The sequence below is a fragment of the Amblyomma maculatum genome, chromosome 1, assembly GCF_055883805.1.
Source record: "Amblyomma maculatum isolate TAMU_Amacu chromosome 1, ASM5588380v1, whole genome shotgun sequence".
Taxonomy (NCBI): domain Eukaryota; kingdom Metazoa; phylum Arthropoda; class Arachnida; order Ixodida; family Ixodidae; genus Amblyomma; species Amblyomma maculatum.
The window spans coordinates 178,984,174-179,056,262 of NC_139344.1; the positions used below are offsets into that span (position 1 = coordinate 178,984,174).

The 72,089-nt window shown below is 45.4% G+C and overlaps 1 protein-coding gene across 1 annotated transcript; it reads left to right on the top strand.

The window, feature by feature from the left end:
* Positions 1-16,689: 16,689 nt before the first annotated feature.
* On the top strand, positions 16,690-50,826 carry LOC146205007 (zinc finger CCCH-type with G patch domain-containing protein). The gene is made up of 12 exons (XM_084589672.1): positions 16,690-16,892; positions 16,951-17,059; positions 17,125-17,222; positions 23,145-23,366; positions 28,743-29,231; positions 29,338-29,381; positions 33,944-34,008; positions 39,146-39,331; positions 43,963-44,060; positions 44,179-44,261; positions 50,077-50,223; positions 50,627-50,826. Exons 1-11 carry the CDS (start codon positions 16,836-16,838, stop codon positions 50,213-50,215), a joined length of 1,590 nt encoding a protein of 529 aa, XP_084445798.1. The 5' UTR covers positions 16,690-16,835; the 3' UTR covers positions 50,216-50,223; positions 50,627-50,826.
* The last annotated feature ends 21,263 nt before the right edge of the window (positions 50,827-72,089 follow it).

Sequence of the window (72,089 nt, forward strand, 5' to 3'; positions counted from 1 at the left end):
AATAGCTTCATGGAGGACGTTGTCGTAAGCTCCCTTTATATCTAAAAATGCAGCAGCTACTAGTCGACGGTGACGCTTTTCGTGTTCTACTGTCGCCACAAGGTCGATGACGCTGTCAATGAAAGAGCGTCCGCGGCGAAATCCAGTCATCATATTAGGATAAAGATCATTACTCTCTAGATACCACTCAAGTCTTGCCAGCACCATGCGCTCCATAACTTTTCCAACACAGCTTGCTAGGGCAACTGGCCGGTATGAGGTAAGTTCGAGAGGAGGCTTTCCAGGCTTCAAAAGAGCAACCAGGCGGCTAATTTTCCAGTGTTCAGGAACAGTACTAGAAACCCATATATCATTGAAATAATTAAGTAGTGCAGTTCTACCATCCTTGCCTAGGTTCGATAAGGTTGAATAAGTAATCCCGTCAGGACCAGGTGCAGATGAATGCCGACAAGAAGCAAGAGCGGCGTCTAATTCAGCTATTGTAAAGGGCACGTCGTATTGATCATTCGGCGAAGGTGGTGCAAAAACCTCTGAAATTGGTAACTGTGCCTGGTTTGTGCCCACAACCATTTTACAAAAATCTTCAGCTACGTCAACTTCATTGCGGCGTTGGTAAAGGGCCAGGGCACGAAAAGGGTGCCTTTCTCGCGGAGGTGTGCGCAAGCTTCTCGCAACATGCCAGATACGCGACAGGGGCTTACGGGGATCCAGTGATGAGCAGAACTGTCTCCAACGTTGTCGTCCTAACCTCTCCAGGTGACGCAAAACTTGACGTTTAGCTCGGCGAGAAAGTGCGAGATCTTGCGCGGATTTCGTTCTTCTGTACTTCCTTTCAGCCCGCCGACGGATCGCGCGAAGCCGCTCGAATTCCACGTCGATGCTGGACACTGACACCGGCACACTAACATAGCGAGTGTTCTCACTGAGAGAGGAAGTAATGAGTCCCTCTATTTGAGATGGTGACTGGAGGTCCACGCTGGAAGTCTCCACCGCTGCCCTAAAGGCGGGCCAGTCTGTGTATTGCACACGAGGTGAAGTGGCAGGTGCAAACCACTTTATGCATATGTACGTTGGTATATGATCACTCCCATGTGTTTCCACATCACTACACCAAGAAACGGAGGGATGGAGGTTTCTGGAAACAAACGCCACATCCAAGCAGCTGCTGTAGGTTGTTCCGCGTAGAAACGTCGGTGAGCCGTCGTTTATATTGACGAGATCTTGCGTATGCATAAAGTCTGCCAGGTCTCTTCCTCTATTGCTCATTATTGCACTACCCCACTGAGGGTGGTGAGCATTAAAGTCCCCCACAATAATACGAGGAGCTGCACAACACTGGATTGTTGAAAATAGATATGATTTGTCCAAGCCATCCCTCGGTGGAATATAAGCGCCAATTACAGAACATACTCGTCCTTTCAGGGTTAACGTCAAACAAATGTAGTGGTTCGTGTTGTGGGGCTGCAGAGCATGGCGGACGTGCGCAATGTCTTGGCGTACACATACCAGCACTTTGCTTGTTTCGTTTGCTTCTCTAGACCATAGCAGAACATATCCAGAAAGGCGGAAAGCAGCCGGCATGTTGGGCTCACAGATCACAATCACAGGAAAGCGGTACTTCTGTACCCGCTGTCGGAAGTCACTCAGCCGACCACGCAGGCCTCGGGCATTCCATTGCATCACAACACTGCGGCGCAAGTGCATCATCACAGAGGTGGGGTTAGTTTGTTGCGCCATTGTGAATTATTGCAATAGGGGCAAAAAGTATTGATGTAAGTGCACCCGAAACTTCATTCGACCGTGCGCGACAGCACTGACGAAGGCGCACGCGCATTATTGACTATTTTATTGCTCATACACGATAAATCAGACGCTGATTACGGCTTCTTCCTATAAGCCATAAGGGGTGAAATATCAGGACCTGCCGGTTGCAACCGATGCGGGCGGAGCGAAGAGCGAGCGCGCGTTTCCCTTGCGCGTGAACGGCTAGCGGAGGAGCAGCAGATAAAGCCCCTCAATAAACTAAAAGTAGCGCCAACATGTGAAGTTTGCCGCCCGCCTCCTCTCCTGCGCTCTCCTTCGTCGTTCGACCCTCTCATTGGCCGAGCGCCGTCACGTGCGCGCGAGCGCTTTTTTTTTCTGCTGGGCGTGCAGCTTCCTCCTTTCCAGCGGGGCGGGCGGCGCGCGCGCGGCACATATCGCCGTGTGTTTTGCTGCCACGCGGACTGCTACTAAATCGTTCCCGCTGGCTATTTAATTTTTTTTTCAAGCATGTTGCGCTCTTTGGCCGGCGGCTGATAGAAGCACGGTGGTGAAGGCGAGTTCAACCAACGCAGACATCGCGTACAAATGGTGTCACGCACTGACAGTTGAAAACGGAACCGTTCCAGCGCAAAATATAAAAAAAAATCTGCTACCACGCTTCTCAAGTTTCACGGTAGCTTACAATTCAGTCCAACCTGCAAAGAAACCACACAGACTGCAGCTTCCGCAGCCTAGTTAATTTTTTTTTCAAGCATGTTGCGCACTTTTGTCAACGGCTGACGGACTCAAGGAGGTGAAGGCGAGTTAAATCGACGCCAAAATCGTGTACGTATGGTGACACACCATGGCAGCTGAACACGGCACCGTCTCAACGCCAAATATATATAAAAAAAAATAACTGCTACCTCCCTCACCAAGTTTACCGGTAGCTCACAAGTCAATCAAAGCTGCAAAGACTCCGCACAGACTGCAGCTTCCGCCGCCTATAGTTAATTTGATCTGCAGCTGAAGTTGAAAATACATGGAAAACAGCTGCTGCCACACTTCTCAAGTTTACCGGCAGCTCGCAATCCAGTCAACGCTGCGAAGGAACCATACACCGACTGTTCCGAAATTGTTCCTGTCCGCCGCCTAGTTACAAATTTTATAAAGCATGCCGCTGAGTGGCCAAATGTGACGAACTACGGACACACGGAGATGACGGCGAGTTGAACCAACGCCGAAATCGCGTATATGTGGTGTATGACACTCAGAGCTGAAACTATTCTGGCGGGAAATCCCTGTCAACATTCGGTAATTATGTTTCAGCAGTGAGTAATATTTTAACCTGAACACATTGCGACAAAATGCAAGGCTCTGGTGAGACCTGGCGCACGGCCGCCTCGATCGGCGCGCGCGCGGCGCTGATCCTTGGCGCTGATCGAGACGGCTGTGAAGGGCGCCTGCTCCGGAGAGCGCGCGCTAGTCGCGCACCCCGTAGGTGGAGCCACGGTCGAAATGTGAGAGGAGGAGCGGCGCCGCCGGAGGAGGAGAGAGGAGATGGCGCTACTTTTAGTTTATTGAGGGGTTTTAGCAGCAGAGGGGCGGTGGCGACCCCACCGAGGCGCGGCGGGCGGTGGAAACAGACCCCATTGGAGAGGCCGTAAGAGAAGAGAGAAACGCGCTCTCCCTCGAGACCGGCCGTGCTCTTGAGACCGGCCGTGCTCTTGCCACGGCCGGTCTCGAGGGAGGGCGCCCCGCCGGGGTGGTGCAGTGGTAAGACGCCCGACTACTGTGCCGGAGTACCCGGGTTCGAACCCGACCTCGGCGGCTGCGCTTCGATGGAGGCGAAACGAAGAGGCGTCCGTGTGCTGTGCGATGTCAGCGCACGTTAAAGATCCCCAGGTGGTCGAAATTACTCCGTAGCCCTCCACTACGGCTCCTCTTTCTCTCTTTCCACTTTCATTCCCACCTTCCTCCCTTCCTTTACGGCGTGGTTGCGGTGTCCACAGAAAAACAAGTGAGACAGTTACCGCGCCTTTCCCTTCCTATAAATAAATCAATCAGTCTCGAGGGAGAGCGCGCGCTCTTTTTTACGGCCTTCTCAATCGCCGCGGGAACAATGGGAACGTTTCTCCTTCAGTTGCGCTCTCCGCCGCCGCAAGGGGCGCGACCTGCTCACTGTTCGCTCCGCGTCTGCTTCAGCGGCGGCGGGTGGCTTTTGCCTGGTTTCGCGCTGTCGCTCGCGGGTTTCGTGATGAGTGCAGCCCTAAAATGAAATAACACAGAAGGTAGATACTGCAGCGGCATGTCGTCAACGTACTACACACGTGAACGGAGTCTTTATATAAAAAACACTGTCGCTCAGCAAACGTTCGACAAGCATATGACATACATTGCGGCATGGTAGCTACTTTTGTCGCTTTTAACCCGAATTTTTTCCAAGCCTGTACAAGAATAGGAATTTAAAAAAAAAACTGAATGAGCAGTGATCACATCGAAGCTTCTTCAAGGCTAACATGACAACAACTCGTCTGCAAAAGCAAAACCGTCTTTCAGCGCTAGATGCGAAACCATTCATGTAGCACCGACGATGAAAATAATTTCTTAAAAATGTAATGTAAGTTGCAAAATGCTTGCATGATATAAAGTATTAGAATAACAGTCAAAGCAAGCATTGTAGGATTGAGTTTTAAATGTTATTACAATTCATATAAGCCAATGTGTGGTATTATAAACATTATTTTAATTTTGCAAATAAACATTATTATTATGAAATTTTTACATATTAAGCTTATTATGAAAACAGTAAAAAATGATTTGATATTCATGACACCACTTGTGCTCGAAGTGGTAAAAAGAGGCCAATAAATGACGAAGGTGATACTCGATGCAGTGACTTAGAAATGGGTTCACCTGCTATATCTAAAGTATGCAAGAAACTTCTAAAGTGTTAAAGAAGGACAGTCTCACTGAAGACTCATTTCAAGCCTTATATAGCGACCCATTGAGGCTCTCTTCGGGAAAGTAAGGTTAATGTGCGGAAGGGAATGACATATGCTAGATGCGAGGGTTGTAACAGCTAGCGGCACATGACTACATTGTCAAGACGGACGTTTCATCTGAGAGCAAAATCAAGGCACTGAAGGAAGTGATGCATGCATCTCCTACCATCCAATTTCCCACTATCACATATTCGGTTCACCTTACGTCGCTGGTTATATCGTTTAGTTAATCAACTTCGGGTGTGACGCTTACGCTATTCTTGAAACTAGCGAAAGAAGCAGCCCCATGTAGTACGCTCTTCTACGAGGAGAACATTCTAGTCGGCTGCATTATCCAAAACCAGAGCTTGTTGCCCTATTGGACAAGCTTTTTTTTTTTTTTTTTGAAAAAGCTGCCGTGCACCTACTACACACAAAGGTTCTCGAAGTACTTAAGATCCTGATTCAGTCGGCATTTCAGAATTCAACACTGAGTTGTCCGAAAGGAATTGACAACAGCTATGTTATTAGGTCCGCTTCTTTGATGTTTGAAAAATTTCTCAGAATTGTTCTTCTCAATTAATTATATCAGGAAAGTGACAGAGAAGACCGAGAGGCCAACTCCTTATGTGCACAAGCCGTGCAGGGAAATTTTGAAACTGAACTTTCTAGACGCAGGTCGCATTTTGATGAATTGATGAATATATAGTGCAATGGGTAACTTTGAAGGACAATTTTTTTATTGTTTGCCGCTCTTTTCGATTCTGCTTAACTGTATATGCCCATTTCCTTGATTAAAAATAGTCGCGAGACTACATATAAATCTTCGGTCTTTCAACCGACTGATATGTTTTGAACGAAGCTAGAACAGCCCACTCCACTGGACAAGTAAAATTTTTCTATATGAGTAAATTTTTGTTCTTTACTCTGAATCTGAGACGCGCCATTAATTTTTGCCGGTGCCCCTTCTGATCTAAACGAAAACGGTAGCGGTTGACAGAATCTCCACCCAACAGTTCGCCATGCACTCACGTCAGGTCGCGCTACACCTGCTTAAAACATTTAAAGGCACGTTGCATAGCTTGGTAAATTTATTTTTGCACAAAACTTAGGGGTAAAAAATGTTGAAGTATACCCGAAGCTTCATTCGACCGTGCACGGCCGCACTGACGAAGGAGCGCGCGCGTGAGCAGATTGTTGACTATTTTATTTCTCGAACACGATAAATGTTCGATGTTGATTACGGACTTTGTATAAACCATAAGGGGCGAAATGTCAGGACCTGCCGGTTGCAACTGACGCTGGCGAAGCTAAAAGCGAGCGCGCGTTTCCCTTGCGCGTGAACGGCTGTAGCGGAGGAGCAGCAGTGGGGCGGTGGCGGCCCCACCGAGGCGCGGCGGGCGGTGGAAACAGACCCCATTGGAGAGGCCGTAAGAGAAGAGAAGCGCTCTCTCCCTCGAGACCGGCCGTGCTCTTGCACGCCGGCCGCCACTGACCGCCGCTGGTGGCGCTGCAGTTACGTCTACTAGCAGCTACTAGGACCGCGTGCCCCTCCGCAAAGGGAAGTCAAGGCTTGGCGCGCCGTGCATTCTGCACATTCTTGCGATTTTGCCCTTGAACTTTCAGTTCTGACTTTCATCACAGCAACTAAGACATCTCTGCTCTTCAAAAGCACCACGCGCAGTTCGAAATGGCCAGGAAAAAGACCAACTCGCACTGTTTTGTTCCGAGCCGAAGCGCGGCTATCCGGGTGCTCCAGTCACCTTTGTTTGCTTCTCCGAGGGACAACAAACATCGCACAAAGTGGAAACGAAGCTTGTGAAGGCAGGAAAAGCCTCTCACAGAAACATTGGCAGTGTGTGAGCATCATTTCGAGCCGCATCTCATCCTGCTGCGTGACTACGCACATATATATGATCAATGGCAGAAGTGAGGATATACCGCGTGAAATCCATCACTGGCACCTGATGCGGTGCCTATACACTCTTGCCAGGTTATCCGGCATATATTACCGTCAAACCCGTGAAGCCAAGGCTGGATGTGGGCAATATTGATGTTGCAGAGAGTTGTGCTTAGTGCAGATTCTTGCTATAAGCCTGTAGCACCAAACGATAGCCGACATATTTTATACCGCGTGTCCAAGCTAACTCCAGCAAAGTGTTAAAAATAAACCATTTGAGATAAGCCAGAGAAACCACTTGCTAACAGCCACCTGGCGCACCAGGTCTGAAAAAAAGGAAGACTTCGGGAAAGAAAGCTTTGACTGTTTGCGTGATCTCGAATACTACCACTGGCTCAATAAAGCAGACAGCTGAGATTAAATTAAACTCAATTCCGCGTAGTCATGGTATGTCCTTGGATCTCTAGCTGGCCCATTTATTTAATCATTTATTCATTCTTCATATCATACCCTACTGATATCCCAGGACAATAAATATCGATAAAAAAAAAACGGTGCAGGCAATTTTTCATTTTGCAATTCTAATTTACTAAGTATTGCTTTCAAATAAATGTGATTAGCAAAGTTGTGGAGGACCTTTTGAAACCCCCATTTCATTTATTCCCGATAAAGAAAACCTCACGTGCATAGTTTTTCCCACCTCTGTAGAAAGCCCGCGAAATAAAAAAAAAATCACGTGACTGACGCATTCATGCGTTACGATATTGCGGTGCTCCCAACCGTGCATGGTTTGAGTGACAGAAATTAGCTGCGGCCGTGACTCAACAGCCCAGTCTCAGCGCTATACTGGCTATACAGGCTGATAATTTTTGTATTTCGCGGGCTTTCTTTAGAGCTTGGAAAAACGATGAGGCTTTCTTTATCGGAAATAAATGAAATGGAGGTTTTAGAAGGCGCTCTCAAATTTTGCAAACCCAGTTATTGTCTAAAGGCAATAGTTAGTCAATTAGAAAAAATAATTACTAATTACTTAACTTCAAAATTAAAAATTGCCTGGGGTGAGCCAGTTGGCTGGCAGCTCTATACAATTGTGGTCTCTCTATCCTACCTCAAACTAACTGTGATAAAGGCTTTAATCTTTTTTTTTAAAGAAAAAGATAAGTCACATGTATTAAACTTGGCTAACTTTAAGGACAACCGAGGCCTTTTGTACCCTTCAAGTGATACCAGTTTGTGGCTGACCTTGAGAATGTGTTTACAACCTGCTTCAGCCTAAATTCAAGCAGACACCTTGTACTCAGTATGTTACTGGCCAAGCAAACCTGCGAACTTTGGTGCTCTGACCACTGTCAAATTGGTGCAGCTGAAATCACTGCTTAACTGCCCGCATGCACTCTTTCACAAAATGCAATAACGAGCGCAATGTCAAGATTCAAAGCACCTGAAGATGAGCAGATGGATGCTCTTAGGACTGTTTGTGTAGTCAATAATTTCACAAAACAACTCATTGTTGATGGCTTTTGTCCCATGCACTCAAATAAAATAAAATAGCAGTGGAGAAGCCTTGTGAAGTACCTAAACAAAACTTCTCTGCCCTCCTCATGTATGTATTTTTGGCATATATGTTATGCATATGAGATGATGAAAAGATTTTAGCACCTGGCTTACAGCGACGATTTATAACAGATATTGTTGCTGTGAACAGAGAATAATGGTGACGCCACAGAATATCACTGGATGATTCGTTTCAAAGCGTAGGATTTGTTTTTTTCATGACCACTTTGTCAATATATATATATATATATATATATATATATATATATATTGACAAAGTGGTCATGAAAAAAACAAATCCTATTTCCTAACGCTAAGCAGATATCAAGCTAAAATGAGCATTCCTGGTTACCAGTGGATACCGAATAGCGCAGTGTAATATAATCCTTATTATTGGCTAAAGGACAGTTACTGCGACGTGGTTGGAGAGATGCGAGAACCCGTACGTGCGCACGATGCCTGGCCACTCTGCTACCAGTCTGCTGCTGACAGTTCAGTTGGCTCTGTAATAAAGCGGGATCTGCAGGGCTCAGAAAAATACCCGTCCCGTACAAATAAATGTGCCGTAACGATTTACAGTGCGCGATAACTCGTCCCGCATGAGCTGTAGCAGACGCCAGCGAAATAAGAGCGCTTTCACCCTAGTGCAGCCCCGCCGGGGTGGTGCAGTGGTAAGACGCCCGACTACTGTGCCGGAGTTCCCGGGTTCGAACCCGACCGCGGCGGCTGCGTTTCGATGGAGGCGAAACGAAGTGGCGTCCGTGTGCTGTGCGATGTCAGCGCACGTTAAAGATCCCCAGGTGGTCGAAATTACTCCGTAGCCCTCCACTACGGCTCCCCTTTCTCTCTATCCACTTTCACTCCCACCTTCATCCCTTCCCTTACGGCGCGGTTCAGGTGTCCACAGAGCAAGTGTGACAGATACTGCGTCTTTCCCTTCCTATGAACCAACCAACCAACCAACCCTAGTGCAACGGCGAAAACCCGAATAATGTCGAATGAAACGCCCTCTATCATGGGTGGAGGTCCACATACGTCGGCATAGGGAAAAAATAACCACTTTTACTGAATAGGCGCACAAAAGCATCGGTACTATGTCGCACTATTGCAAGAAAACATTGAAAAGTCGACTAGTAGATGTTGCAGTGGCGCCGTCTGGCGGCGTCAATGAAAATCTGCGTGCCCGAGCGTCGTCGTTCGCGCCACTAGATAGGCCGGAGCAAGAGTATTCGAAACGCGGAGTCTGGGAGCGTGCTCTACGCCGGATTGAGGCGTTCTGTCATGGAGCGTGCGCGCTGCTCCAGTTCAGCGATTGGAATTCGCCATTAAATTAGTTCTCAACATTCTCGATCACCCAAAATCCGCGGAACAGCACGCGCTGCGGAGCTTGGTCAGCCATGCCTGTTTTTTCGCGCACTGCTGTCACAAGTCACCACTCATTTCGACGCACCGAGTAGAAAATAAAATCTACAGCAGTACTACCAAGCGCTGAAAAAGCACGTGCACGCATGGCCTGATGCCTTAGGGCACATCTCCAGATACAGCCTGCTCGTCCCGTCCTGCGGAAGAGGGCTTTTTTTTTTTTTTTTAAACCTTTGCATTGACAGACGGAGCCCACGGCTCTCGCTTCTGTGGCATTTATCATGCCGTCTATTACACTGCCACCGAAAGGAAAAGATTGTGCTGCGCATTGCACACTGACGTAGTTTTTGTTTTCTTTACCTCCTTACTTTCAAAGTACCAAACTGCTCGGGTCCGAATTCCTACTTCAAAGAAAAAAAAAAAAAAAAACGAAGAGCCGCCAGCAGAATTGCGCTCGCACGCCAACGATGCGCTGCGCCCTAAGCACCGGCGGCCTTCTACCAGACGGCATGAACGGGTAGCTGCTTTCTTCGCTTTGCTTTTGGTTTATTTTTCAACACACACACATATGGTACATGTGCATCTTACGTACGTGTGAGGCACGAGGCAGGAAATGACCGAAAAATGTTTTGCTTTAACACGTTTTTTGCCGAGAAGCATAGACTTCGCGTTCACTCCGCCGCCTCTCTCCGACGAGCAGACATGCCCGTTATGAGCGCGCCGGCGAGAGGTGGCGCCACTGGTTCCGGAGCAGTGGCGCCTCCATACTAGTGCATTAGGCCCAATTTAAAGAAGGCTCTACGTTCTCGACATCTCGAAAAACATTCTCGACATCTATTTATAAGTTTCTGCCTCTACATTCAATAGGGAACCTGCGCTGCTCAGGGGGCGCGCTTAAAATTATACAGCCAGCGCCGCCTGGTTTCAAAATGAGCAAGCGTATAGTAGGACGCAGCACGCCGCTCATCGTGCCATGGCTGCGCCCATAGGCGGATTGTGAGCTTTCTATTTCGCGCATAATGCTTTTATCGCAAATTTAATGTTCTGAAGAACTTGGAATTTCTTTTTTGATTGACTTATGGGTGCAACCTGGCCACTTCAACTGCCTGGCAAATTGGCTACGAGCCGCGCCACCACTGCATTATCGAAATTATAACGTTGCTACGCGCAGGTTTGAAGCGGTTCTCGTGAGTTCAGTCATTCTTTTTTTGAAGCGAAAAGCTTCACTAGGCTAGTCAATTCTGAGTCTTGCGTGTGCTCCATCGTTAGAAAAAGTCACAGCTGGCAGGAACTGCCAACTTGGGTCTCTCATCTCACATGGGACGGTTATGTCAGAAGCAGCCTGCTAGGACCCTGGATTTCACGTTACCCCTATAGGCCACTAAGGCACGTTCATATGACTTGGTTAAATCGGGGCTTTATATGTGGGCTGAGGAAGAAGAAAAAGAGAAGAAGAACGCTCGGTCACCCGCAGCTAATAATTTCTCTCAATATTTGGTTCAACACCGTTGAACCCTTATAATGTTTTTTTCTTGCTATGGGCCGCTTGCAAAGTTGAGTGTCCCATCACTGTGAATTACGTGCGCACTCTCTAGCAAATAAGGTTAACCTGTGCTCAAGCATCGCTAGTGGAGGGTAAATATATTAGAGTAAAATGAAACGACCTCTCTGCTATATTAACATTAAGTAGGATTTGTCAACAGTGCGGGCATTAAGCGCATTGAAAGCGTGCAATACTTACCTACTGCCCTTTTTGAGGAACAGTAATGATTACAGCTTCTTGACAAGAAAATTTATCCACCAAAAAAGTGCTTTGTGTGTCGCGAAATATAATGTACCGTTATTTAAGGCGATGCTGTTTAATGCATCTAGAGAGAAACGAAGGCCTGCAGTCGTGTTTCGACACTTGCCTTTTTACGACAGCGAGCGACTATAGCAATTGATGGGTTTAAGTGTATTTTGTTCATTCTTTGAAGTCAGTAACACCGAGATCCGCTGCGAAGCATGGATCTAAAAGGATCACAGTGCTAGGACTGTAAATAGTTTAGTGGCCACAATTGTTTCGTTCATATTGTTGGACAGAAATTATCGGTGCCTTTCAATGTCAGAGCATGGGGGAGAGTTGCCATACCTTTAATATTCTTAGTGTAAACCCGCGCTTTTCATCTAAGAGCCAAGAATGAACTGCATCGAAGGATGCGGTTAGCATCGGTGATGGTTATTAAAAAAAAAAAAACAGCCGAACTTGAAAATACAAAGTTGCTATGCTTTGTTTTGCACCTTGCACAAAGTGAAAATTGCAGCTGGCACCATTTAACAGTGTATGTGTGTGATATTATACGCCCGCTCCTAAGGCGCCCTTGACAACACGCTCTCATCAGATTGCGCAAAGGATAAAAGCGAATAAACAGAACTCTATAAGTACACTACAGCAGGCGAAGCTCCGTTATGAAGCTTGATAAGTAGCGCTCAAACGAGAAGCTCAACAATCCTCCGTACTCATCCCACTGTGTTTCGTACGATTGCGGTGAAATATATGATAGAGATCACTTTTTTTATCGTAGCCGTGTGCTTATAAACGCAGCAGTATGCCTTTGGTTTCGCCATAAATTAGCCGCTCTTCAGCGCCTCCAGCCGCGGCAGTCTCGGCCGCCCTACCGAGATAGTGGTGCGACGGCCACTAGGCGGCGCTGGCAGTACGCTGAAAGGAGCCTTAGCTGAAACTACCGAAAGACCATTCATGACTCCGTAGTGCGAGATATTATCTTAGCATCTTTGCTTTTGGACCGAATAATGTCGCGCTATAGGTCCTATGTCGAGAAATGGGAGCGGAACTACCATTTCAAAGAGATAATAATAATAATAATAATAATAATAATAATAATAATAATAATAATAATAATAATAATAATAATAATAATAATAATAATAACAATAACAATAATAATAATAATAATAATAATAATAATAATAATAATAATAATAATAATAATAATAATAATTAGTTCACAGGAAGGGAAAGATGCAGTATCTGTCACACTTGTTCTGTGGACACTTAACTGCGCCATGAGGGAAGGAGGAAGGGGGGGATGAAAGTGGGAAGAGAGAAAGAGGAGCCGGTATTGGAGGTCTACGAAATAATTTCGACCACCTTGGGGTTTTTAACGTGCGCCGACATCGCACAGCACACGGACGTCTCTTTGTTTCGCCTACATCGAAATGATCGAAAGGCAGCCGCCGGCGGTCGGGATCGAAGCCGGGTACTCCGACACAGTGGTAGGGCGTCTTAATTACCACTACACCACCGCGGCGGGGCCTGAAGAAGTCGTCAATGCTGAAATCGCGTGACTGCAGTACGCAAGGATGATATGATAACACTCTAGTACTGGATAAAGATATCAGATACAATTAGAAAGTGTATTTCAGATGATAGAACAGCTATATTGGTGAGTAATTAGGAAGGTCGACGTGGTAAACTTAATTCGTAGCTGACATCTACAACTGACAACAAGAACACCAGAGCCGCCCAAGAGCCAGACAAGATGGGGAGAAGGAAGGGTACAAGCCCAGGACGAGCTCCTTCCCTAGACTAGGAGAGGAGCAGCGGACAGCCTCCAGGGGACGAAGCTTTTCCAGGCGGAGGAGCCAATCCAGGGGACTGTCAAGCTCGAGAGCCAGGACCCCTAGTCGAGATCGAGACGAACCAACAACCGAGAATGGTGAGAGCAAAGGCGTGAGCTTCGCAGGCAAGGTTACCCAGGGCCGAAATATTAAGAAGGACAAAAACGAAGAGGAAATAGAAAAATTAACAAGCATTATTAAGAGCATGAATGCAACGATCCTTAGTTTAAAGGAGGAAATACGCGGATCTGAAATAGGGGCGCCCAACAAAATCGAAGGCCAACATCTTACAGCTCAAGTCGACAACAAGGGAGCGGAGAATAATATGATGGTCGAGGATACCTCTCCACCCCCATCTAAACGCAAAGTTAGGGAGGATAACAGCTCGGACCTAACAGTGGATGAAAAGCTAGAGAAATTAAATGCGAAACTGGACAGAAGTCTTAAGAATTTCGCTAAGGAAAGAGACAGTAAACTTGAGGACTTAGCCAAGCAGATTCAACATATGCAGATACAGATGCAAAATCACTTTCACCTCATGACGGAGGCGCTCCAGCAATTAAAGGGGGAAACCGCCAACCTAAATGCGAGAGTGACTATACTTGAGGAGAACAAAACAAAGTTGAATAATGGACAGACTGCCCAATAACATCCAAATTTGGCAGTGGAACTGTCGCGGGTATCGACGCAAGCGACCGGTATTGCAGAGCACGCTGTCGCTCCGCGAATCAGCCCCCTTGCTATAGCGTTGCAGGAGACCGGCGGCCCGGCCAAATTGCAAGGGTATCGCGCCTTCCACAGTGGGAAAGGGGACAAATCGAGAGCAACACTGGTGCAGAGAAACATAGCAACAATCCAACACGAATGAGAAGACAACGTCATAGAAAACATCTTTGTAGAAATTCTAACAGGAAAAAAGGAGGAATCAAACACTTTCCTACTCAATATCTACGTCATGTGTAGGAAAGTTAATGGAACACATAATTCGGACCAGAATTTCAAATTATATGGAGGAAAAAGAGAAATGGCCAGACGAGATGTATGGCTTCAGGCCCCATATGAGCACACAGGACGTCATGCTGCGGCTGCAGCAAGACATAATTAATTCCAGAACCAAAGATGCGAAAGTCATTATGGGACTGGACCTAAAAAGGGCCTTCGACAACGTCAAGCACGAAGCCATCTTGGAAGGGCTCCAGCAGGCAGGAATAGGGCTAAAACTTATTGCTATGTCAGAAATTTCTTAACGGACCGCACGGCGGTTATAACTTTCCAGGAAATACAATCTGGGGTGATCAGGCTAGGTAACAGGGGGACACCTCAGGGATCGGTACTGTCACCCACCCTTTTCAACATGGCCATGAGAGGGCTCCCGAAGGAATTGTGGAAAATTGGGAATTACAACTTAAATTACAGCCTGTACGCGGACGACATCAATCTCTGGATCAACAGAGGGAGCGACGCAGAGATCAATGAAACGCTGCAGGCGGCAGCAGATGTCATCTCTAAGAACGCGGCGGACAGAGGACTTAAATGTTCGCCTGAAAAATCAGAAATCTTCGTGTATAATGAGAAGGCACTCAGGAACAAACCTCCCTCTGACCCACAGGTGTACGTGGAAGGAAGGGAGATACCAAAAGTAGAGACAATACGAATATTGGGACTCCACTTACAAACACACGGAAGGAACACGATCACCATCAAAAAGTTAGAAAACCACGCGACCCAGACATTAAACCTCATCAGGAGGGTCTCACGTAACGGAGGCGGCCTCAAGGAAAAAAACCTCCTGAGATTGGTACAAGCCTTCATCATTAGCAGAGTGGGCTACGCCACGCCATATCTGAACCTAAAGGCAGATGAGAGGAGAAAGATAGACGCGCTCATCAGAAAATGCGTTAAAAAGGCCCTAGGCCTCCCAACATGTACATCGACGGAGAAGCTACTGGCCCTAGGACTGCACAATACGATTTCAGAAATCACGGAAGCGGTTAAAACCTCGCAACTTGAAAGACAGCACGACGCGAGTGGGAAGAGCTACGCTAAGTAACCTTGGAATAGCCACAGACAGGGAGCAAAAGGAAAGGGTTGACATTGACAGGAAAATCAGGGCGCACCTAAGAATCCCTCCCCTACCCAAAAACATGCACCCTGAGTTTAATAGGGAAAGGCGACAGAAAAGGGCGGAAGCGATAGAAACAATATCGGAGCAAACCCCCAAATGAAGTTGCCTACGTAGATGCGGCAGGAAACAGACACAGTCGATACATGACCATAGCGGCGGTAGATGGGGGAGGCACCCTCATCACGTTGGCTACCATAGGGAAAGAAACCGAGATAGCGGAGGAAGCTGCGATAGCGATCGCTTGCGTTGGCACTAAAGCTAGATATATTATTAGCGACAGTAAAACTGCAATCCAAAATTTCAGTCACCACCAAAATTTTAACACAAGGAGTGATTGATAGAACGATCAACATCATCTGGACCCCGGCGCACGAATCTGTCAGCGGTAACGAGGCGGCCCACAGTGCAGCTCGAGATCTCTACCTCCGAGCTGTACAGGATGGCTCGGCTCAGGCAGAAGTTAATAGAGAAGGGCGATTAATCTCGTATCAAGACATTACAGAACACTACAGGCAATGCCGGAGGCGTTTTCCCCCACCAAACACGGCGTTAAATAGAGGTCAGGCAATGGCCTGGAGACGCCTGGAGACGCCTGCAGACTGGAGCATACCCAAACCCAGTACTAAATAAACATATCCAATCGGACTGCGAGGACGATAAATGTAAAAAGTGTGGGGCGAGAGGAACCCTCGACCATATAATTTGGAAGTGCGCTTACTCCCCAGGCAGGGCGCAAAACGTTAGCAGTAGGGAAGCCTGGGAAACCTTATTGCGAAGCTCCGACCCTGAGCTCCAACTCACCGCCGTCCAACTGGCAGCAGAGGCCGCCGGCGAAACCAAACCGGCCAGCATCTAATGCGACCATCCCTTGCGGCTGGGCCGCTAAGTCCCCTCCCCTTTAAAGGGGGGTGAGACAGAGCCTAGGAGGTGTTGACAGAGCGGCCCAGGCCAACACCTAAAGGTGTTGCCCAGGCCACCCAGGCGGTGTGGTCCTTCTCTGTTGGACAATAAAAGTTTTCAACAACAACAACAACAAAATATATCGGCTTTTAATTATTACTAAAAAAGCCTGTGACGCAGGCTACAAAGCAGGGAAATGTGACATTGTCGCAATTTCGGGAGGATTAAGATGCAAGAAAAGCTTTGTGTACATCCGCCCGCAAGCTAACGTACGTGTTAATTTAATTTAGGCCACGCCTTGAGTAAGTGAAAATAAAACAGACATAAATCGGTCATATTTTTAATACTAGAGAGCACAGCATATTATTTCATTTCATGAGAAGCTAGTGTTGTTAGGGATATTACTAATTAATATATTAAATGTTGGGGATTTTTCACAATCTAGGGATTTTTTGGTGGTCATTTAGAGATTTTGAGACGACCTAGGTTGGCGGGTTGGCGACACTGGGCAGATGTCGCTGTACCATGGCTGAATGCGGCATGGAACGCGCTTAGTAGCGCGGTTATAGTTACATTATAGCGCGATTAAAGTGAGCATTAACGCGGTGATTGAGTTCAGCGTGTAGAGTTCGGCCCGATTAGAGACATGGAATCACCGGACGCTAAAGCGCTTCACGAAACCTTAAATCTCTTTGAGGAACAAGTAAGCGTTTGTGATTTCTTTGCCCCCTTTTTGTGCTATGAATGTCCATTGATTACAGCTTGCAGCAGTCAATCATTCTCTCGAGTCACCCGCCGACACTGAAGCCCGGGTAGTCGAGCTGTTGGAGTTAAAACAGAATTTGGAAGAAGCGCTGACTCTTACGAAAGGTACGTATCACAATTTTGCTTAATTCTGTGCAAGTGGTCTTAAATTACATGACTTCGTTCTCTAGTGACTTTGCGTGGAGTAGTGGATGGAACCTTACCCCGTCAAGAGCAAGATCGCAATGCGACTAATGATAAAATCGACGAAGAATTCACAAAATTTCAAGTGAGTACTTTCATTTAATGACGAGATTGCGGTGAGACTGAAATTGTGGTTAGCATGCAGTGAACGCCTGCGTCATCAGTGGGAGATACGCTGTAACAACGCTACAGCGCGTCTCCCATTGATCTCCACGAAAGACGAGCAGTGGGCTTTGTTTTCTGCCTGCGTCTCTGTGTACGCCATGCATGAATTCCTCTTTGCATTTCTTTGATGTAACTTCCTGCAACACAATGAAATGAGCAGACGGGTGCACCACTTTCGCCTGCGTCTTAACCATCCAGTGAATTTTGACTGGAACGCATTTCAGTTGCGTACGCTAGACTGCGAGTGCGTACTGTGTAGTTTCCTTTGAAAGCAGAAAAAAAAAAATCTTTTTTTTTCATTGGCAGTTTGTCTTATTGCAGTCACAAGTGTCTACCAGTTGTTGGGAAGTAAAAAAAAAAAATATTTGCGGGACAAGAACAGCACCATGCGATTGTTTGCAGGCTGTTTGGGTGACATTCAGAACACACCTCAATGACTTTCTGTTTCAGCGAAGTTTTTAAAGCGGACGGACGTGTGTGGGGCATTTCATGTATTTCAAACATAACTTATGGCGTATGGCATGCCTCAAACAAGCACTGACATGGTTCTGCCGGCATCTACATAAAAAAAACTACATAGCAGTGTGTGCTAGGAATCGCATAGCACATGGCAGACCTCAGCATCATTTCAATACTCTTTTTTTCCCAAGCATGTTTGATGTGGCTGCTGCCAACCAACAAATTTGATTTGTATGCCTTGCACTCACAAAGTCTCTACTCTGCACTGAAAACCGAGAGGTTCCACACTTCTTTAAAGGCCCTGTTTTCCAAAAAATCTGGCGTTGGTGCTGCCATTGCCATTGTGAGCAAAAATTCAAGAGCATGTCTCTTGTAGGCATAGGTCAGCGAAATCACTCATGTGTTGACTTAGTCAGCCCACTCACACTCGCATTCAGATCATGATCCAAGTCATGAGTGAGTCCGGACTCCTGACAGATCATGATTTGATTCCCGAGTCTGGGCTCAGATCATGATCTGTGTTTTCATGCGAAAATGTGCCTTTTTTTTTTTGAAAGCGTTATTGCCGTGACAAAGGACACTGGCAGGCACGATAGCATGGAAACATTTCTCAGTCTCCAGAAGAGAGAAATCTGTAGAAAGTCTGCCTGCATGCACTCCCTTTCATGTTTTGTGCATTTTGCGTATGATGAATGTTGCCATTGATATACAACTTAGAATGGGTAAAGACCTAGTCAAGTTCTTTCACACGTCTAGTTTATGCCTGCTGACAACCTATAAAACATTGTTGTGGCTTAGCTTGGCTATGCCAGGTTATACATAGCAAGAACATTTCCCTAGCTGAGCTTTTTATAGTTATGTATGTTTAACAATTAGAGACATTGGTTCTTTTATTCATTTCGCTTGACAAAGACGAAGACTGCCCGATGATCTATGAAGTAGCATGCAGCGGTTTCAATTTTGTCTATGCAGTATTTCGATTTGCTAGTCTCCAAACGCAAAGTCTCATACATTGGATTACTCACCGGTGTCAAGTCCCTTTGGTGCCATAGTCTGTTGCGCACACTAGACGTGTCCAAACAGATTCTTCGGAAAGTCTGCTTCAAATGTCCAGGTCGTAGATGCACTTTCGGAAACTCGAATAGAGTGATAAATCACACGACGTGCCATCAGATCCTTCGGTTGGTTTTCGTTGACTGAACTCTTCCATAGGCCCCATTTCGGCGGCTATGTGTCGTCTATTACGCTCGACAGTCTGCCATCACCGTTTGGCAAGCCATTGCTCTCTGTTCGGGCGTCTCCGCTGCTCTCTTCTCCTTATGCTCGTTCTCTCTTTGCTAGTGCTGTGTGCCGCCTTTTACGCTTTACACCTTGGTGTCTCCACTTGGCAAGACGTTCCTCTTTTTGTTCGGGCGCCTCTGCTGCGTTAGCAGTAGAGTCTGCATGTGGCTCAGCAGCCGCAAGCTCTGACGTCATGTGCAGAGCGCCTGTTGCTCCTGTTTAGTTTTTGTGCATGCGCACTAGTGGCCTCTCTCAGAAACAGCGAAATGCTTGGCTGGCTAGCGTAGTATAGCTCTTGCTACAATATAAAATTTTGAGTGTGCTTAATAGCAAAAGAAAAATAACACGTGGTGCCTCACTCACCAGAAAAACATTCGACTAAGCCAAAGTACAAAAAGGCATAGCCTCCTAGGCTTCTACCTAAATATTATTGCCTTGATCAGGGCCACTTGGGCTAAAGAAACTGCTCTGCTCAATAATTGAGTGAGGCAAAATGACTGTTAAGTTAAAATGAGTGAGTGCAGATGTGTTGTCAGTCGAAAGGAGTGAGTGAACTCAGGGCCCGTATTCCAAGTTTGCGTCATTATCGAAAGTATCGCTATCTCCCCAACCTCAGTCATCTGATTGGTCGAAATGCCGGAAATGGGTGTTGCCACTACGGAACCGGAAGAGGTGGCAACATCACATTCCGGCAGTTTCACCAATCAGATAACTCGAACTTTGAATACGAGCCTAGATGAGTCACGAGTCGAGTGAGTGAATCCAAATGAGTCATGAGTCAAAGTGAGTTGTGAATCGAAATGAGTCCAGATGTGTTGTGAGTCGATAAGAGTGAGTGAGCTCAAATGAGTTTTGAGTCAAAATGAGTGGGCCCAGGTGAATTGTGAGTCGAAGTGCGTCGTGAATCGTAACTTGCGGTCTACTCTGAATAGTCAAAGTCAGTCTGAGTAAGTTATGAGTCTAAATAAGTTTGAGTTCATGAGTTCAGTAAGCCTGAGCATGGGTGAGTCTGAGTTTGGGTGAGCCCGCGCGCTGACCAAAATTTTGTAAGTGAGCCTGTGTAAGCACTCTTGATTTTGCTGAGCTATGCTGGTAGGTGGTATTGGCAAGTGTTATGCCTTGCCACTGATCCTTCGACAGATTGTGTGACGTCATGTGACCACGTGGCATGCCTGTGTTGGCAGGAGCCGCTGGTAGCTCCTTTGAGATGGTTGGTGGTATTGGAATTGAACCCTTTGGGGCCCTTGGATCCTAACTCAGACACGCCACTCCTAGCCCACGCAGACACATTCTAGAATATGGTGCGGATAACGTGGGCTTAATATTTATGTCGGGGGGTCTTTCACATAATGTGGTGGCTTACGACTGCATGCTAATGAGTACGTGTGAGATAAGAAGGGCAGAATTGGAGGGATAAGTCATTGAGTAGCAAAGGGCATTTATGTGAATGAAGATTCGAAGGGAAGCAGGAGGTGGGAACAATTAATGTTGTTGCATCATACCTTTAATGGCAGAGCGTTGCGAAACAATGTTGGCACAGCCACAGGTAACGTGCCACTACTATGTTGCAAAAAAAGGAACAAAAAGAATTTTTTGATGCCAACCTTTTTTTTTTCTTCTGCCACACCTCTATCAAGCGGTCCTTAATTCTCTGGCTTTAAAGCTTTGGCAGTATGAGGGGCACCTTGTGGTGTTTATGGCCGTTATCGCAATGAGATAGGTTGGGGAACGAAGCCTCTCTTTTTACCTGCCATGCAACATTATATTCGGTTTGCTTTTAGGAGTTCAATGACCAAAAGTGACTTAGGCTATGGCAGATGCTATAGGGGATGGCTCCTGAAATTTCGACCTCCTGGGATTCTTTATCATGTATTCACATTGCACATTAGCACCTTGCTTTCGCCTCCGTCAAAAGGTGGCTGCCATGGCCAGGATTGAATCTGTGTCCTTGGGGCCAGCAGTGAGTGCCCTAACCTGAGCCACCTAGGTAAGGTATGCAAAATTAAGGTTTCAAGACTTGTGTGCCCTCAAGTTGTGAAGGTTATTATGCCCTTAAGGCTTCCGGTGCTTAGGATGTAGAAGAGTTGCTTGGTTCTTGGTTTAATTCAGAAGAATAGTAGTTTGCATGGTGATGTTGCCAGTTGGCAATGCTGGGCGAGTGAACTACTTTCATTGGCATCTTGCCACAAACTTAGCACTTGGGGAGGCTGTCTTATCCTGCCTGATTTGAAGGGTGCCGCGAAGAGTCTAACTTCTTTAGCAAAGAATGTGTCCATTATCATAATAACTATTGCTGTTTAGATAGAGTACTACTTCCTCAGGCTGTTGACCATTATTGTTATATTTCATACTGTCTGTACTTGACTAGCTGCACATGTGAAGCACACTACTGTAATGTTGCTCTTTGAAGCTAACATCTCTTTTGTCAGCTTAATTGCAGTTTGATGACTATGAATTTTTCTATGCAATCATGTCGCAGAGGTGGCTCATAAGTAGGCCTTGTTCTTTGTTTTTTTTGTTTTTTTTTTTTTCCTTTCTGAAAATCGGTGGATGTTTTTTGGCCTTTGTATGCTGTTTTGAAATCAGTGTCTTTAGGCTATCTGCATGGTGCAACAGTAAAACGTGGTGATTATCATTGAAAAACATCATTAAAGCACACAAGATTACAGAAACAAAAAGGCATGAGTTCTATTCACCTTTTAGCAAATGCTATTTATAGTTGATTGTAACAGATGCAAGCATAATTAGACTATTGTCAGCCATCTTTGTGTTGACAGCACGCAATTTTGAGAACACTTCCTTATTAACATTAGTGCTCGACACAGGAAAACCTAAAATTCCCAAATATGCTTGGGCTAATACTGGCCAATCAGATGCATGCGGTTTCCAAAACAAAGGACGGTTGTTTGTTACCTCTAATCTGAACAACGAACATTCCCCTCTTAACGGGACGGGGGACAAAAGCAGGTCTTCTATTACTACTTCCACAAAGAATGCGGGAGTGTCGTCCGGGAGCAAGTTTTTTTGGTTGGAAAGGCTGGCAAGCAAGCCTTGGAGGGGCTGACTTAGGTTTCCGCAAATGGTCCATTGCTACAGCAAAGAGATGCTAGCAGGTGCGCGTCTTCTAGTGTCAATCTAAGGTAGATGCTTGGAGTTATGCTTGGCCAAAACAAAACCCTTCTGTGCTGTGGCGGAACACATTTCCACGTTAGTTTTTGCAGCACTGCAGATGACAAAAATGTCAATCATTACATATTTTCGTTGAGTGAACGAGCTCCACGGAAGAACAAACAAATGATAGGCAGAAACCAAAACATACGCGCGTACAGCCGCCAACGCTCCGGGCTGTTGTTCCCAAGTTTCAATATTGGAATTAAAATTCGAGGATGCAGCGTCGTCTTCTGAGCCGCTGTTGGTGATCGTATCCAATAACCACTCTAGAGGCAGCAAATTTGCCTGAAACAGGTTTTTGCGAGCGAGCGCTGTTTCCGAGGTTGATGCCATGTTGGGAGTGTTTCACGCCACAACCTGAATTGCAGAAGCGCTTGAAAAATAGCCGCCACACAGACAACAATACAGATCATGCTGCAAATAAAAATATAGTGTCTGAAGTACACGCTAGACGGCGTAGTCCATTACTGCACTGGTGGCGCGAAATTTGAACTTCGAGTTTTTCGATCACCGGTGATCAAGTCACAGTGGCATGGTAACGAAAGGGTTAAATAGACTGCTTCTGTCAAAATTCACTCTTGCTTGTATTAATCATGTTTGGTACCTGAGTTGAATTGTCAGGAATCAATATTATTTGTACCTTTTAGAATAAGTATGCTTTATCTTGGAATAAGTAGCATGGTGTCCAAATTAATTTTTTTGTCATCTAGAAGATATTTGAACGGGACTTGGCTGAGAAGCCTGTAAATGTGGATTTTTGTGTGACAGTCTGCTTTAGTTTTCAATTGCATCATATTTATGTAAGACCTCAGCAGATGTTGCTTGATTTGATCCATTTTATTCTGTCCATTGTGTTCACATTTTTGTTAGGATGAAAAATGGTTGTTTGACCAAGGAATTCATTGAAATTTTACACTTTTGTTTTGTACAGGCAGAAATGGCTAGCCTTGGGGCTTCATCGGAACCTCAAGCTGCAGACCGCTCTGCTGCTGGGGACCATTCTAAAGAGCTTGCTGAACTTGTGGACCACTTAGAAGGCTCCAAGGTGCGAGCCCCGTTCTCGAAAGATTGGGGACAAATGTCGTACCACAGTGCTATAGTGCACTCTGTAGATGCTTCTGACATCACGCACATCGATGACATCAAAGTCAATGTAAGTGTGTGTGTTTTTAGAATGACATAGTTTGTTTGAAATTCCTTTGTATGAAAAGGGGCTCTCAAAGCCACATTGTGATATGATTGGTAGGTGTGATGTTAATACCAATTATTGCATTTTACATTGCGTAACTTAGGCTCATTTTTTTCGTTTGTTTTGCCAGTGAAAAAATGTGAGACCTTTGGACCAGTCGAGAGCAGTAATTGAGATCTCATGACCATTCTTTATTTTTCAATGAAATTTTTATATGTGATGGGCAAATGTGAGAACACAGAGGAATGGTGAGAACACAGAGGAATGAGCATTAGTTTTGTAAGGTACGCTGTAGTTTCTGGGGGAAAATCTTGTATCACAAAAGGTGAAAAACACAGTTTTTGCCATTTATAAAATTGCAGGTTTAGAGCCTTGCTGCTTGTGGACTGAAATCATTTCACACATCATGCTTTACTCATTAAATTTATGTAACATTTACCCTTAGAAGGGCTGTATGAAACTTTTTTTCCTTGTCCAAGTTTCTTGAGGAAAAAAATCCCAAACATTGCTGTAGGAAGCAACGACACAGTGCAAAAAAGACGAATTTTAGCCCTATGTTCTGCTGCCAGGCAGTGAGGTTAGTTTCCACTTAAATTTTTTTTTTTTTGTATTAAGCAGGTCATGTGCTTCATTTCAGAAAACATAACGCTAGGCCAGTAAAATTTTTCTCCACACCGCTTCAAAATCTGCCAAAATTCAAAACAACGAAGAAAAATGAACAACATTGATTCCAACGAAAAAAACACCATCTTCAATTTTTGTTAAAATCGCCCTCAGCAATATTCAGTACTTTGTAAATGTCAGGTACTGAAAAAGTGCTGCATTATATTATTTAAAGTTATAAAAGTAAATAAACTGAGTGTATATCCTGCAAAAGAAAGTCAATTTTCAGCCCTACATGTTGGCACGATGCAATGAGGCGTTACGCTTTTTGCCTTTGTCTTTATTTTAGGTGAAATTTAGCTCTGAATTAGTAAGTTCTTTCTCCACACTGCTTCAGAATTGACTAAAATTGTACTTTATAAAATTGATAACTTTGATTTAAACATTAAAAAAAAAATGAGACGTCTTTGGTGTCATTGAAATTTTCCCAAGAAATCCTCAGCACTTCATAAATATCAGGAAACTAAAAAGTGGTTGCGTTAATATTTTTTAAAATATAAGAATTAATATAAAACTGTGCGTTTTTATTCTGTAGGTGGTATGCACTGCGCCCACATGGCGCCCAACTATGCCACTGGCTGCCATTTTTGCTGTGCACATAGCAGACAAACTCCTGCTAGTCCTGCTCCAAAAGCGTGCTTTCGTTGTGTTACTGTGGCTCACGTGCCTCATTCATGTTGTCACTTAGAACCGCGTGCAATTGAAATCAGGCCTATAATTGTCACACTTGATAGCGGCATGAAAATGCATCGTTAGCAAACATCACTTGGGGTAGGCACATGCATTGGTTAGCGCTGCTCGAGCTGAGGTACGCAAAAAGGGCGCAGCGATGAACATCGTTCGTGGATTCGGGTTCTCTCTATTCCGGAATAAAAGCTTAGACAATGGTGACAACAGCCCTTCTGTGTATCCGGAAAGCCGCATGTAGTTTTGCAGCAGGTCTATAGTGCTCTTGCATTACTCTAGACAACGTATCTGCGCACAACCCTCGATTTTCATTTCTTCTGCTAATGTGACCTGGACATAGTGCTTCAGAGTTCAACCGCGGGGTCACCTGCAAAAGTTTTGGAGGAGGCGCCTCCAGAATAAGCACAGGAGGGGCACCAATTAAATTTCCCAAAAGATGTACGTATAAAAAGTGACCTCATCCTGTTTCGGACCTTGAAATGAGTCCTTGGCATGCACTTTGTTTCCCGGGGGTGTCATGACCACCCTGGTGATGACTTTTTTTTTTTTTTTTTTTTTTCCTTGTAATTGCACTACTGAAAACCTATGCTTGTGTCAGGGTGACAGTGCAAGCTTACTGCCTAGCTCAGCAGCGTGGCATCCAGTACTGAATTTTGCCTACACGCTTAATTAAAACATTTCTCTAGCGTGGTAACAATAAGTCTTCCAAATTCCGGCTCTCTGATTTCATGGCTGTGAGCTTCGAGTCAGCCCATGGCGTTATTGGACCTGTTCCTTGGCCTTGGCTCGAGCTGTGCTAAGCAATGCAGCTGCCCATCCGAAGTGGTGTTTATTTGCAACATAGTTTCTTGCTGCTGTTGTGAGCGGCGACAGCCAGTCGAATCTCTCATGCTCATGAATTCCAAGCGGCAATCTAAATGCGCCACACGAGGAAAGCAAGCTAGCGGAGGCGTTCGTCTCCTATGTTCACCGCAAGTATGACGGCCAGCAGCATAGTTGGGTGCCGTGTGGGCACCAGGGCATACCACCTATATAGTAGCTTGGGGCTTCCTCTTAGGAGAAAGCATCAGCAATTCAATTTGGTATTTGCTGAATGTTGCTACATCTACTTCATGCTATATACAAAGTCTTCTCAATGCTTATAAGGTCATTTTTTGCTTCTTGTTATTTTGTTTAATTGAAAAAGGCAAGTGAAGGTATAACATTTTCTCTATCCTGTAATTATTTTTCATTGTGAAGTGCATTGGTGTTTAATGGAGTTCTTAAATATATTATTTCATTCCTCTTTTATTACAAAAATAAATATTAATATATTTTTGATATACAGTTCCTAATGTACACTGGCATGCTATCGTAAGCAAAACACTTTGCAGCATGATAGTTTTAGTCAAACCATATATTTCTTTATGGCAGAGGCACAAGTGAGCCATGATGCCAGGCATTCTTGTCATGGGGGCTTCTACTCAGAGGAAACGCGAGGCAACACAATGCGTACCACCCGCTGATCACCTAACCTGGAAAACCGCAAGCAAAATGCAAGACAATAACATCTGCTCTCCCCTATGTGTGCACTGACTAGATCACTCTCATCACAGGGGTTCTCTTTTCTAAACTACTGGAAAACACACGACATGACTAACAACAGATGATTAAAATGGCTGCGAGTGATACAGGTGACATTGCTAGATTTGTACGCGAAGAATGCGAGCTTTAAATCTCATATTGTCGCATATGAATGCCAGAAACTTATTGTGGAGACGTGTGCTGGCGATGTACGTGTTAGCTCAGTGCTTTGCACTCAAATTGAAACGTGATGAAATTGAGGCTCAGCATCAGAGTCTCTTCCCTCCCGGTCCTTCACCGGACATTGGCACATGGCTTATCAGGAGCGCGCCATGACTGGCACCAGTACAGCCAATGCGAAACAGGAGGCGGAATAGGTTGACAAGAGGTGGAACAGGTTGCATGATTCGTCTGCTGCCACGCTGGGTCTGATGCCGAGTGTGCATTTCATCGCACCACGCAGTGTCTGTGATCACCTGATCCAGACCTTTCGCCGTAATCCCTGTATGCAGACTGTCCACTAGACTTTTCCTTTTCGTGTTTAGTTTACAATCTTGCAGATCACTGCTTGTAATGTACTTGAGTTGAAAGTCCTTTATTGCATAGGTCATCACTCATCTCACATTGCTGTGATCAGGCCACTAAGGGAGCCGTACTAGGCAAATATAATTTGTGCGTTAGAGTAGTTGCTAGGAGGGAACAGTAATTCAGGCGGTAGGGTTCAATCTTGGAGCATCCAGTAGAAAAAGCAGGGCAATTCCAGAGAAGATGAAATATACCGCTGTTTGTAGAGTCGTGCAGTGTGGCATTTAATCATTTTCTCTGCCTACTGATGCCAATAGGCTTTAATACGTGGTGTGTTAGCGGCATGGGCAAGGAGCTTATTCAAGGAGACTTCCTGTCATCAGGTGAGATGGGTCTTAGGCGATGTGGACTGAGGCTGCGAAGTCTGGTCCGTGTATAGTGCATATGGGCAAGAGAAGAGGTGTGTTGCCCACCCAAGGTCGAGTAAGGATGAAGCAAGAGGGGTGTGGAAGTTAACGTGGATTTCCTACCTGCCAAGGCAGCTCAGCTACGGCGTGTGCCGCCGCATTACCCCTGATTCGTCCGTGTGACCTGGGGTCCACTGAATGACGACAGTTCTGATTGTGAGTTGGTGGCATTTAAGGAGGCTCTGTATGGTCGTAGCAGTTGCATCTTGTGAACCCGGAGTAGGGATCTCATTGTAGGGTTCATATAAAATATTAAGAATGCGTGTTGAACCAGTTCCGGTGCAAGGCACTCCCGACAAGGCTCTCCAGATCGCGAGGAGTTCAGCGTGAAGAAGGGTACCTTGAGGTGGGTGGCAGGCGTAAGCACCTGAGAGGCAAGGGTTGTCATCGCATACCCAGGCCATAGAGGCAAATTCGTTAGTGGTTGCTGGGTCAATATATATTGTCATTCATATCAAGGATTCGCTCTTGTCGGTGATGGGCAGCGAGGAGCTTCCGAGGAATGACAAAATCACGGTGTATTGGTCGGTGATGGAGGTGTGTGACCACTGGCATCTCCCAAGGGGGGAGAGATGCATATAGGGCTGTCATTGCGCTGTTGATCCCAAGCCAGTAGATGATGCCCTTGGGCAGTGTTGGACACTAATTTTTGCAGGGCTTACTTCGTACAGCAGGCAAATTCATTCAACTTTTGCCACCTCTCTCTGTAAGCAAGAAAATGTTCTTGCAGCTTAGAAGTGGGTACTCATTTTGGGTAATTTTTCATTTGGAAATAAATGCACATTCGAGTATTTCCTCGAAGTGTTTCATCTATTGCTCACCCGTTCGTGTTCTCTTGAATGTTGTTGCATCTTTATTCTGCTTGAGCGCTCAGTGCAGAAGCTTGACATGATTTGTTTCTATGCATGAGATCAAATTTTATGTAGTTATTACTAAACAGTTTGTTATTAACAATCTACAGAGAATATCTTGGGAGCTGAGGCTTTGCATGCGAACTGTGCTGCTAATTCTGGTCAATTCATTATTTTAGCGGTTGAAATGGAGCATTGTTGGTTCCATATCACCTCATTAATTTGAACAGAAGTAACGTTCATATTTTCCGAGAGGGTTCCATGGGGGGGTTCGGGCCAGCACATGAATTATCAGTTCATTTTATGGCTGCTGCATTTATTGTTCAGTACATAAGCCGCGCGTCGAGTTTTACTGAGGAGATAGGAATCCTTTGCTTATCTATTTGTGACGGCTGTCACAATGTAAACGACGAAAACCATTTTAACCTGACACTCCTTTAATTCCCAAAATTTGGCGTAACTAAAGAATCATTCTGTATAGAGCTTAGCAAACCGAAGTGTATGCTTGCTGCTTTGTTTCTTTTCTGTATGCCTCATTAGTTGCCTTCTCTTGTTTTACTGTTGTTATTTTGTAAATTTTGCAGGTCATGTTCACGCACCCAACTGTTCTAGCCATGAAGCCATGTCCATTCTTCCTTGAAGGTCGGTGCAAATTTAGCCAGAAACGATGCCGCTTCTCTCATGGTCATGCTGTGACACTCTCTGACCTTCGTGACTATTCTGAGCCTGACTTCGACAAGTTGAAGCCTGGCTCCCCATGTCTTGTGCGGGTTGGGACTGATGGCTTGTGGCAGCTGGCTGCCGTGGAGTGTATCGGGCAGGAGCCAGACCAGATTGCGGTTCGGCTTTCTCACTCTGGAAAGTCTGTGGCTGTCAATGTGGAGGATATGTTCCCCTTGGATGGTGATGGAGCAGAGGAAAATTCAGATGCGGATGACGACCCTGCACCAGCACCAGAGCCTCCATCCAACATCGGTGGCTGTGAAGGGAAGGAGGATGATGGGCCTGTGGTTGCCTGGTCACCAAGCACTGCTGCTGGGCTTCCCCTTGGGGCATGGGAGAAGCACACAAAGGCCAGTTGTTTGTTCTAGGTTTTTGTTTCAGTTCAGCAGATTCTAAAACTCACAACTTAATTCAGCCTATAATATTTATATGCTTGTTCCACTTTGTGTATTTCAGGGGATCGGTTCCAAGCTAATGGAGAAAATGGGCTACGTATGGGGGTAAGTTGGTCTACGTGTGTGTTGACACTTTTAAGATGGATAATGGCAGTTGTGACACTTCCAATAGGTAAGAAACAGTCGGTTCTGCTCGGAACGTGGGTCTACTCAATCCAAATTTGCAGTTTGTGACCAATGGGTGTATGTGAGTAGGTAGAGTGGATTGAAAGGTATTCCCTGCTGGTATTATTCCTTGGTATGCAAGAGGACAGAGCACTGAAGTTAGTCTGTGCAGTTCAGGAGCACATATGAAGCAGCTTAAACTTACACCCGCATTGCACATGCACAAAGAATGTGCCTAACGTCCTCGGCTTTAATTCTGTCTATGCATTACCCTACAGATGTGTTAATTTCGTTTCTTTTGATGCCAGTAACAAACTAATGGGTTTTTCATAGCTTACTCATGCACGAAATGCACACATTTAGTTCTTTGTGCAGAAGAGCATGTATAGCAGGGAGCGAACTTGGCAGAGTGCCCGTGATGGCTTCATTGCACTAGATTGGTTCGATTTATAACGCCGCACATGGGGCGGACATAGTCTACTGCCACAAAGTCATTGGAAAGCGTGATAGATGTAAATGCTGTTTGAAGCGAACAGTGTTAAAAGCCGGTGTCGTGATCGCAGCAGACCGCATGCTTTCGTTGATTCATGGATGCAAAGATAGACGACTCTCGCAAAAAAAAAAAATGCCGCTCCCTAATGTCCGCAGCCGTGCTATAGCTTACGCTACGCATCACGTTCAACCGCCGCGCACAGATGGTTCACAACACTTGCTGGAGAAAGCGTCTGACGTTGTCTGCCATGGGCTGGGCTGGCTTGGCGCATGCGTAGCACATGCTGTTGTGAACGAAGACCGGGAAAGAGAGAGGAAGGAGAGAGAAAGCTCGGCAGAAAAATGGGCACTGCGCTTCGCTGTATTGCGTTTTTCCCCTTTCCTGAACACCACGACTGCATTGGCTGCGTCCGCTCTGTACCGATCGTTGCCCAAACCGGATCCCTCTCTTTCCTTCATGGAGGTAAAAAAACTCGTTCCTTCACATACATGGCTTGCAAACGTCACATGCTGGCGCGCGGCAAACGATCACTGCAGATGCGCACCCCTTTGAGGAAAGGGCGCGGCGCTGCCCCAGACCAGCCGTCATGAGCTGTTCCCTCTCATTCCTTCCACGCGTGGCTTGAAAACGTCACGCGGCAAACGGCTGAGGGTGATGCGATCGTCTTTGGGGAAGGCGCACCTTCCAGTGCGTACAACTGGTGAAATTGAGTTCAATATACGATGCAGCTTTCCTATACTTTTACATGGCATTTTCAAGGGGATATTCCGGGAGTTCAATATAACAAAAATCCGAATTATCTGGGTTCGGTATAACCAGGTTCGACTGTAATTACATTCTTGCAATGATGCCAGGGTGTTGTGCTGCTGAGCACTGCTATAATAAGGGGATATTTTCTTTACTAGTTTTCAGGCATTCCTGTGTTACAATATTAAATCTGGGTATGTAGCAGTGGCTCCAAAAATAGTGCAGTTGAGCTTCATTAGGCATTAAGAACTTAGTGTAATTGCTTGTGTTGGGACCTTAGTGACTTTCAACAATTGACTGTTGTGATGTGTGAAATGTTAACCAGCGCTATGCAGAGAGCTGAAAACTGACCTAGTTAAATATACGGGATTTGTGTAAAAGTTTGTAGTAGAGATATTGGATAGTATTTGTAGTGTTAAGATACTGTCAGATACAGTAATCTTAAGGACACACAAAAAGCGATCTTTACTGGGGACAGGGGGCTATAGGATGAGGCTATCCTCACAGTGCTACACACCAAGTAGTTCAGGCATAGCTGGCCTTAGTTACGATATCGGCTTTAGTTCACACTTTACATTGAATTAATAGTTTTCAAACCATCAGCTACGCAAAAACGTGCTTCTTAACGTTACTGAAGCCCTGTGTGAACGTAAATTCACTACTAATCATTAGCCCACATAACTGACATTACCAAAACAAATGCATTGCAAACGCATACAGAAACGTATGGGTAGACACAGCAGGTGCGGATCACATATGCTTTGTGAAATTCCCAATAGTCGGAACAGTCTGCATGCACACAGCATACTGTACTGCCATTGAAATGCTCTATACTAACAGTTTAGGAGGCATGAGGTTCTTGAAAAATGGTTTCTTTATTTTTAAGTATGTCTTGCTTTAAAGTCAAAATAACATAGCCATTTCTTGCGGGCCATTATGGTGATTTCTTTTTAAAAGGGACCTCTTTTATGAACTTGCCTACATTTCAAAAGGTCTACTGCACGTGCTAAAGCTAAGGAAACTCACATAATGTCATTTTCTTGGTCATAAATAAATACCAAAAGTCAGAACGAAAAATGTAGTTAGCAGTAATTAGCTGAAATTCAGTCTGATTGCTAATATATCACAGGTAAAGAAAGGAAAGCTTTAGGATGTGAGGTGGACCTTTTTAAATGGCTGTATATAGTACCTAAAAGAGATCTTTTTCAACAAGAAATTGCCATAAAGGCCTGTCTTTTGCCATATCTTCTCCATGAGATGAGGTATTTGAAATCTTAATGCATAATTGAAATCAGCATTCTATTCTGCACTTGCATGCTAAGTTTCAGCAAGATATATTTAAAAATAAAGAATGAGTTTTCAATACCCTCATACCTCATTTACTGGTTAATGTTGTAATATTACCTTGTACATTCTAGAGCACGATCTAAGAAGTTTTAGGAGGGTCAGTATTCTGCTGCACAGTTAAATAGTGCATCTCGACTCCGCAGCTCTTGCTGCTAAGCCACAGGGAGTTATCCCCAAGTATAGGTCAGTTCACATCTAGGGATGTTAAATATCTGAGAGTTTCAAATGGTGAATCGAATCTCCTCTTCCATTATTCGAATGAAACAAATAGTGTATGTTCAGAATTAATTTAAACAAAACAACATGTTGTCAAGTTTTCAAATTCTTTTTGAATAGTTGGTGCAAGATTTAAATAAAACCTTACATATTTTTTTTTTTACGAGTTTCAAAAACTGCCCTCACCAATGCCACATCCCATCCTACTGTGATCAGTATGCTTGAAATGAAGGGTTCAGCAATGCAACCTGGTCCATTTGTCTGGTGGCATTCATAATGTTCATACATGACCTTCGAGACTGGACGGCATGACAGGGCTCGGGCCTTATGCCGGATGTTGGAGGTCATGGATCATACGTAGATCTGTCACCTGTCTCGTGTTCTGAGGTTCTTGCTTATTCTCTTTCATGCACAGTAACGAAAGGTAATTTTTCTTATAGCGTGATGGTTAGTGGAGATTAGTGTTGCGTCGTTTAACAGCTGCAGTTTTAACTCAAGTTGTAGCTTTATACCTAAGTGTTGCCTCTGGACCGTGCATGCTTCACATGTTTGCTTGTTTTAATTGAATACTTGCACATGTAGTGAATATAAATATTTGATTCGTATTGAATTTGGTTTTATCACTCTTTGATTTATACTGGCCATTTGGTTTTTTGATATGCTATGCATACTCAAATTGGTGCATGCATGCCCAATTCATATTCAGTTTGATTTGGAAAAAGTACTGCTTGCATGGCCTTACTCACTTCAACTATCGCACATTGGAACACACTGTCGCAGCTTTCACCTCCACATGTGTAGTCTCAGGTCACCAATTTATGCATTTGCAGCTTGCTCACCTCGAAATTTGTCCCTGGTAGTGCAGTACATAAGGCCAAAGTAAGCTATCAGTGGCACAGATTTCTAGATGAGAGTAGTATTTTATTCCTATTTTATTTCAGCGTTTTTTATCGTTAGTTAAGGTAATCACATTGGTTCAAAAAGGGGTAGGCTTCTTTTTAGCTGAATACTGCATGGAGGTAGGCATGGGTCGCCTGCTGGTGAGCTCGGCTCATTGTTATTTTTTTAAACCCTATTCTTAGCAAGCGTGGGGGTCATTATCCAGTTTCATTTAGTGCAGCTTGCTTTCTCATTATGAAAGGCCCTGTTTTCTCCATAATGCATCTCGAATTGTGCTTCTGAGAGACCTTTCAGGAGTGTGCTCTATTTGAATGAATTAATTTTATTGTATGTATGTCTTTTAGACTAGAAAACCTCCAAGTGAAATGGGTACTGCAGATTATGTATGCAGAGAAAAAAACGCATTTTGCCCCTCAAAAGACCATGCTGCAGCCAGTGGCATCAACCAACTCTCATGTCATCGTGGTGGACAGTCCCCTCAGACCTGCTAGTGTAACAGCATTGGGCATGATGGATGGTAGGGGGTTCATTACAGCTTTGTGGGATTGACTGCCATGCCATGCCATTGGTCGAAGGTCGAAAGGTCTCCTTTGAGGGTCATCTGCAGTTTTTTCTTGAGTTGTTTTTATTATGTTTTCACTTGGAGCAGCTGCAAGCATGAACTGCCATGAGTTCTAGACATAGGTAGCAGCTTAACATACTCTGTTCACTAATAGATCCTGGTAGCAAAATCTTGCTGCCATTTCCTCGCAAGCTTTCATGTGTCTAATAATTCTTAAAATAATTTTACTTTTGTCAGGCAAGGCCTTGGAATTAGAGGCAATGGTCGGACTGAGCCAGTTGAAGCTGTTGTTCTGCCTGCTGGTAAGATGGAAGTTTACCTATTTTATTGCTTTAATGAAAGAAGTGTGGCAAGGGTTGATAGTTCTGCATGATGTTGCTGCTGTTCAGCAAACATAAGACATGCACCACAGCACATGTGATGCACTACTGGGCACCCATCTTTCAGTCCTTTTTTGAAAAGTCTTTCAGCGCTACACACTGAGCCTTGTGTTGAGAGCTTTTGAAGAGTTTTCACTGTTGTGATGAGCATCGTCCTACTTATGGTTGCAGTGCTTCATATCCTAAACAGAATCTACTGAAAACACGTTTTAAAGTCAACAAGAATTCAAGGTGTGTTTCAATGAGCATGTCTCTTCAAGAGCCTCTTGTAATTAATTGCAAGCACTGCCTGTCATGAAATCAGTTTGAGGGCCTTCTTGGATCCCAGGTACTGATGTGCATCTGTTGTGGCACTTGGGAAGGGTGCCTAGAAATAAATCTTAGCTTGATTTTAGCATGCAGGTTTTCAGCTGAAGAAAAAAAAAATTTAAGGGGACACACAAGCATCGCCTTGTGCCGGCGTTAGTGGCTTCTGTCTGCACTCCCCTTGTGAATTCTTTTTTGCAGGTATGCACATAGCTACTTGCTTGATGATACGAATTTTAAGAATGCTTTGAACGGACTACATTGTATAGAATACGTTAAGATTCGGGGTGATACAAAGAATTTCTGAACCCGCCGCAGTTGCTACGAACGTGCAAACCAGTCGCACATGCGAGCGGGCCGGCGCGGCTGGCCTCAAGAAGGTAACATAACTTATGTGCATCTCATCTTTGGTTTTATTTATGTGAAGATGAATATTTAGTTGCTACTGGCAGCTGGAAATGTATAGTAACACACTTTGTGTATGTTTGGTTTATGAAGTTTGTTCCAAAGCTACTAAGCTTGAGGGATGCCATTGCAGAGGTCTCCAGATAATTTCGGCTACCTGGGTTAATATGCAGTGACATTGCACAGCACACGGGTACCTTCAGCGATTCGCCTCCACTGAAACGTGGCCGCAGTGGCCAGGTTAAAACGCGGGTCTCTCGGCTCACTAGTAAAGCTCTCTAACCACTGGGCTTACTTGTGTCTGCTAACATACATGTCATAAATACAGCACACTTTGTTTTTGTGGTTTATATTTCTATCTATTTAACCGCCATGTAGTTTCTCTGTGCTATTGTGTTATTCAAACACCATGAAAACATCCCTTAAATACCAGTCTTCTGAAGGCCACAATGTTTCAGTAAAATGCAGCATAACACTGCCATTTTCTTGCAAGTAAAAATTCGTTAATTCGAACTTCACGGGACCGAGAAAAAGTTCAAATTATTCGATGTTCAAGTTATCGAATGGCCTTGAAAAAAATAACAAGAACCATTTGCATTACGGTAAATTTTCCGTATTTACTCGCGTAACGAACCCACTGGCATAACGAACCGACCCACCCCTGATTTTTGCCTCTGACTTTGAAAAAAAAAGGCGTTAGTCCTTAGCGCATTTCTCCATTTCTTTCGCGCCCTCATGGTCCACAACACACTTCTTGGCAGTGCGCCAAGATGCTGCACAATAATAACTTCACAGTGTGTTTACCTTTTGACTTTAGCTCTAGCAAGGGAGAAGTGAACTTGGCAGAGTGCCAGCACTTGTCCATTTGTGCAAGCCTCGTTTTCAATATGTTCGCTTTATAATGCCATGGGTGATTGGGGCGGGCGCTGTCTTCTGCCACTCAATCATTGGAATGCGTGATTGCAGTAAGCGCCTTTTAAAGCGAACCATGCTAAAAGCCGTCATTATGATCGCGGCTGACCACGTGCTTTTGTTGATCATTGATGGGTGGAAGGATGGACGACTTTCGCAAAAAAGAAAAAAAAAAAAGTTTTTCCCTCGTAGCTCATCGCGCCGTTCGAAGTCATAGCCTTTCAAGGGCGTTGGCCGAAACCGCGGCGACAGCACGTATTCAAATTTCCAAATTAACAGGGCTCGAATTAACGAGTATTTATTTAGTTGCGAATTTCGGAGGCTGTGGAAAAGAGAGAAGGCAGCCAACGCCGCGGCCGCCAACCCCTACACTCTGCCGCCGTCGGCCACCGCGCCACTTATGGCATCATTTAGGCTTTACCCACTCGTCCATGGTTTTACCTTAAGCTTTACCTGGTTTCATCTGCTGTCCCCGTTTTGGACGTGCGCAGCCTCTAACTATGCCGGTCTTTCGCAGAGCTGGGTTTTTCTTTTTTTTGGCCACGCGCTGTGCGCGGTCACCCAGGCGCGGCGGCATGTAGTTCGAATTATCCGTAGTGGAACTGACTCGCGTTTGAATTAACGGGCTTTTTTGTACACAGATCTCTATGGAGCTTGGCCAGACCAAGTAGCATAGTTCGAATTATCCGAAAATTCAAATTAATGAGCTTTCACTGTACTGCATCTCTGTAGAGCAATATTTTATGTTAAGGGGAGATGCTACTCGAAGACACTTTTTCTTTAATATTTGAATTAGAGCTATGAAACTCTGGTTAATAATTCAGTTTTTTATGCTGATTTCAAATCTGCAATTAGGTTTATTGTAAGTTGCATAGTTTTTGTTCTGTTCAGCGACAGTGTGTAAAATATACACTCTTTTGCCCCCCTTCTTTGTCATACTAAACTTCCATAAACACACATCGTTGATGGCTCATTTTGATTCATATAAACTGTAGAGTGCCAAAAACTAATAATAAAGTACATATTAAGTATGCTAATGACGTGAAAATTTTGAACCTGGCAAGTCTACATTGTCAAGACACCGCCATGTGGTAATTATTTTTTTTTTTGTAATTATTTGATCAGTATTTATTCATGAAAGAGATAATGGCACTCCTCATACCTCAGAGAAAATGTGTGGAAAATTTCATTCAGATATGAGCATCAGAAGTACCAAAAACATGAAGGGCAAACGCTGAAAATTGCCCAAAATTGCATTTTGAGAAAAATGCATTTGAAGTTAAAATTGAATGTTTATTTAAAAAAGAGAGCTTCAATTCCGATCAAACTTTGGAACAAAAGAAGAAAATTGTCCATAAAGCAGCCACTGGCACTAGAAACTTCCTGCAGCATATGTCGCTCCCTCATGACCCTTGCGAGTGGACTCCGACATGCGCTTTTTTTCTTCAGTGTGCGGCGATTTGCGTGCGCTTCTGCAGTCAGCTTCAAGGACATTTGTTTCTGCATTGTTATTTCTCTGGATGTGCCAAGCTATGATGCATTGGCTTGTGGAGTCCAATAATTGAGGAAAATCGCACTAGCTGCTCATATCCAATTCCTATAAAACAGGCCGCCACAGCAGCTTTGACGTTGACGGCGAAGCTTTCATCCGAGCTCCCGCTGTCAATCTCTGCTCGCATCCCTGCACGCCATAACTCGCCACAATCAGTATGTTGTGGAAAGCACACATTGCGGGCTGGCAGAGTTCTCACAGAGTAGTTCAAGAAACGAAGCGAGTCTGCGCTTTGCGGCCGGTTTCCGAATACTGGAAGTCCTGAATGCTGGCTTGGGCAAATCGCGCCGCCCACAAGAACGTTCACCGCTGCAAAGTCAGTAACTGCAGATGACGCCTCATCGCAGGCTATTTCCTCACCTTAGAAATGCCCAATCTTTTTTTCCGAGGCACTCACACAATCTAGCGCCGCTTCAAATTCCTCGGAGGTATCTGAAATGCTGGAGGGATCGGCGTCGGTTCCACTAGGCCTAACTGCCACAGGTCGAGTTGTCACTGGACGAGCCTTCTCTTTCGATTTTCGCCAACGTCCTCTATATTTGTGAACAGAACGGTATTTCACTCCTCGGTGACTGCGCTGGTTCAATTGTGCTTCATCCATGACGAAGATAAAGTTGCCGAACGATCGTCACTAAACGCACCTCGACGTAGCATGGAGCCAGCAAGTGGGCTTCGCCACATGCGCGCGCGCGGCGGCCAATGGCAAGGCTCGATTCGTACCACGTGATTTAAAAACCAGTCGCAGCGCTCGAAAAACGCGACGTAGGCATGCTTTTTTTTTATTATTGCTTGCGTTTTAGACGCCGGGCAACTGTGGCGATTGGGAGAATGTGGCTTGGCTGATCTCCTCACGTGATCCGCAACGGCGATCAACTGCGCTATGCCGACCGCGGGACGCTCGAAGATAGCATACTTTCGGTCATTTAACCGCCACCGTGCGCTCTTTAAACGTAATTTCAGCCCATTTCCTGTTTAAACTTAGCTTTGATTTTTATTTTCATGAAAGTAGAGATACTAAACTTGACAAAACAAGTAAAAACAAAAAATCAGTCATTTTCGAAAAAATCCGCGTTTTTCGACCCGCATCTCCCCTTAAACATTAATGCAAAACAAAGCTTGTTGAAACTGTTCTGCTAGAGTGCTTGGGAACACACTGACTGCCAGTTTCCATGTATATAGAAAGCACATTGGTGAGCTCATGCGTTAGGTTTCACCACATCAACCACATCACTGTTTGTGATGTGATGAAAACAAATTAATGCTCGCAAATGTAAAAGCGTCAACCCAAGATTTCGTTTCCTCAAGCAAATCGTAAAAATAGTATTAGCAAGAGTGAATGCAGAATTCGCTAGCTTCAGCAATATTAGGCCAAGTCTTGACACATGCTTATCTCCAGCTCTGTGCACTATATTCTGATACAACTGAAGAACAAAGTGGCAAACACCCATCAGGGGCAGCCTTGCAGGCAATTTTGTCAGTTATCTGTTCTGATGTGGTTATCTCTGCATGTGGCATCACAAGGATCTGTCAGATGCCTCAGTGAATTTAGATCACAGTAATGTCATGACATTCGTTCAATTTAATGCCTTTGTATGGAGGGCCTCTTTTAAAGGGCGTTTGCTGCTTCATTGAGTTGTATCTGACTATAGAAGCTTTCTGACAGATGGAGCATTTACAGCACAGGCTTTCTAAAATAAAGCTGAGCCTTTCCATGACACCGTAGCAATACAAAGCTACAGACTATTCAGCCGTACCAACGCAAGTGGCAAGATGTTATGAGCAAGTGATGCTGCAATATGCATTTTAGTCCTACCGCTTAAAAATCGGAGAAAAAAAGGCTTTTGCACAAAATGGATGATTTATTCTCCTACTTCTGTGTTTCAGGAAAATCACTGGACAAGTGCATGGAACTAAAAGAACTGGGCATGCAACATGATTCAGAGAAAGTACAAAGAAAGATGCTGCTTAAGATGAAGAGAGAAGAAGAGAAGATTGAAAGGCGGTATCATAAGTCTGGAAAGTCTGAATCAGTCTTTGACTTTTTGAATGGCCAGATATTCACGAAGCAAAGTGAGTATATTTTTTTCAGCTTAGCTTTTTGAAGCATTAGTTTTTTACTAACGTTCAACCAAGGCTCACTTAATGCAAAACCAAGGCTCACTTAGTGCTATATATGGGCACCACCATTTTATCAAAAATTTTAAATTTCTAGTACAAATCGAATATGAATCAAATATGAATACAGGAAAAAATGCCTTCAAATATTGAATATCTGTTTAGCGAAAAAAGAAAAAAGAAGCAATGTTTGTCGTTTTTGTTTCAGAATTCGCATGATAACTGCAAATAAAATTAACCTAGAATTTCACAGCGTACCCTTCTAAAAAAATCCTGAAAAATACCCTTGTGAAGAATCTAGTATAAATTTTGTACAGGATTCCGTATGCTTTTTGTACCGGAAGGACCTGCATGGAACTGAGTGGAGCTGTCGTATTGCTGCTGAATACAGTAAATGCTTGTTAAATTCAGCCTTCATGGGACCATAAAAAAGTGCCCGAATTAACAAAAAGCTTGAATTATCGGATGGGCCTGAAAAAACTGCCCAGAACAATTTCCAAATCAGTGATTTTATCTGATGATGGTTGTCTGCACTTGGGGTGAAGCCCAAATGATCAACATTTCTTGCTGGTTTCTTCAAGTGCTTCACTTTGCGCGCACTGTCGGAAAGGCCCTCTTCACAAAACGGCCCTGTTGTATTTTGAGGATGCCTCACTGCAAAGTCAATGCTGTCAAGCATTGCAGTGAAGTGTGTAGTGTGGTGAAACTGCAAGGAATTCGAAAATTTTTGGCGCATATGGTAATTTTTGAATATTCAGATAATGTGAAAGATGAGTTTTTCGAATATGAATTGAATAACAAACATATTCAATTTGTGTTCGAAATTTTGCATATTCGGACACACTATTCCTTTTTTTGTGCCTTCCACAAGGGTGCTCTTCGGTTCAGTGTTGTCAGGTTAGTGGTTTTTCCACATAATTTAGTTGATTTTTACCCTGTTTTAGTGGGGGAAAATGTTGTTTTGAGGGAGGTGAGATTTCTAGCTATACTTAGGTCTTGTTGGCATTTATTTTGGCTGCTTTTGGTGGTTATACAATTTTTGTTTGGAATATAGTTCAAATTCTTTAAAGCTAGACAATTATGTGCGGGAGTCTTGATATGAATGCATGCCGTCATTGAGATATCAAAGTGGTGAATATCGAATATATCCGCTACGCCTTAAATTGATTTCTGCAGCATATTTAATGCTGTCTTCGTGTCTGGTGATTTCTGGCATGCTGTCCAGTGGGCTGGGACCTGTCAAGTATGTGCAGAAGTTCCCTGCCTTTTGTGCCCCGTATTTTCGCATGCAGAAAACTAAATGAGGGTCGCGCAATCCAAAGAAAGAGTGGCTACCTAGATATTGAGACAGGGCACTGGAAGTTCCAAATGCAAATGAGCCTTCTTTTTGTAGTGACAGTCGTTGGTGCCGCATGTGTAATTCATGAGTCATTTATGAGAAAAAATCGCTGCGATTTGACAGCAATGCAAGAAGCCCACTTTGTCAGCTGGAACAACCGTGGGAGCACAGATGCATTCTGGGACAAAGTAAACAAGTACAGAGATGGTTCTGACAAAACTCCCTTCTTCGAGCTAGCCAGGTTTGCCCTCTCCTTGCTGATGTGGCTGATCGAACGCAGGGGTCGGACACGTGTTTTGCCAGCTGAAGATTATTAAATGTAAACAGGGAACATAATGTGAACAGAGATGGTTTGGTTTGGGGGGGTTTAACATCCCAAAGCAACTGAGGCTATGAGAGATGCCATGCTATAGTGGAGGGCTCCGGAAATTTTGACCGTCTGGGCGTCTGGGGCTCTTTAACGTGCACTGAGATTGCAGAGGTGAACAGAGATGATGGAACTTAACTGAAATCAGGGGATAGCTGGACGTGCTCAATTAATCCCTCGGGAACATCTTTTTGTTTCCAGTTCTCTCATTTGCAAGCAGCGCTCATCCTATATTCTCCTTTTATGTCCTTGTTTCTCTCGCTCTAAGCCCCCCTCCAAAACGTGTGTTACCAAGTTGCCCAAACTTCTACTCTGATAGCATAGTAACTGCGGCTCAAACTGTGAACTGTTTGCGAATATGCCAAAAGGTCAGCAGAATATGAAGGCGTACGTTGACGGCAGTTCCGGTATTCAGCCTAGAACCGGTAGCACAAGCAAACAGTCATCCGCTTAGTGCTCAGCAAACGAAGGTGATGCAGACATCTTTTTGCGAGTGAAAATGCCTGCAGTTAGTGGTGTATAGTTAGGAAAGAAAGAAATGCTTTGCAGCAATAATTTACAACTGCAGAACATTTCTAAGAATGAGTCTTCGTGGTCCGAAGTTTCAGACAAAATGGAAAATAGGGTCTTCTATTATATTTGCTATAGTATTAGTTTTGTTGCTTGCTGAATAAGTAACAGAACAACATGAGGAAAAATTTGGTTTTGATGCAAATATTAAATGTAATGGCTTTTAGTAGTTTTTAGCACTCCTTGTTATTTTTTTTTTTTTTAGTCAGCAGCACTGCTTGTGCTTACGGAGGTACTTCCGCTGCACTTCTGACTCACAATGATATTAGTTTATTCATCCCATTTTGATACAAGTTTTTCTAGCCTTTTTTTTTTTTATAAGCAAGAAGCCCACTTTGTCAGCTGGAACAACCGTGGGAGCACAGATGCATTCTGGGACAAAGTAAACAAGTACAGAGATGGTTCTGACAAAACTCCTTTCTTTGAGCTAGCCAGGTTTGCCCTCTCCTTGCTGATGTGGCTGATTGAACGCAGGGGTCGGACACGTGTTTTGCCAGCTGAAAATTATCAAATGTAAACAGGGAACATAATGTGAACAGAGATGGTTTGGTTTGGGGGGTTTAACATCCCAAAGCAACTGAGGCTATGAGAGATGCCATGCTATAGTGGAGGGCTCCGGAAATTTTGACCGTCTGGGCGTCTGGGGCTCTTTAACGTGCACTGAGATTGCACAGGTGAACAGAGATGATGGAACTGGACTGAAATCAGGGGATAGCTGGACGTGCTCAATTAATCCCTCGGGAACATCCTTTTGTTTCCAGTTCTCTCATTTGCAAGCAGCGCTCATCCTATATTCTCCTTTTATGTCCTTGTTTCTCTCGCTCTAAGCCCCCCTCCAAAACGTGTGTTACCAAGTTGCCCAAACTTCTACTCTGATAGCATAGTAACTGCGGCTCAAACTGTGAACTGTTTTCGAATATGCCAAAAGGTCAGCAGAATATGAAGGCTTACGTTGACGGCAGTTCCGGTATTCAGCCTAGAACCGGTAGCACAAGCAAACAGTCATCCGCTTAGTGCTCAGCAAACGAAGGTGATGCAGACATCTTTTTGCGAGTGAAAATGCCTGCAGTTAGTGGTGTATAGTTAGGAAAGAAGGAAATGCTTTGCAGCAATAATTTACAACTGCAGAACATTTCTAAGAATGAGTCTTCTTGGTCCGAAGTTTCAGACAAAATGGAAAATAGGGTCTTCTATTATATTTGCTATAGTATTAGTTTTGTTGCTTGCTGAATAAGTAACAGAACAACATGAGGAAAAATTTGGTTTTGATGCAAATATTAAATGTAATGGCTTTTAGTAGTTTTTAGCACTCCTTGTTATTTTTTTTTTAGTCAGCAGCACTGCTTGTGTTTACGGAGGTACTTCCGCTGCACTTCTGACTCGCAATGATATTAGTTTATTCATCCCATTTTGATACAAGTTTTTCTAGCCTTTTTTTTTTATAAGTCTGTGTATATATTTTATTGAGAGCACTTTAAATTTAGACTGTATTATTTTCAAAACTAAGTTAAAACTTCATTTACTTGAAGAAATGAGATCCAACACAGTTTGAAGTATCTGCTGTGACAAAGGCAAAAAGACTACCACTTAAGGCCATGAACACAAAGCAGTCCACATCAGGTGATTCACTAAAAGGTTTTTAGTATTAGATTGCTTGCCATGGTATATAAGATTTTAATGAGCATCGAAAAAAAAAAATGAATTGAAGTGACTTCATTGAGTGTCCAGTCACAATTAACTTCAATTTTATGAGGAAATTCTTTATGCACAACTTCTTCCAACGAATTTTGTAATTTCTCAGGCTGGAACATGTGTACAATTTGAGTATTTTGAGCATTTGTTGCTATGTCATTTTTCAGCAGCTTCCGCGTTGTTTGCCTTTTCCAATGCTGGTGATTATTGTAAACATCATTTGTAAATTGGTGTTTTGCTGAATCCATGAGTCCATCGCAGGCTAGCTGTACTGCAGTTGTTGGCTTATATTGCTTTCTTGCCGCTTACAAAAAAATACAACAAACTTTTTGTTTTGATATATTAGTATATTTCTAGTTCCAGTGGCTCAAAGGTAAATTTTGTATGCCTTCAGATTGCATCTTTCTGGACAATGAAATTTTAAACATATTTTTGAGTACCAGTCTGCTTGCCGTTGTTTTCTTTTCTTTTACATACTAATTTTCATAGTTCAAGTTCAGCCAATATGTCTTCGGCATATGGCTTCCCTGTAATGCATAAAAAAGAAGTAAGTGCACCTTGAAAAAATGTTTGCACTTCCCTACTTATGCTCGGTATTGCATTCTTTCTGATACGCAGATGCTAAAAGCATTGGCACTCAGCAGTGTAACCTTCAAAAGGAAAAAAATGATAGTGAGGCTTTGAAGTCCGTGTCTTCAAAGAGCCTAGGCATTGAGGTATGTACTTTTGGTTTCATTTTCCATGTTACAGATTTTAAAACTTCATTTTATTGTCTTTACATATTTGTGTCTGTCATGGTTAACCGCAGCATTTTCCGTTTGCTCATTCTCGTAGGCACTTCAAGTCACAGAGGGTATTAAAAAAGCAGAGCGTGAGATTATAAGGCTGAATCAATCTTCTGCTAGGAACAAGAACAGGTAAGAGAATTGGAAAGAACTGACTGGTAAATATTGGGTGCACAACTAGCATTGTAGTGTGCGTGCACTTTGGGAGAGCAACACTCCAGTTGTGTTAATGTTAAAAAAAAAAAGAAAGATAGATGGTTTCACTCCGCCAGCCGACATAGTATTACGCTAAAGCATCCAAATCTCGACTGTCCATCAACATTTAAGAACTCGCCCACCGAATTTCGGGGACTGGCCAAATCTATTTTGGGGGTAGGCCAATCCCACAAGTCAAACTGTCTCTTCCCTTTAATGCACCTTATGAGGGCGACAAGATAGCGGTTAGTTTGGGCCCATTGCGCACAGATTGAAGTTAATGAAGACTGCGTACGATGTACAATTCACAGCACGAGGGAGTGGCAGTAAAATTCTCAGGGTGACTGGCTTTGGCGATAGCTACAAGGTTCCATACTCACTTTCTATGAGAAATTTCTGGGTTCGAATCCTTTCTGCTTTGATGTTTTTTTTTTTTTTTTTTTTTTTTTTTTTTTTTTTTTTTTTTTTTTTTTTTTTTCTCCCTGAGATCAACAGGGGCTTGGCACAAGATTCATGGTTGGGTTTGAGCATGTTAAGTATTGTTTTCCACTAAAATTACTCCAGCGAGACATATCCAGTATTCATTGTTTGTATCTCTCCTTTACTGCAGATGATTGGTTACAAGCACTTTGGTAAAGCACTCATAGCCGGCTTTGGTAGTGCAGGCAAAGATTGAAAGGGAAAAAAAGAAAATCGATGTGCTTTTACTTCTCCCCAAAACAAATAAATAGCTTATGTCCAGAAGATTTCCTTTTGCTGCTGACATTTTTCAAATACTATGCAGGACTGTTCATTCCTTGATGTCAAATTTCAGAAAGACTTAAACTGCTTAGAGCATATAAATAGCATCGTTACAAAAGTTGACAAGCTTACTATCATGTTGAATTGACTCTGATATACCTTACTTTTTTCTTGCTTAATGCAGGGGAACATTTTACTTGTGTATTTCACATCTCAGCTGCTCTTTATAAATCTGGGGAAATGGAACAAACAAACAGGAACAAAACAAAACAGATTTCTTCATTGCACTGCTTGGACTGTGTAATTCTTTTGAAGGACACAGAGCCTCTTGAAACCTTGTGATACATACAGTGTGAAATGCTGATAGCAGCAGATACAGATGAGTCTGAATATATTGAATCCAAATATATCAGATTACAGTAGAACCTCGGTGATACGAATCTCACGGGTTGCGGAAAAATTTGTATCATCCGAAAATTCGTATTATAAAAACGAACGAAAATAAGTAAGCAGAATCATGGGAAAGGCAGTCGTGGAGATCTGTTTATGTCCGCGCGATCACTGCTCGCCACTCGCGGCGCACACAGCGCGATGGGCAAACGCGATGTCGGCAAAGCGCTGGACGCGTGCCTCCGCGGACTTTTGATGCCGACGTGCCAGCCGCACGGCGCCGCAGACTGCTCGCGTAAATGCTCGCGATGAGTATAGCGCGACTAGCGGTCGCGAAGTCTACGTTGTGCGGCCCATGCGTGCCTGCTTCCGCGTGCGCCGCCGACTACTATTCACGGTCGCGCGCCGCTACAAATCTTTCGCAGCATGGAAAACGATCGCGATGCCGGCAATGTGCAATCCGCCCGCCTCCACGTACTTCTCGCGGCGCGTACAGCATGACTAGAGATTGCGACATGCGGGCCGCACGGCGCCGCAAACTGCTCGCGGATCGCGATTGCGGAGCCAGCGATGTCCGGTCCGTGTGCACTCGCCGCGTATGCCGCCGCCAGCCACGACAGTTGCGACATCTGCGGTTCGTCGGCCACGCGCCGCTGAAAGCTTTTTGCGGCATGATCTGTCGGGCTCACGCTGCAGAAAGCTTTCAGCGGCGTGTGGCCGACAAACCGCAGACGTCGCAACCGCCGTAGCTGGCGATGGCGTACGCGGCGGGTGTGCATGGACCGGACATCGCAGGTTCTGCGATCGTGATTCGCGAGCAATTTGCGGCGCCGTGGGGCTCGCATGTCGCCATCTCCAATCATGCTGTACGCGGAGTGGGCAGATCGCACATCGCCGGTGCGGACCACGCATCACCGCAAACTGCTCGTGATGGGTACATACAGCGCGGCTGGCGATCGCGGAGTCAATGATGTACGGGCGGTGCGTAGTGCTCAAGGTTGCGGTCACAGTTCACACGTTCGTATCATCCGTTGTGGCGCGGGAGAGTGTTTGGGCCATCCGAAATTTTGCACATTGTACACAATGCACTCTGGCTGGGGAGTTTCGCGAATTCGTATCATCCCGAAATTCGTATCACCGAGATTTTACTGTATTAGCTATATGAAAAACTTTACCAGCACTGCATCAAGGGACAGAGAAGAGAAGGAAAAACAAGTGCTATATTGAGCTATATCGAACACACAGATTACCCCTCAGAGGATCCTGCATAATCATATAGGAAAGTCGTTTAGTATATTGAATTCCAGTGCCACCAATCATTCGATATACCTAACTACGAGCCGAGCCTCTGCAAGTGGTACTTCTAACAACACCCTTTGATCATTTTTTGTGCATGGAGACTGGTCAGCTGCATTGCCTTAGGTACTTGCTAGCAGATCTAGCACTGTGAAACTGTGGGACGAAATAGATATGGAATGTCTTTGAGGGGAATTATTTTCCATGCCAATTCGCAGTCATGCCGTGAAGCCAACCTAACCAAAACCTAGCCACGGCTCTTGCCTGGTGCACTTTGCTGCCCGGGGTTTTACCGAAATCATCTGCACGTAATTTCAAAGAGTAATTATTCTATTTCTAATGTACTTGTAACAGCATTAGACATCTTTTGATAAGTTGTGCCTAGTTCCAAAGAACCGTCTCCCTGCAGTCTCGATGTGAAGCAGTCTAGGCTTACCAAAGGCTGTAAGTGCTGTGCTGCCAGCATGCCTGCAAGTAGCATGTCGCTGCAAGATGCATGTCAATAGCATGGATGCAATATATTCTTGCTTTGGTGTTAGAGATTAGGTTACCTATTGCCATTTTTTATATATTGAATAATCATGTATTGGACTGTTTCACAATCCATGGTAAGACTGGCTCTGATTATATGTAATAATTTGTAATAAGCTATTCGATACCACTGAATATTAGATAGGCTTTTGCATAATGGGAACCCCACCATTGTTTAGCTATCTTTAGGTCGCACAGCACAGACCCCCTCACTGAAAAAGTAGAGTTCATGGTGCACACTAATGGGTATGGTTTTTCCCCATAACAGTATTTATAAACGTGCATTTAATGTGCTCTTGCTGTGGTGAAAATGCTGTGCCAGTTGCACCAACCTGCACCACCGCAATAAATCTATTACATGATCTACACATTGTTCGTATTTGATAAAACTGCACCAAAATACCATTTCAGCAAGCAAGAGCCGCGACACATGCAAAGAGGCTGAAGCTAACGTCTACTGTACAGAGACATGACTCTGGTCCCTTCTCTCGTTGAGTGATGTGGAGGAAGACCAACTAAATCTAACCTCCTTCCGGTTCACTTTCCAGCCCTTTATTGCCTACTATTAGTACAAATGCCCCAAAAAGTAAAACAGAGCTTGTGTGTGTGGAGAAACAGCGCTGTTACATTTGGGCTGCTGATGAGGTGAAAATTAAACATATAGCACTGGTATGTGCCACATACACTCAAGCTTACATTTGGGCTGCTGATGAGGTGAACATTAAACATACAGCACTGGTTTGTGCCACATACACTCAAGCTCTGTGCATGGAAGCTCGCTGAAAAAACATGTTTTTTTCCTTGTGCATGGGCTTCATTTTACTTTTGGGGCACCTGCATGTGGTATGCACGCATTTTACAAATCTGCCTCTGCACCACTGCCAGCACTATTCCAAGTGAACATGGCAAATGCACAGAGAAAATGGCTCTTTTAGGAGGCTGAAGTAGTAGAGTATTTGTGCCCTACTGGATTCATTGGGCTTTTGTGCATTGCCGTCACAAATCCCATAAAATCTGCATAAGACTGCGAGCAACGTTTCTTATATATTCTAGGTAAAAAAAGCTTGATTCCATGTGTATTGTTCATATTCACTGTATGCTTGGACAGTTGAATCCCATAATTTCGAACTTTCAGCATGGAAAGCTAGTTTGTTAAAATTTCTTTTCATGATTCTACATGCGGGCTCTAGGTTGCATCGTTGCCAGATTTGTTCTGCCACACGGACTTCAATTATATTAGAGGTGCGACGAAGTCAAAATTGTATGTTGAGGTATGGCTGTGTTGCACTGCAAGGAACCTGTGCTGTGCCCTGAAATGGCGTGTTCAGTATCCTAACTCTAATGAGGAAAACTGGCTGTGTTCATCTTGGAGCAGTCATCATGACCGATGGCTTGTTCGTTCATTCTGGCTTTCCCTAATCGATTCTGTTAAATCGCAGCACATATTGATTGAAAGTGTAAAAACGTGATGCGGGAGTGCAGTCACATGCCAACTTTTAAACCTTGCGATGCTTTAAGTTTTAATTAAGAAGTCAGGTAGCATGACATTGCAAAAAGCAATTAAAATGGATGTCTCTCAACATTCCCTATGGCTTCTGCACAGAAAAAATTGCACTAGTGTGCAGGCCTGGCAAGGTGGCTGCCTACAAATACACAGAAATACTGGACAAGTGCATTTTTTCAATGGGGTGTTTATGAGCGCATTGTTTTCTCATGTCATCAGCTTGCTTCATAGCAATCAATATGGCAGCAGATCTTCCTTTGGGATACCTAATTGTAAGTTTTTGCTACTTTAAAAAGTACACCCCATTGGTTTTTCATCGGAGGTTTAACTACTCGATATTGATACAGGACAAGCTTTAAAAGCAGCGTTTTTCTACTCCTCGGTATTATACCAGTGTGGAAGTGCAGTATTTGTATGTTGTGTTTTTCTGCTCTGTGAATGCGTAAAGGGAGTCGAGGGCCTCAAGCTGCAGTGTATCAGCTTTTACCTCGGCCTCCGCCATTATGTAAAATGTTAATCAGTCAGGGAAAAAAATATTTTCGATCTGAGGGTGGACCATGGCCCTTTAAAAGAAATGTCTTACTGTGCACCAGAAAGTTAGACCATCCTCCTCAATATGGTCATAACAGGACCTGTGCCACAGTTTCTTCACAATTAAAAGGGACATCCAGGAAAGCTAAAATTAACCATTCAGATCTTCGTGCAGCATGTTATCACTTTCCAAGCTGTAATGCAGGTTAGATGAATTGCACTCTGTATTCGTATTTTTACCTTTCTCATTATCAGGCTTTTACTGCAGAGCTCGAGGAAGCAACTCCAAATCAAATTTTTGTCTGCTACAGAGTCTGTTCCAAAACGCCCTTTGCATTGCCACCACTGATGATGTCATGAGGTGTTATTTCTCTATCTGTGAAGCAGACTGTTATGTTGTTATTTAAATGTTGGCAGCCATCTACAGTGGTGTTCATTTCCCTTTTTTTTCGATCAGTGCAATACTTGAAGTGCTTGTTTTGCTGTCCGGTGCGTCAGCTGCCACTTCTGATGTTGTTCTGAGGCCGAAAGTTATCAGGAGACCTGTGACAATCATTGCTGTGCTGTAAGAAGCCTTGCGATTCACCAGACAAAGAAACAAAATAAAAATAAAGGATGCTAGAGCATTAGTGGTCATGACTTGGCATACCTTTCAGTGTTGGATTGTGGAGGGTACTGCTGGGTAGGAAGTAATATATTTTGTAAGCAACTGTGTAAAGAAATGTTAACATAATTTCTGCATTGTTTTTTTCTTTGCAGAGACAGGGTAATGCACGCACAGGTGGAGAAAAAAATTGAAGAACAGAGGCAGCTTATCCGCCATTTGCAGTCCAAAGAACAATCTATTGCTGCAGAACAGCAGAATCGAAAGCGTAATGACAAGCTGCGTATCTTTTGATCAATGAGGTAAGTTGCTTGTACTCCAATATCGATTTTAATTGAAATTCTGTTGCTGCATACAAGATTGTGGGTTCTATTTCCAGCAATGATTAACACTTGTTCATGGAATTAAATCGACAAAAAATACACTTGCATACTCAGATTTTTGTGTATTTTAAAAACACCTGTGGCTGGAATCCAAAGTCCTCCTTGTGGCTTTAATGCACCTTTTATGACATGCAACTAGGTTGAATAAATTGAATTCCTTTTAGGCAGTTGTTGCTTTCCTCGCAGAAATAATTCCTCCACTTGAATGCTCTGTTCAGAGTAATTTGGCTTGTGGCATCATGACTATATGAGACAAAAAACAATTTCTTGATTGCAGTACTTCAACTTTTACAAAAATATCTTCATTCCTTGTTCTTTGCAGTTCAGCAGAACTTTGTTATCATGTTCCAGTCCTCCTAACTGGTGGTTCACGACCTTCTTCCACGATTGTTCATGAAGCTCTACCATTTCGAGACATCGACATAAGTCATTTCATGTTCCAAGCATCAAAGTTTTGAGACTCCTAAGTGAGAATGTAAATGCTCTGTTTGTAAATAAATTTAAAGAAAAGCTCTCCTTTAATACAGATTTTATTTTTCGTCTGTGTTTCTTATTAAAATGCCAGAGAAGTGCAGATGTGCACAATGAGGTGCACATGTATGGAACTCATTGAAGTATCTTACCAACTTAATTTTATTGCTGTTCTATTACATAAGTGATATATGCAGTTTAATATAGAAAGTGGGAAGTTTGGAGTCTTTATGAATGTTCACCTCCACATTGTGGAATTTTCTCATATATTATGAAGACCTGAAGATTACTTAAATGGTTGCTGTATATTGCTCTGGTTAGAAGATTACTTAAATGGCTTTTATCTGTTGCGCTGGTCAGGAGGATTTGTTGTCCCTTGATGTTGCATTATGTCAAGCATTAACTTCTAAATCTGCGCTAAAGCAAGGGTTCGAAGCTACTGTTATTAAAAGGTAAGTTACTTTCTGAAGAGGTAGCACTTTACTGAGAGGAAGTCACTGAAAAGTAAGCAAGAAAGGTGGGAAGAAAGATTCTGTGTCTCTGTCGTGTTTGTGTTGCCCTTTATTGTTATGAGTATTGTTGCTGTCAATATTTGTAGCTGCAGTGGTGAGCAGTGCAGGTTGGGAATGTTTTAAGCCTCATGTCGTGTAAATAGTCCTAACACACTTCATAGTGCTTTGGTGCATGCTGAGAATTGGAAAACCTTGGCAATTTTCTCACGTTACTATGCTTATGAGGTACTGCCCCAAGAACAAATTGGTTTCAGAGGCACCTGACTGATGTTTGAAGCTACAGTAAAGGCTCGTTAATTCAAACTTCTCGGGACTGGAAAAAAGTTTCGAATTATCAAATGGCCTCGAAAAAAAACTGACAAGAATCACTTGCATTACACCAAATTTATTGGGCGAAAAATTGGTCAGCGGTTACCTGATTTTTAGATGAGAAGAGCGCAGCGCTGACTATTTTTTGCATCCCCATCAGTTTTGTTGCATTGCACATATGCACTGTCAGTAGCGTAAAAGCAGAACTGCACGAAAATGTTGGCATCCGTCACTGTGCAGTGTGGTAGCGGCAGTATAGTGCTCTAGAAGATTGGGCAGTGTGACGACCGCGTTAAGAATGCATGCAAGCGGGAGGGCCGCTTTTGCAGTAACGGAAGCGCCACAGCAGCACAGAGGGTGCCACCTGCAACTGGTGTGTCAGCAGTCCGGGCACCCACGTATGTGTGCTGTCGCACGCGCTTTACGTTCTTGTGTGCATGTGCGTCGTCTCGAACTGTTAGCTACAACTTTTTGCAAATATGTTAGCTAATGGCATGGAACTCATTTCTGTTTGCAACCATCTAATTTATTTTCCATTCTGGCCCGTCGACGCCATCTTGGGAAAGCAACATGAAATGAGTTGGGCTCCAGAGAAAACAGCTTGAAGGAGACCTACGAATTCGGACTCCGGCTAGCGCACTCATTCGCTGTTAGTCACATGCATAGCTTGCTTTCAAATTCCCAAAGCACCTACTTCTCGTTTTGGAATGTCTCTATATTCTGAAAAGAGGGCAGTGTAGAGATAGAACGTATGAAGAAAAGTAATATAACGAGTGCATTTGAGCACTAATTCTGGCCAACAGTAAACAGTCCAACAGGTATGTTCCATTGTTTCACACACAAACAATGCTGACTACAGTGCGTCACATATAACCTCAAGCTGCAGTGAAATGTGGACTACTATACCCTGATGGAGGCATATAAGGAGATGAAAAATGAACAACACACCTTTAAGTAAACAAGCTAATGAATAACAGAACACATTGTGTCAGGAAAAGTGGAAGGAGTAGGAAGTAAAGGTTGCATAGGAGACAAACGTGTCGCCTTACCAAGGATGGAGAAATGGGTTTGTGAGAGGCACATGGTCCCGTGAAAAGAGCTGCCGCGAAGGTGAACGAAGTATCGAAAGCATTTGGCACGGCAAGTGTATGACGAGTGGGCAGCTAAAAAAGAAAGAAAAAAAATGAAACTAAACGAAACAAAGAAAATTGAACAACTGATTTAAGAACCGAATGAAAGCCCAGGAAAAGGAAAGCACTGTGCAAACGCTACAAGCAAAACGTGGAACCGAACGATTATAAGGATATTAGTATCAAAATTTAAGGCTGTAAATCTTTGGGAACTGCGCACTAATCTAAGACTAACCCTCTTTTTCTTATTTCAATAAACTATAAGATTCTTGTAGCTTTATAAATGCAGACACACATGTGCCTACTTAAGGCATTAATAATCATTTTTTTCGAGAATGTTCTCATATTAGGTAGTTTTTTTTTCTTTTGTAGGGTGAGGAAACCTGTAATGTGTAACTCAGTATTTCCCCCGAAATATCGCTCTATTCCTGTTTTAGTGCACATACAAAATAATAAAAAAACTTCGAAAGAAAGAGTGACAGAAGGCTAGAGGATGCAGAGGCTATGTAATACACTTAATTGGCTTCCGCTGGGAGAGCATCATTTCAGTGTAAAAATAAAGGGTTAGTTTACTACATGGTGCGATATGCAGCTTGTAACATGCTGTGAAGGACAGGTTGAGAGGCCTGCACTTGGTTTCTCACCATGAACAAAGACCGCGCTATATGCTCGAAGCTAGGTCACAGTTTACTCAAAAATTTGACTCAGGCGGTCTTCCGTACCCATCTGAACTCCTTTTGAAGGTATGCTGGAGGATGCATTCAAATTTGCTTTAAGTGCCATAAAATTGAGTTCGTCTTGCACTTCAGATTTTGCAACCTTCCTGGAAAGTGTGGAGGTTCGAAAATGGGGCTGTGAGGAGCTCGAGAAAGAGCCTGCACTTGAGCTTATCAAATTTTATGTGCTTTTGCAGCTGTGCACTTTGCAAAGTGAACAAACCGGACAAGTGTTTCGAATGAGGCAAAATAAATATCCGTGGAAGTATTTTACACCTACATCAACCTCAATTGTTGCTTTCCTTTGATGAACAATTATAGCCTGATTAGTACTGTAAAGAGTAGTTGTCAAGTAGCCCGATTAGTTCTATAAACGGTAGCTGGAAAATATGGCCAGTCGATTACTCATTTCGTTTCACACACTCGAAGAATAAAACATGGGTGAATGTCGGCATTTGAGTTTGCCTTTATATTGAAGTGTGTGCATATTGACCTCGCATTAGGTGCTTGTAATGTGCTGTTCTTTTTTTTAGCATTTTTCTGTTTTCTCTTGATGCACGCCAAGAACTGCATCATATTTGCTTGGCAAGACGAGGTGCAATTAAGTGCTTTTTTTCGCTCTGTACTTTGACAATAAATTATATCATTTGATGCTAGAAAGCTTGCGTAATTGAGTGCATGCTATGAACGCATTTCCTCGCATATGGGTGGTTGAATTTTTCATATTTTGACTGGAGCATTGTACTGTACTGTATTTTTTTCATATATCTGTACAGCTGGTTCATCCTTCGGTGAGTGGCATATAAAGAAATGCCCGCGATTTATTTGTTTGCTACTTAGTAACAAAGAATAAATCGCCCGCTGTGGAGGCGCAGTGGTTACGATGCCCGACCACTGTGCCGGAGTATCCGGGTTCAAACCCGACCGCCACCGGCTGCATTTCGATGGTGATGAAACGGAGTGGCATCCGTGTGCTGTGCGATGTCAGTGCACGTTAAAGAGCCCCAGGTTGTTGAAATTTCCAGAGTCGTCCACTACGGCATCTCTCATAGCCTGAGTCGCTTTCGGACGTTAAGCCCTCAAAACCAAAGAATAAATCCTTAAGTAGTGTATACAGTCGTTTTTGCCGGTAATAATGAATAAATTTTTATTTACTTAACACACTGTGTTTGTCACTTATTAGTACAAGCGGTGATTAGGGTGCAAAGGAATAACACTGATTAGAAAGAGATATAAGATATAGCTTGACAAGCTCAAGATGTAAAAAAAGTAATGTGTTCCCCATGAAGAGCCCTCTAAAAGCACAAACTTTGATTCGCTTTTCCTGCACACGTAATTCCTTAAATACAATTAAGTTGCGCTTCTCACCAGCAGCCTTTATTTCCTTACGTGAAGAAAGAATGTAAAACACTACACATCGTTAGAGACAATGCGCCCAAATATCTCATCTTGGTGCTTCTGGCTGTCTGCTAGCAGAAACATTGAAACAGTTTCAAGTAGCGATTCAAGCTTCGCGCGCTACTCCCAAAAAATTCTCAAGCGTGCACGGCGTCTGCAGAGAGACGTAAAGAAATTGCATTGGTCTATTTAAGACCCTGGAATAAGCAGCCCCTTTATTAAATATTCCACCATTTGCATAGCATGTGGAAATAACTCCAAGGAGAACCGTACCGCTCCGCTGTACCCCGGTATCCCTACTGTCGCTACACGCCGAGCGGCGAACGTGGCACCCTTTTCTTCCTGCATGTGGCACCCCTGTAGGGAGCCTACATGTTGCGGCGGCCGCGACGCAACATGTAGGCTGCCTAGCACCCCTGTTGCACGTCGCGCCCTTTCTCGGAAAAAAACCAGTGGCGGTCATCGCAAAAGCGGCTAACGGCGCCGGTCGTATCGCACACGCAGCCTGAGTAGCGCTTGAGACTTCGCCGCACATGTCGCCGCACGACGCGGTGAACGACTTCACGAGCGCGCATTTTCGGAGCATAGAATAAATCCTTAAGTAGTGTATACAGTCGTTTTTGCCGGTAATAATGAATAAATTTTTATTTACTTAACACACTGCGGTTAGGAGCGCGGAAAACGCCCAGTACCACCAATAATCGTCCAAAAGGCCGCGCAACTGCGACCTGTTTAGGAGGAGGAATAAAAAAGTTTATTGTCTATGTATATGTATGTGCCGATAGTCGCCTTCAGCTGACGCGAAGGGCATGAAGGCCATTAAAGCGAAATCGAAACTAAGCAGTCTGCCTATTCTCTGGGACGAGGCCGACCGTGTTTCTCCACGCATGTCAATGTTTCTCCACGCATGTCAGAGGTGCGATCAATTCGACAACGGGCAACTGAGTTCAGGTTTGAAGAGTGCAATAGTGACGATCGCGTACTGTTCCAATCTATATACCTGGACGTGATATAACCAGAACAAGGCCCGTATGTAGCACCTGTCCAACACCATATCTCTACATAGGCGTTGGCTGCTACCGCACCGACAGTAAGACTTATCCATATATCCATATTAACATAGGCCGAATTGACTAGTATTTAGTTGTAAATCTCGGGGGTAGAGGTCAGGCAGTTTTTCCTTCCTCAATGTCGGGCAGGTACATGCCGACACGGCCGCGAACCCCATACTCCGGCGTCGCCGGCCTGCCGGCCGCCACGTCGGCCTTGGCGCCTGCTTGGCTTTAACTTTCTTCCATGATTTTACCAAGTCTTATCATTTGTCGTCGTCTGGGAGGTGACAACGATAGAGTAAGCTATATATAAAGAGATGACACGACGCCGTTTGCGGCCCAGCTCGAGGTTCCACGTCTCTGCCAGACGGCGTTGAACCTAAAAAGAAAAAAAAAAAAAAGATTTTGAAAAAAAAAAAAAAAAACAAAGTTGCAGGATTGTATGTAATTAAAAATAGACTGTATGCAGGTCGAAGTAACGGAATATAGGTTATTTGGTTGCTAAACGTAAGGCGAAATAGTATTGTCACGGCTAGGTAGCATGCGCCGCAACGTCCCGTATCAAAGGGATATGCCGGTAACTACTTCGCGCAAGTGGCGCAAGCGCCTGTGTATCAAACTACGAGACGCGTGCGAAAAAGCCCAAAGTAACATTGCGGTCAGCGCCCCGCTCTGATGCTGGCACGCTTCGCCGACTCCCCTGTACGCTGAAACACAAAAGTGGGCCGCTGGGGCCCTATGGGAGTGTCCTCTCGTTTTATATATCTTACTCTATGACACAACTTTGTAAATATGCCGCCTCATCGCGGGGTAGATTCTTTGCCGATTTGCCGGGTGCCAGGCCGCACAGGCTCGGCGGCGCGTAGTTCGAATTATACGTGGAGGAACCGACTCATGCATGAACTAAAAGCTTTTTTTTATACATGGCCTTTAGTGGAGCTAGGCCGGACCAAGTAATGCAATTTAAATTAACTGAAAATTCGAATTATCGGTTTGGATTAACGAGCTTCGTCAGCCGTGGTCCGACGCCAGTAACGGCCTAACTTCGTGCTCGGGCAAGTCCTGCTCTTTGAAATTACGATATCTAATCAGCCACTTTTTTGTTGAATCACATCAGTTACTAGGAGCAGTCTTATACATTCGGGCAACAAAAGCAGGATATTTATTTATTTTGTAAGGAAGAAGGTGATACAGCGCCCACGCAAACGACGATGAAGACTGCTGGGTTCCTGGCCGATCAGCTGGCGCGCGCACTGGAAACTCGGACTGTCGTGTTCGGACGAGATTGTGCTTCACTCTACGATCGTCGTGTGTCACCGGTCGCCGTCTCCAGTCCTCCGAATAACCCCAATAAACCCCTCTTCAATTTATTTATTTTGCTTTTTGACAGCAGACAAATACAATGCTTGATGTAGGAACAGAAGCTAAAGGCAATTGGTGCCTGACGAGAGGCCTCTGTCCCTATCGTCCCTGTGCAGCTCGGACTGATGCTGCAGCATATAATTAAATAACAATCTTTTCTTTAACAAGACCAGGTTTATAACGCGACACTATTCTACAATTGCCTACGTAGTACAGTACGTACAATAGCAAAAAAACAACACACACATGATATTAGCTTAATTTCGATCAACATATGACATATGTAACTGTTGTGTAATCGCACAAACGAAGACGCCTTGCATTTTTAGATTGTGAAAAAATTTACACATAATGTAAAATGAATGCAAAAACAAGATCACAAGACACAAGGATTATTTACAAAAGGAAGGAATTTAATTTCTGGGTATATTTTATACCAGAGAACAATGCGTCAATAATATGGCGTTTAAACACACGTGCTGTACATTCAAAGCTTAACATTCCTTGAAATTTATTTAAGGTGGCAGGTATTTGACAGGCGGTTGTTTTGCTTTCCATAATTTGTCCTTACTTTTGGTGTGCGGAGTTTTCGATTCGTTAACCTCGACAGTCAGAACTACGAACACTTTTCCGACACTCAGGATGACTTTATTTATTTATTTATTTATTTATTTATTTGAAATACCCTAAAGACCCAATAAGGTATTACATAGGGGGGGATGTGGAAGCAAATCAGGGTAGAACAAAAACAGGTTAACAGATGATGTTATGGTGGTATGTGAGGGAAGTATATAACTAGTCATAGTCATCTTTATACAAAACTTCCGCGGTTTACACGGAAAAGCGGAATATTTGGTGAAAAATGTTTTAACGCCGGGCCCACACCTTCAGTAAAAGTCGTAGGGAATATTCTAATTTGTGCTGGCATGTCCTGGAGTTTTGTGTGTGCGCGTGCGTGCGTGCGTGCGTGCGCGCGCGCGCGCGTGTGTGTGTGTGTGTGTGTGTGTGTGTGTGTGTGTGTGTGTGTGTGTGTGTGTGTTGTGTGTGTGTGTGTGTGTGTGTGTGTGTGTGTGTGTGTGTGTGTGTGTGTGTGTGTGTGTGTGTGTGTGTGTGTGTGTGTGTGTGTGTGTGTGTGTGTGTGTGTGTGTGTGTGTGTGTGTGTGTGTGTGTGTGTGTGTGTGCGTGCGTGCGTGCGTGCGTGCGTGCGTGCGTGCGTGCGTGCGTGCGTGCGCGCGCGCGTTGACAACAGCGTGAATAGAATTTATTGCCTTGTTGTACGGAATCGGATGACCGGTTCAAGTTTTTATGTGGAAGCTAGAAAGGCGTTCTGTATTCCTCAAACTTCCTTTTGAGTGTCTAGCTGGCGTATACGCGAATTAGAGGTGTGCACGGGCCGAAACTCTGAGCCCGAGCGTGGCCCGGGCCCTTGCTGCAGACCCGGGCCTGGCCCGACCTGACACTGAAAGGGGCGCGGCCAGGCCCTGTGCTCAGACTTCCCAGTCTGACTTACTATAATGGCTTGTTAAAGCGAGAGAAATACTAATTGTAGCGTAATGAGTTTAAGATATCTTGAAATGTTTAGTTATATCGTGTTTAAGTTGATAGAGATACAGCACATGCATAAACTTATTATTCTATGTTATTATCCAAAAACAACAAGTTATGCCTTGATGATCGGTTCAGGCATTTGAGTGCTTCTGGATCATGGCCCGGCAGCGCTTAAATTCTTTCGCTGCTCCCACTGGTGGCTGCTATGATTAATACTTCATTCGCAAGAATGGCAAGTTTTGGGTGCACAGCTTCCTTGCTTTTCAAAACGCGCTGGCTCTTAAAAGTGTGGTTCGGTTTGGCTTATAGGGTTTAACGTCCCAAGCGATTCAGGCTATGGCAGACGCCGTAGTGGAAGGCTCTGGAAATTTCGACAATTTCGACCACCTGGGGTTCTTTAACCTGAACTCAGCACAGCACATGGGCGCCGTGCTTTTATCGAAAAGCGGCCGTCGTGGCCGGTTTTCGATCCACATCCATATAGGTACAGCAGTCGAGCGCCCTAACCACTGCACTACCGCGGCGGGCTGGATGGATTCTGTGGCCAAGTACTGGGTAAGTTCATCGATCTCGATCACTGTGTGCCTTTCATGGCGCCAGCAAGGCGGCGCCGAGAAACGAGGAAACTCGTAGATCGCGGATGCTTTGACTAGGTTCTATGTGTCCCGCTTCTATCGAGGCGATGTCGAGGCCTGAAGTATAGCTACAAGACAGGCGCATGAGAGGCATCAGAATCAAAGAGGGAGACGCTAAAGGCCCTTCTGCTCGGTCGTCGGTGGTTAACAAAGCGCTATTTACGGCGAGGGTGCATGGTGGAAATTAAGGTTTATTGCTGCGACAGAGGGCACTTGCGAGCGCTGGGGCTTACGGGGGCTAGACGTCTTTCGGTGACCGAAGTAGAGAATTCTGTGGAACACTTCCTGCGTGTGCTCTCTGACGTATTTTGCGCACCACACAATGAATGCAGCCATTGATATACAACTTAAGTGAATAGAGGCCCAGTCAAACCCTTCAGTTCAGTTGAGTATAACTTTATTGTTTCAATCGGTCCCTCTACCTACCCTCTCCGGCACGGCACGCAGGCCTCCGGGAGATGAGTAGGGGGTTTATTTACTACTAGACGAACACTTAACGGAAGTGTTGCTGCAGTTACCAGTTGGGTCAATTCCTTTTGCACCCTAAGATCTGGGCTTCTTAATGCTCCATTCCATACACTAACATCTTCATACCTTTTTTTTTTCTGCAGCTTTTCTTTTTTCTTTTTTTTTTTTTTTCCCCGCCACGCGTGCAGTGCATGGCGGCCGCGCCCGCGCGTGCACATGGGCGGCGCGAGGAATCTGATCACAGTTCGTGATCGAAGTTCGTGATTTGTAAAGCTGTTTTTTCGCACAAAAGTGACTTTCTTGCAGCCCCGTTCTTACAGCCCCGCCGGGGTGGTGCAGTGGTAAGACGCCCGACTACTAGCTGTTCCGGAGTTCCCGGGTTCGAACCCGACCGCGGCGGCTGCGTTTCGATGGAGGCAAAACGAAGAGGCGTCCGTGTGCTGTGCGATGTCAGCGCACGTTAAAGATCCCCAGGTGGTCGAAATTACTCCGTAGCCCTCCACTACGGCTCCTATTTCTCTCTATCCACTTCCACCCCCACCCTCCACCCTTCCCTTACGGCGCGGTACAGTTGTCCACAGAAAGAAGTGTGACAGATATACTGCGTCTTTCGCTTCCTGTGAACCAATTATTATTATTATTATTATTATTATTATTATTATTATTATTATTATTATTATTATTATTATTATTCCACGATAAGGCGCGAACTGCGCAGCCTGCATCGTGCGCGTACCCCCCCCCCCTCCCCCCTCCCCCCTCCTTCCCACTGCAGAGATGAACGCTTCCATCAAGGCGGTACGCTGGGAGGAAGAGGTAATTTGGGACTTGCATTGCTCCCATTGGAAATCAGAAGCGTCGCAAATTCTCGCAACCTTTTCTACCGCGTTGTTGAAGCTGTCTATTGGGAAAAGCAAGACAACGAGGCGGTGGCCGCCGAGCAGCCCATGTGCGATCCGTATACGAAGCGCTCTGCCGCCGGCCAGAGAGCCAGGGAGAGATAGAGGACTGTATTCACACCGACATGTACCTCGGGGCAGAAGCTGAGCGCCGGTGAATTGTCTGCTTTCAACAGGCTGCGAATCTGCCGCCTTGCTGGGATGGTACACTCTACGCCAAGAAGGCCGGCTGAGGAGAGGACGCGTAACGACAACCCGTGCAATGCCAGTCCGTTTTAATCTCGGCTTTAGTTACCTTTACATAAAACTGCAACTGATTTTCCCTGATATAAGCACAAATTCCCCGAGTTTTCCTAGAGTTTTTTTTTTTTTTTTTCAGATTATCCAATTTCTTTGAGAATTCCCGGTTTCCACTGCTTTCCCGTTTGGTACACATACTGGAGTAAGTTGTGAGTATAACAATGTTTGAATTGATGAGTACGGCGAGCCCGAGCGTGTGTGAGTTTGAGTAGCCTGCAGATTGACCAAAGTTTTGTGAATGAGTCTGAGGGGGCACTTACGGTTTTGCCGTGGTAGTAGTCGGACCCTATCGCGTGAGGATTAACGCTGTGCATTCGAGGCGCCGAGCGCACCATTACCATATTTCCTTTCAGTAAATTTGCCCGTACTCGGAATTAATGTGTCCGGCACGGCCCGCCCGAGACTAATGTGCCCGGGCACTGCCCGAGGCAGAGGGCTTCCGAGCGGCCCAAGCCCGGTCGGGGCTTTCGGGCCGGCCTGAGCTCGTGCACAGCTCTAATGCGAATATCTCGGACGTGCTCTCGGGCAACATGTCCTTTGCACGGCTTTTGTTAATTTTCACTTATTTGTTTTTTTTTTTTTTTTGGCGGGGGGGGGGGGGGGTAATCCGGCACGTCTGTTTCGAAGCAGATCTTAACTGTGCCCTTTATGCGTTGGTATGAATGTGCATATATCAACAAACGCCCGCTGAATGCTTCTACACGGCATGTTCTGACTGGTCGACAGCACCGTAATTGTCAGTAATGGGTTTGACTCGGGAATGGCTTTCTGAGGGCCGCCATCAGACCAAACTACTGTCCTTCAAGGCAGCTTAAAACGTTGTTATGTCATGAATCATGAGGATCAAGGTAACGCCTATAACCTTAGATATGACTCAGTCATGTCTTGGCTCGTATTCATAATGCAACATGCATGACTAAACACTTGCAAAGTAACGCACTGCAAGCGTGGAACATACAAAGATAACGTGTATCATGACTCATAGTCGTAATAATGACTTATGACTAGTAAGCATGATGCAACATGACATGGCTAAGAACTTTACAAAGTTATATATTATTAGGTATTATTGTTGGAGACGCGGCGGATCATGCGGCCCACTTGGTTGCCAACCTTGCGAAGCTTGGCTAGTGTTGTGTCAGCGCGACGATTTTGGTGAATAAAGAGTCCGAGGACTCTAATGTCTGTGGCTTCGCGTATGGGTCCACTATCCAGAGAGATGAGTACTGGTGTCTCGCATCTCGGCGAGGGGCGAATATACACGAATTCTGATTTTTGAGGAGAGCACTGGAGACCACAGTACGTAGCATAGCGATCCACTAGGCCCGCCGCTGTTTCCAGGCAGTCCTCCAGTTGACCAATGTTGCCCTCTGTAGCCCAAATGGTGATGTCGTCGGCATACAGCGCATGCTGTATACCTTGAACCTCACCCATTTGGGCAGGGAGATGAAGCATTGCCAAATTAAAAAGTAGTGGGGACAGCACTGCGCCTTGTGGCGTGCCCCGCGTACCCATAGTATAAGGACCGTGCTCCGTGTCCTGAATGCGGATAAAGGCTTCACGGTCCGTTAAGAACTGTTTTATGTAATAAAACGTGTGTCCGCATTGTGTCTCGCTGAGGTGAGCGAGGATGACACTGTGTTTCACATTGTCGAAAGCGCCTTTCAAATCCAAAGCGAGAACCACCTTGTCATTGTGAGGGTGCTCGACAGGCGTGAGTACCTCGTGGCTGAGTTGAAGCAGAATGTACTGTGCTGACTTCTGAGGTCGGAATCCGAAAATCGTGCCTGCGAAAATATTGCGTGCTCCAGATATTCAGAGAGGCGATTTCGAACCATGGCCTCCATGAGCTTGGCTGCGCAAGACGTTAGAGAGATAGGTCGGAGGTGATCGGTATTGATCGGCTTACCCGGTTTAGGGATAAAGGTGACAAGCGCTGTTTTCCATTTTATGGGGAGGTGTGTTTCTTCTTTCCAGATTGCGTTAATATATTTTAGCATGGACTCATGCGCCGGATCAGGAAGGTTGGCCAAAAGTTTAACAGTAACCTTGTCCTTGCCGGAAGCGGTACCCCGTTTCATTTTAGCAAGAGCTGCCCGCAGATCATAGAGCTGGAACGGACGATCCACATCCGGATTATCTCTGCCTGCATAGAGATATTCCTGTCCACGGGTGTCTTGGACTTGACACAGGTACTGATCCCGTAGAGTCTGTGCAAGTTGGTCCGTATTGCCCTTTAAATTATGAATTGCTCGTTGCAGATGTTTCTGTGCAGGTCTGAGGGGGATCTATGAGGCTACGGAATAGCCTCCAAGTACTGCGACTATACATTTGTCTAGCAGCAGAGTTACAGCGATTGTGTAGAACAGCGCGAAGGAAGACAACAGGAAGTTACAGCGATCCACTCAGTTAGAGTCGGTGATCTGGGCAGCATACTCAGCCGCCTTTTGAGTGAGATCGTGAATCCTCAAGCGGAGTTTCTTGTTATGCTTATGACGGCGCCATCTCTTAGTGAGGCTGCGCCGCGCTTCCCAAAGATTAAGGAGATGGTTGTCCACATCCGTTACCCTACCTGTGAGTTGTATTTGCTTCTCGTGTTTGGATGAGGCTCTGGGCCCAGGCAGAGTAGTCGTCTTTGGGCAGACTGGAGGCTGTCGGGGATTGACGGAAAGCCGTCCAGTCTGGCAGGAGGACCTGTGTTATAGTGAGGTGTATGGGGCGAATGTAAATGATTGTGTTTATAATGCAGTGGTCACTGCCAAGGGTGTCCTCGGTGTTGATCCAGTCTGCGTGTCTTATGTTGCGGGTGAGGGTAAGATCGGGACAGGTGTCCCGGGTTATGGAGTTACCCACACGTGTTGGATGGGCGGAGTCAGTGTGAAGAGTAATGCCCAGCGTAGAGATTAGCTCCGTAAGCTTTCTGCCACACGACTCTTCCTTGCGATAGCCCCATAACCGACTAGGGGCGTTAAAATCCCCCACAATCCGAAGGGGATCGCGACCTGCTATCTTTAGCGCCTTGCTAAAGATGTCCGAGAACGTAATGTTCTTAAGTTTAGAGGGGCAGTATATATTTAAGATGTGTACGGGTGAATAAGTACGACGCAGGGGGAGGACTGTCACCATCACGTACGAATAGGATAGATTAAGTTCGAGATCGACCTCCTGCGCGGTAAAGCCTTTGTGGACAAGAAGACAGGTGGACGGATCCCGTTGGAAAGTGTTGTGGCCCGACAGCTTCGCCGCAGCCCCAGGTTCTTGGAGTTGTGGGGATACACGTATATCCCACTGTCCTTTCTAACCAGCGACGAGCGCGGCTGAGTCACGAGACGACGCTCGCTCGCCAGGAGAGGGTGGGGGAGAAGGCACTTAGCGTTTCCCTCGCTCCCCATACAATGCTGCGACACCACAGCATCGCGCTGGTAACCTAGGGAAGGGTAACATTCCAAACGCGAGGAGGAACAACTTACTTCTCTTGTCTGGTGCCGAGAAGCAACCGATTACTCTCGCCCGGGAGAGGAAGGGCTCTTGCCTCGCCTGCACCCGGAGACCCTGGACGGATAACCTTGACCCTCCCTACCAGTGGACAACTACGACGACCCGGTAAGCCACCCGAACTCTTATGTTATCGGATAGAACATTCTTCCGCAGTGTGTATTGTTGCCTTGCGTTAGGGTTAATAAATTGTTACCTAGCGTGCCCAGTTCATTGCCTATTTCGTCCGGACCTGCCGTGGCTGCGACTTTGCGCCATGGGTTGGGGACACGTGTCGCGTACGAGTAACGCCTGCGTGCAGTTGGTACGGGAGCTCGCCTACTCCACCGGCTGTGCGTATTTGTGATCCCATAGAGTTAATGCTGTTGGGTGCTCAAAAGTCTCGAGATATAATCTTAAGCTAGCTCTCTTTTTGCGGTTTTTAAAACCGCGGCAGTTCCATTGCATGAGGGAAAAAGCCTGATATTTTGGGGGGCTGCGGGATGGCTTAGTTCCCATCGCCATGTTGAATTTAGAGTTGAGCTGGGCTAGACTGCTCAGCTACGTCTCCCAGTCCGTGAGCAGGGAGGGGCTCCGCAGAATCTTCGGCGATTTCATCCAGGTCAATTTTGCGCATAAATTTTGAAGGGTGCTTAACTTCTTTCGGTGACTTAAGCCTGCGGCCGAGGCGCGAACCATTCTCGTTCAACCATGTTTTGATGTTACTGGTGACCGCAATGGTCACCTTCTGAATGATGTCTTGCAGGACCTTACTGAAGTTGGAAAGCTGGTCTACCAACTCAGCTAGAATGTTTTCTACAGCCGTTATGCGGCTGTCCATTGCCTTTTCCTGAGGGCCCTCGCACATAGGCTCGGGTTCCGCAGGGCGCACCACTGGGTCCGCCGGCGATGACGGCGGGGAAGGTGGGTCTGCGTGTGCAGAGCGTAAAATTTTGTTTTCTGCCGCTAGCTGAGCTATCTGTGCACGAAGCGCTACCATTTCGCGGCGCATCTCTACGATTTCGGGGGAGAGAGAGGAAGGGGCGGGAGAGGAGGCGACCCCAGCCCAGCTGCCTACCTTGTTCGATGACTTCTTGCAAGCTGCAGACGTTGATGACCCACTGCCACCGAGCTCTGGACAGTCCTCAGCCTGAATAACCGGATCGCCCTGGTCCTGTGAAATCTTCGGTGACGTCCTCGATGACGGCTTCTTGGCGGATGGAGGTGGCTTCTGATTGGCCTGCGCGCCGTCAGCCTTGCTGCCGGGATCACTTCCAGACACCTTGCCCTGCGACTGGAGACGACGTGTTGCTGGGGGCTCTTTGGTGCTTCGGGCTTGCTGAAGCTTGTGAAATTTTCCTTTGCAGGCCTGCGAGCCCCGCCGGGGTGGTGCAGTGGTAAGACGGCCGAATACTGTGCCGGAGTTCCCGGGTTTGAACCCGACCACGGCGGCTGCGTTTCGATGGAGGCGAAACGAAGTGACGTCTGTGTGCTGTGCGATGTCAGTGCACGTTAAAGATCCCCAGGTGGTCGAAATTACTCTGTAGCCCTCCACTACGGCTCCCCTTTCTCTCTTTCCACTTTCACTACCACCTTTCTCCCTTCCCTTAGGCGCGGTTCAGGTGTCCACAGAGCAAGTGTCACGCCAGATGAGTTTGTTGCGGAGAGTATAGCCGAGGTCTCCCGCTAGTGGACGGTGATGATACCCTGACACACCTCTCCGTTGAGGTTTTGCGTGGCCAACGAGAGGAAGTGGGCCCTCACTTGAGTATGAATTCTCGGGCCAGCTTGTTGGCCGTGGCGACGTTTAGAAAAATGTTCTGGTCGCAGAGGGGCCAGATGGTGAGGGCCTTAACCGCCTAGGCTATAGGTCACTGGGCTTGAAAACTGTATGGAGGTCAATGGTTGCCCGCGGCTTCAACACCACAATTATGTTTACCTTCTCGAAGCGAGGCATCTTGCTTGGACGCTATGATGGCTTCTGGGCCAGCGGAGCCCGTGCGCCGACATCGGCAGCAGGAGAATTTCGAGAAGCCGCGTTTGTGCCGGTGGCGGCGGCAGCTGTCTTCGTGCGTTGGCCACGCTTGCGCAGCGCGACCAACGTGAAAAGGCTTTCGACAGAGATAGCGTCCGACGATTCCGCAGCGTCTTGAGCAGCAACAAGGGAGGTTCAGTCCACGACAAGGTAGACGGATCGTAGTCCCGAAGAACGCCGGCCGACATGTTGGCCGGCGGCCGCAGGGAGCCCCCTCCAGGGCGATGCTGACGCTAGCTCTCGTAAGGTTTAGCGGAGCTCCCACCAGGCAGAATCAGAAATCGAGCATAAAATGCCGAAACAGGTCCCACCTGGGTGAACGTGGTATTTTCGTGGTCCTGGCAGCTTTAGGAAAATGATGCCGGCGTCCCCATCCTCCGGCTCGGAGGCGGCGTCAGCCGACGGGCGGAGGAGGCAGCCGCGGAAGCGCAAGCTGGGGCAGACGCTTTTCGGAGAAATTCCTTATGTGCACCGTGGCCGCGCCGCTCGGCTCCCAGAGCCCGTCGAACACTAGTCGACAATAATAAAGGAAAATGATCCTACCGCTTTCTTAAAGCTCCCTTCGGCTGACTAAGCTCCCCGCAGCACTGATGCAATTAAAATGGTCACCACTCAGAGAAGCCCTTCTCTGTGGCTGCGAGCTATCGCTACGAACTGGCTAACGGGCGCGGCAGAAAGGATAGTAATAACACTTCTCATGCCACCAACGTGCGCACGCACAAGTGCATATGTAGGAGTTGGAGTTTTCGGTTTTTATTTTTTTTTATTTTGTGAGAATTCGGCTGACTTTTTTCGGCGTTTATTTCCAAACGCAACTTTCGGTTTTTGTCGGTGAATATTATTTCATCATCATCATCAGCCTGACTATACCCCCTGCAGGACGAAAGCCTCTCCCATATTTCTCCAATTAACCCGGTTCTGTGCTAGCTGCATCCACTTGACCCCTGCGAACTTTTTAACCTCATCCGCCCACCTAACTTTCTGCCGCCCCTGCGATGGACGCTTAGGGTAACAAACTGAATTCCAAGGGAAAGAAAGCGTAATATTATTTGCTTCTGAAGAAATATCAGCTTTTTCGGTGAGATAAGAGACATACGTGTACAGCTAAAATTGACTTAGTGTTCATTTTGGCATTTTTTCTTCCGTGTTGTTTTATGCACTTTTATTTTATGTACAGTCGGTCATATATACGGCTAGACTCCTGGAAGAAAACACTATGCCATGATGAGAATTAGCGTTATGACAAAACGCATATGTAAAACATCAATTCGCACGTTAGACAAAGGAGCAACTTAAATATTTATTACGATCAAATTTTTGCATAAACCAAACTCCTTAAAAACAAATGCCCCTCGGCTTGTATCTGAGAAATGTCAAGTGCAGTAAACTGGCGGGCTTTAGTCTTCACGATCTCCTGGAAGCACTTGCGCTCCAAATGCTCTGGCCTGTCTTTGGCTACCCGAAATGGGTGCCTTACTGCAGGCGCCCCTCCTCGGACGCTTGACATGTTTATGATGGTCGGGAAGCATGGTTGCCATTATTTTCCCATTCGTGAGGCCATGAACAATGCCTCAAAACCCTCAACAGTTGTACCCAAACCAACGGTCCCACTGTCTCACATCATGTCCCTGGATTGAACACTTGTAATTTTCTACCGTCATCGAGAGTTCGCGATGTGCACGAAAAGGTACCGGCCTTTTTTGGTTTAAACCGAACGTTTTAAAATGCTTTCGGCGTACCTTTATCGGTGTTTTTCTGTTGAAACCGTAAAGTCCAACCCCTAAGCATACGCTTCAACATTTCCCGTTTTCCCGTAGAGCATGGCAAGTCAAAACACTGCGAGAGAATGCCCATCACACCAGTATCCGTTCGTCACCCTGCTGCAGAGCGGCGGAGTCGTGTGACCTCTTGCTCTCGCAGAAAATTACAAGATCACAGTGGCTAGTGTCAGCTCTTGATGTCTCGCAATAATAACAGTTAAGATGGTGTTGCTTTTTTTTTTTTTTTGCCATGGTGCAATCACCACTGCAGTATTAGAGGAGACTGAAAGGTCAGTCCTGCTCACTGTCATGGCTAGTCTATGTATCGAAAGTCCGATACACAGACACTCTGTCTGTCGAACCTCTGGCCCCACGTTCGGACGCCAAGAATATGGGGGTTAATTCTCGTAAGAAAGCGCCACGGGGGGGGGGGGGGGGGGGGGGCTAGACGCTACAGTCGCCTTCTAGCCCCGACGTGTCCACCCTAGCAGACAGAGCTGTGACCCCCAACCCGCGGTGCGAGAAGCCGCTACTGCGGCGGGTTCGGCCCAGAGGGAACAAACACGAGTTGCGCACTCGAACAGCCCCGAGCTGTTGTACACGCAAATCAACATCACACAAATACAACCGCCGTGCTCCTCGGCGGAAATCATGAACCGCGCGCGTGCGTGCTCTACCGCCGAACTATGGTTGCTGTAGCCGAACGAAGAACCCCGAGAGAGTTGCGAGTTTTGCGACAGACGCCCTCGCCTCGGGGAGAGGAGGTCTCCCGGGTACGCCGGCAGGAAAGAGGGAAGCCCGCGGCAGCGTCGTTGCAGGAGACCAGGAGGCGGCGGGGGGTGGCCAGCGTGTCCTCTCCTCCGCCAACCTCTCTACCAGCGCGCGTGTTAGCTAGGGATTGTGAATCCCCACAGCCAATGTGTCGGAATATTCCACCTACATCCTACACATACCTGTGAACATTCCCGCTGTCGCTTAGCCGTGTGATTGCCATCGCTGTGCGTCACCCGGTTCCCCTGCATGCATATGGCCTTGCCGCCGCTCAGGCTATCGACCCCAAGATAACACGGTTTCGTGTCATCTACCTCATCCATCCCAACTGGAAAGTAGTCACACTAGTCTGCGATACTTACACGGGTGTTTCCCGCCGCTATGCGCCCGGCCCTTTTCGCGAGCAGGCCTCCCACATCCTGCACAACTTAACCCACCCTGGCATTCACGCCACGCAAAAACTCGTGGCGTCTCGTGCCGTGTGGCCGCACATGAACGCCTATTTTCGGGATTGGGTACGCGTCTGTGCTGCTTGTCAACCAGCCAATGTCTCTTGCGCCCTGTCCCGCCTGCTACTTCTTTTATTCTACCTGACGCCCGCTTTGACGTGGTCCATATTATTATGATTTGACCCCTCTACCTTGCCATGGTCACCGCTACTTATCTGCGTGGACTGGTACACTTGCTAGCCTGAAGCTACGCTGCTTCGATACGATGCTATAGACACGCCGATGTTCAGAAGTCAAACCGAGGCTCTTCGAATGCATTGAGACCCACAGAAGTTCCATTCCGCAAGCTTACAAGCCAGCATTGGTTCCAGTGCAGCATTGGTTTCATGCACTTCAGCCAACTGCACAGTGCTACAGCTCAGTGCCCGAACCGCAGAATAGATTAAGTGCCGAATGAGCCTCGACCACGCTACTGCGAAATATTGGAAGAGACAGGACCGATAGGAGTAGGCTGCTCTCGTCTTTGCAGCGACGTCAGTCTAGGTTGCCGCCAGTACTTTGGGTTTTCTTCACCTAATATTCCATGGTACCTTGGACTTTCGAATAGAGCATATATAACGTGATTGAACGAAGGTGACCTGAAAGGATTTAGCACAGCGCTGGAATAAATGCGTTCAGCCTAATATATCTAGCAAATGCCATTTTGCACCCAGCAATCCAGAGTTTATCGTGTGCGATCGTGACTGCTGGCCTCAATAGCGGCTGCAGTAGACACATTCCTGACACCTGCAGACTATGTGCCCTTGCTGGAATTGGCGCCTATTTATAGATGATCTGCAAGGTACTCACTGAACCCTTTACCTGCTTGTGAGAAACCGCCTAACTCCATGGCAAGAATGCAAGCAATGTGTCAGCCTTGGGCAGTGGCTGTAAGGTTGTGTCGAACGTGTTATTGCTTACGGAAGCCGCACCTTATCGTAATTTGTAGTTATGCCACAAACGTAAAAGAAGTTACGTGCGCCAGGCAACTTTCCTCCCCCCGCCCCCTGCACCGCATTCCCTCTGTAACCGTGACTACTGCGCCGAAGCACCGTGCTGACGATTAAGCAGACTTGCTACCTGTCAACGCTGCTGAAGCGATATTTCTATACAATCAATGGGTACGTGCTCTCTTTCGTGGCACTCGGGCAGGATCGGCGAGAGGGAAAAGCTCTGAACTCACCAGCCACCGACCCGCGTGAGCTTCATGACTTGGGCAAACCAGTTGCAGCGCCGACGAGAATCTCCAATTACAGTTGGGCGCCTTTGATAGGGAAAAAGAACAATGAGATTTCCTGGCGTACTATGGCTGACACGTGATTTAATTCTTTTCTTCTATGTGTGCCACCGTTAGAATACTATGCTATATAAAATAAAAGTTTAACTAAAAATTTAGTTTTAAATATAGTTGACAATCAGTGGTGAATCAGCCTGTTAATGTGAATTTTCACGACCTAGAGAGCAGGCCTCCTATGTGGAATCGCGCCTGCTTTGAAATTCCGCGATAAACTCGTGATTGTTTTCAAAGGTGGCAAACTCGCATGACGAGTAAAACAGCATTTCTTTTCATATATAGAAATAAACGAGACGGAAACAGTCGACTTGAAATCACAGCGACAGACGGGCTCTCTGGAGAGAATTTCAACGCGGTAGCATTAAAGGTCGTGCGTCGCAGAAAAGCCAGCGTCGACGTCTTTGTCGTGAGCGAAAACTTACGGTTGGTCGACAGTGTCATGACAACGCGCAGCCGCATGACCTCGCACAATAGTTTGAAACATCCAACAAAGCTCATGTTTAACGCGACATCACGCGCATGTGAGATGAAAGCGATTAAAACGTGACATGTACTGCGACTCAAAGATCGCCTAAAGGCGTAATGCGAACTGAAGACCGTGAATTGAAGGGCTGTGAGGAACGCTGTAGCGTAAGTGTCTTGGTTGATTTAGGTAGACCAACTGAATTTAATGTTCTCTGACATCGCACAACATTTTGAGCCTTCAAATGTCCAGCCGTTAGTGGTAACATAAAATCGAGAGAAGGCCTTCTGCCAGAACTGACTCAGTATGCTCACTGATTGCTGAAAAATCCCAAGCTAGCGGTGTTGTGTACTTCAGTAGGTGCCTGCTCATGTAAACGAACCGCGTTTTATGCGTTACAGCGCTCCATAAGACCTGCACTGTAGTAGAGCGCGCTATAGTGTTCCGCGCTTTTTCAACTTTTTCGCTGTGTCGTTAAACGCCGCCAGGAGTGCGCGCCCAAAGTTACTTGGACAAACCACTGAGTGCCGCTGATTAAACTCGGTCTACAAATGAACTTTTTCTCATTCAGCGTTATCATATGTACCATGGTCTATTCATAAACCACGTGAATGATTTTAGCGTCGGTGTTCCTTCATTTCCGAAAGAAGCCGTACACAGCTAGCCCCAGCCTGGCCTTGGCCCGCCATTTCAAGCCCGG

Bases quoted from the DNA above. Each gene is read 5' to 3' on its own strand.
- LOC146205007 (XM_084589672.1), top strand. From the start codon at position 16,836: ATGGAATCACCGGACGCTAAAGCGCTTCACGAAACCTTAAATCTCTTT. The intron at 29,382-33,943 runs GTAAGTTGGTCT...TACTTTTGTCAG, and splicing joins AAAATGGGCTACGTATGGGG to GCAAGGCCTTGGAATTAGAG. The intron at 44,061-44,178 runs GTATGTACTTTT...TCATTCTCGTAG, and splicing joins CAAAGAGCCTAGGCATTGAG to GCACTTCAAGTCACAGAGGG.